At 44.1% G+C, this 72,089-nt stretch overlaps 2 protein-coding genes across 2 annotated transcripts; one reads left to right on the plus strand and one right to left on the minus strand.

Moving 5' to 3' along the window:
* The first annotated feature begins 24,457 nt into the window (after positions 1–24,457).
* On the plus strand, positions 24,458–26,638 carry LOC127311529 (uncharacterized). Its single transcript, XM_051341963.2, has 8 exons — positions 24,458–24,570; positions 24,866–25,027; positions 25,181–25,403; positions 25,502–25,566; positions 25,652–25,714; positions 25,860–25,990; positions 26,137–26,248; positions 26,356–26,638. The coding sequence occupies exons 2-8, from the start codon at positions 24,905–24,907 to the stop codon at positions 26,395–26,397; spliced, it is 759 nt and encodes a 252-aa protein (XP_051197923.1). The 5' UTR covers positions 24,458–24,570; positions 24,866–24,904; the 3' UTR covers positions 26,398–26,638.
* Positions 26,639–26,736: 98 nt separating this feature from the next.
* Positions 26,737–34,192, minus strand: LOC127311528 (probable transcriptional regulator SLK3). Its single transcript, XM_051341962.1, has 10 exons — positions 33,996–34,192; positions 30,978–31,796; positions 30,772–30,900; positions 30,364–30,412; positions 29,783–29,997; positions 29,580–29,648; positions 28,831–28,931; positions 28,627–28,720; positions 28,406–28,475; positions 26,737–28,031 (listed from the first exon to the last, which is right to left on the minus strand). Exons 2-10 carry the CDS (start codon positions 31,695–31,697, stop codon positions 27,019–27,021), a joined length of 2,460 nt encoding a protein of 819 aa, XP_051197922.1. The 5' UTR covers positions 31,698–31,796; positions 33,996–34,192; the 3' UTR covers positions 26,737–27,018.
* Between the last annotated feature and the right edge of the window lie 37,897 nt (positions 34,193–72,089).

Genomic DNA, 72,089 nt, shown 5'->3' on the forward strand with positions numbered 1-72,089 from the left:
TCCGCGTGACTTGACCGTTGTCTTTGGGCACCGCCTCCTCGGAAACTGCTGTGGCATTGAATTTTTCACCATATCCCCTGTATTTAACCGCACCGAATAGTTCGCCTCTTCATCCCTTTCTCTGTTCCGACCATCGGCACTTGAGATATTCCTAATCCAGAGCAATGTCTTCCTCATCTTCTTCCTCCGAACTTTCCTATCAATCTTCCTCCTCTCGCGAAACACCAGAGGACATACGCGCCCCGGAGAAGTGGGATCAGGACGACCACGCCTCCTCCGTTTGGTCTGAGGACGACAAATCCTTGACCAGCGGAGACGAAGACCTCCAGTTCCTTGCTGATGGGGAGCTGGAGCCGGAGAGCAAGGACGACTCGTTCTCCTGGGACGACTACACCTCCTCTGAGAAAGAGGGGGAGAGGGAGGAAGAGGAGGAGGACGACGCCTCTTCCAATGAACCGCCGGCCAAGCGCTTCTGTCCCTGGCCGGGGAACTTCAGCGACCTCGACAGCGACGACGCTGCTGACGAGGAGGATGAGGACGATGAGGGCCCTGCTGGTGGCCGCGACAGCAGTGACGAGGAGTTTGCTGGTAGTAGCGCCGACGAGAGCTCCGACGATGAGGGCAGCGATGGCCCGTAGAGTAGGACCTAGTAGCATAGGCCTAGCAGTAGTAGATTGGCCCATCAGGTCCTTCTTTTGTTCTTCTTCCCTTGAGCAATCGGCTCCATCTTTGTAAGAAATCCCCTCTGTAATGAAGAAACATTTCCCCCTTAACTTTGCTCTCTTATCAAATTTGCCGATTGTCAAACGAAGTCACTGTGCAGAGAGCCGATGGCAGGGCATTGGCTTGCGATAACCGCCTAGTCACATGGTCAAACAGGTCTCATCCGTGTCCACGCCACCTTCGAATTTCATACGATAGATTCGAGAAACCCAACGAGGGATCATTTCAAATGCCATGGGTCCTAGCTTAGGAATGATCTGTTGACCTGCTCAACGAGCCGATGATAACGCACCAGTCGCTCACAATCCATCCTTCATCCTTCCCACTGACGACTTTGCGATCTACTGCACAAAGAGTCGATGATGATGGATCCCCCCTAGATTCCTTCCCGCAGCTCTAATGGTCCTCTTCTGTAACAATCCGCCGCCTTTGAAGAAGGTTGTGATGCCGGGCCAGCCGATGACCTTCCAATCGGCTTCCAAAACAGAGTGTCTACTAGATCAGCTGCCCCCCGAGCCTCAGTCAAGGCGAGGATAAAGACAAAGACGTTCAAATCGTCCACCATGCCGAGCTAAATACGCCCCCGATCGTCTTCTTCCGTCAAAAGCCGATGTCATAGAAGAATAACTGACGGCTTGATGAGCAAAGACCAACAGGCTTCTGACAGTACTGCTGGACTGGTGACCTTGCGCAAAAGGTGGGCACCAGGATCGGCTCATCGAGAAGATGGAAGCAGAACGCCTTGAAGCTGAACTGAAGACCAAGGTAGACGCTGTCGTGTAATCTGTGCTAGAGTCGATGACCGTGCATCGGCTGTGTATCAAAAAAAATTTTTTTTACGGGCCGACTTTTATCGGCCCCCAACATGTATGTTACTGCGCATATATCGCACATGTTTCATCTGGACATGTTCTCCTGATTAGGTGCCACCCGAGCCGAATCTGTCAGGGAACGGCAGATATCGGCTCTGTAATTTGTACGTCGGCTCCGGTAGGATCAATGTCGAACACAACAGAACATGTGGTTAGGATAATTTTGGCCGATTGCTGGAATCGGCCTCCATATCAATTGGAGCGCTGACTGAAGGTTCTGCAATGTTCCTTCATAATTTTTTTTTGGGGCCGATCCCAAGGATCAGCCTCGCCTCGTTTGCTCATTGGTTTGTTCTTGCTACTCGGTCAGGCTGGTGGATAGAACCAGCCCAACCTCTGACTTGATGCGCCTGCTGTCGTCCACCTTGAGTGCATCGTAGAATCGTGGAGCACTAAGCTCCGTTGGAAGGACGAGCACCATGTTTGTACCAGCCGATGTTTCATCGTCGGCTTTCCTTTGCTTGGGACGCCACTCCATTTTCCGTGGACGACCCTCCTCATCCAGGGTTCGCTGAACTTTCGCAGCCAAATCAGGTCGTGCCTTCCTTAGCGTATGCAAGTACAACCTTTCGGCTTCCTCCAGGCCGCGCAATCGCTGAACCCTGCGCTTTAGTGAATGGCTGAGTCCATCAGGGCACCACCTTGGCCGGTGGTACCTGTCTTCTTCTTCTTCTCCCTCGTCTTCTGAATCCTCGAGATCTGCCCAACGAGGTGACTCAGCGCGTTTGCTTTGTGGCGGGAGAGGCCCTAGGCGCTTGAACACAGACACGTTGGCTGCCTCCTCCTTCTTCTGGTTGCATTCTGGGCAATTGCCGATTGTGGGCAATCGGCTCATTCCTGAATCCCAGCAGTGTCTGAAGAAGGGGCAGTCCCAGTGCCTGTCGTTGTCGTCTTGCTCCCTTGATTTTCCTATGGCACGGCGCTCGTGCTCCTCCTCATTGTAATCGTGCCGATGATATCTTCTGGCTTCTCTAGCCAGACGTTCTCCTTCATCATAGCTGGACCGTCGGCGTTGGTCATACTGATTTACATACTTGTTGAGGAGGTGATCAGAGAGGGGTCGCTGATATCTTATGTTCTTCACTTCTCCCTCTGTGACGTAGCGGTTGCCATCATGACGGAGCCGATCGCGTGGAGCGGCCTCCTCTGTGTCCTTGTTATGAGAGCAGCTGCCCTCGTCTCCATCCTTGCCAGAGTGGTTCCCAGGTCCTACCATGTTGATGCTGAATGAGGGTCCTGGCTGGCAACCTTCAGGGTAAGTGCATCCCACCATGTTAACGGCGGGGAAGGGGTGAGTGTCGACCTTCATGGCGTACTGGTTGAAAATCAGCCGTCCTTGTTCTATCGCCATTTGGATCTGCTGACGCCACACCCTGCAGTCGTTGGTGGCATGGGAGAGCGAATTATGCCATTTGCAATATGGCTTTCCATTCAGCTCCTGTATCGTGGGGAATTTGAGACCTTCGGGTGTCTTCAACTGCTTCTCCTTGAGTAACAGGTCGAAGATTTGCTCAGTCTTGGTCACGTCAAAATCAAACCCCCTGGGCGGGCCTGGTGGCTTTACCCATTTTCAGGACACGGGGGTTGCCCCCCGAGTCCATTCAGCCACTGCTACCTCTTGATCTCCCGCAGAAACCGCGTCTTCCTCTGCATCGACCAGGACTACTGCACGCTTGAATTTGTCCTGGTACAGGTCCGGGTGGCGCTGTTCATATGCTGACAGTTTCTGAACCATATGCGCCAATGAAGGATAATCTGCTTGGGAGGCCATGTCCTTGATTTGTGAGGCAAGGCCCGCTACTGCCAATTCGACTGCCTCTTTTTCAGTCACACGAACCGAATAACATCGGTTCCTCAGATTTCTGAAGCGCTGGATGTATTCTGCCACGGTTTCTCCACGCTTCTGACGTACTTGTGCTAGATCGGCAAGGCCAGACTCGGTAGCGTCTGAGTGATATTGCATGTGGAACTGTTCTTCCAACTGCTTCCAAGTCTGGATCGAGTTCGGTGGCAACGAGGTGTACCACCCGAAAGCCGATCCCGTGAGGGACTGTGAGAAGTACCTCACGCGTAGTGGATCCGACACTGAAGCCGTTCCAAGCTGCGCCAAGTATCGGCTTACATGCTCGATGGAGCTGGAGCCATCCGATCCACTGAATTTGGAGAAATCAGGGAGCCGATACTTAGGTGGTAGTGGGACCAATTCGTATTCATCGGGATACGGCTTGGAATAGCCGATCGTCCTTCTTTTCGGCATCATGCCGAACTGGTCCCTCAGGATCGTGCTGATCTGATCCACGGTGCTGGCTGTAGGAGTCGAACTCTGAAGATTCGCCGGGGTGGCGTACTTAGCCAGCCACGCTTGTTTTTCCAGCTCTGAGCCAACTGCAGGAGCTGTGCTCTGGAGGTTCGTCGGGGTGGCGTATTTAGTTAGCCACGTCTGCTTCTCACGATCCGTTGCTGACGTTCCTCCTGTTTTCCCAGAAGCCCCTGATGTCGCGGCCTGGTTTGCGAGCGCCCAGTTACCGCAATCTGGCACATACGTGCACATGTACCCGTGAGGGATCTCCTTAGGTGCCTCCTGCAAGAACTGGCAGTCACTAGGGTCACCACCGATCTTGTGGACGACGAATGCCGGTGAAGCCGGCACCTCTGGTGCTGCCAACGCAAATGGCAGCGGTGGACGGGACTGGAGTGGCAACTCTCCTTGATGTGTCCCGAGAGCTGGTCCTGACGGCGAGTACTGGTGCCTCATGATCTCCTGGATCACGCGAAGAGCGACCCGCTCCAACGTGTTTACCAGGTTTTCAGAGTGGCGGTGTATCGAGTGAGCCACCAAGTAGTTGATCTCCTGCCGCAGGGACCTGGTGCGTTCCTCCGACGGGGCAGAGAGGTCTATCCCATCTAGTGCACCGTTAGGCGAGAACCCCTTCCATCTGATGCCATGGGAACGGGTCCTGTGGAAAGAGCCGATGAGGTCGGCTTCGAGGAGTGCTTTGATCTCGTCGTACTTCTTCTTGAGCTCCTCGGTTAGGTCGTCGTATGTGACTGGCGTGCCGTCCGCCATCTCAGATGTAGATGGCGATGTGGTTGATGTAGAAGCTGGTCCCACCGGGCGTGCCAGAATGTGTTGTCGTCAGAAACCCACCGGCGGGCAGCGACGGGCAACACAGTAGAGCCGGGAACAACTTAGGGTTTCGGCTGGCCCTGGTCCCTCCGAGCGACGGCCCGCAAAGCCTTCTGGTCACACGTCCGATGCTGATGCAAGGGCGTGCCACCTGACCTATACCTGGTCAGGAAGGTGATGGAGATGCCTCGCTTAGTTTCCTGCATGGCATACACGTAAACATTAAATACGAGCCTCGATCGGCTCTCAGGTTATCCTGTGAATCGGCTCATGGGAGCCGATCCACCCATGATTCGTACGAGGTGCACGAATATATGGTGGTCCTGCTTGATCAAGATAAAGCTAATGAGATCTACGACGATTTAGGGTTTTCACCGCATAATCGGATCATCCTACTCAGGATTGGGCCTCGCGGCCACGCACGGTGATCGTAAGCCGATCCTAGATAAGGCCTAAAAACCAACACGAGGTTGATCCCCGGAACATCCTGTCTAGGACTTGCGAACGACACCCTACGTGCCGCTGGATCCTCCAGCCCCTTGTAAGGCCTAACTATTGCAGATATTAAACTAATCCTTGATGAACAAGGAGCAACCGTAACGGATCAGATCTACTAAAGAATGATCAAGCGGGGTGCCGCCCCTACACCTAAGATAGGTGTAAGGGCGGCTAGATATGCAGGGGTTGCACTACGCAAGCATATGATACGAAGAACAATGCTAACCCTAACACATCTATGATAACTACGTTGCTCGCCATCAACAAGGCTTCAGTACGAGCAACGCATGAACAACGTGGAGCTTGTGCTGCCTAGATCGCAAGATGCGATCTAGGCAGCATGTCGCTTACCGGTAGAAACCCTCGAGACGAAGGAGTTGGCGATGCGCCGAGATTGATTTGTGTTGGTTGAACGTTGGTTGTTGTTTATTCCATAAACCCTAGATACATATTTATAGTCCAGGGGACTTTCTAATTTAGGCGTGCACCTAACCGTGCACGGGTAAAACTCTATCTAAGATACGATCTATTATATTACAGATATATGGGCAATCCAGCCCAACTTTGCATATAAGGCCGATCTACGTATTTTCTCCGCATATAATCTTCAAGCCCATCTTGATCGTGGCCCACCTCTGGCTCGGTCAAATTCTGGTGATAACAGACGGTGCTTTTTCCAGCAGAATCCTGGCTCCGGTGCTTGATCCTCCAATAATGATGAAACATGCAAAATAGATGAAATAACATAAGTATTGTGTCCCAATATGAAATATATCAATGAATAACAGCAAATTATGATATAAAATAGTGATGCAAATTGGACATATCAACTCCCCCCAAGCTTAGACTTCGCTTGTCCCCAAGCGAAACTGAACTCGGTAAACAGGACCACATGTTTATGGAGTGAAAAGTCGATAAATAAAATACGGACAAGAAGCATCATATTCATTCACACAAATCATTCTAGTAAACAACTTCCCCATATAACTCAACTTGAAACAAGTATAAGGTAATCACAAATAAAGGTGCATAAGAAATCATAGTTGGTGATGGCAAACTTCGTTCTTGGTCAGAGAACAATTAACAGGTTATACTTATCTATTGAGCAATGCTCTCATATTTAAAGCTTATGGTAAACTTGCATACTCAATCATAATGATCATTGATAATTTGCAAAGTTATATTCATTCAGATAAAACTTGTACTAAACAAAGAAGAGTAAAAGACATGATGAAGTAAATCACAATATAGATGGTTTGATCACAACAACTCAAATGCTTGCATAAGATGGAGGGAAATAGGTTTACTGACTCAACATAAAGTAAAAGATAGGCCCTTCGCAGAGGGAAGCAGGGATTAAATCATGTGCTAGAGCTTTTTCAGTTTTGAAATCATATAAAGAGAATGAAAGTAACATTTTGAGAGGTGTTTGTTGTTGTCAACGACTGGTAGCGGGTACTCTAACTCCCTTGCCAAACAGACCTCCAAAGAGCGGCTCCCATGAAGGACGTCATCTCTACCAGCAAGGTAGATCATCCCTCTTCTCTTTTGTTTACACATGTACTTTAGTTTATTTAAGGATAACACTCCCCCCAACCTTTGCTTACACAAGCCATGGCTAACCGAATCCTCGGGTGCCTTCCAACAATCTCATACCATGGAGGAGTGTCTATTGCAAAATTAAGTTGCTTACTGATGAATCAGAGCAAAACATGTGAAGAGAATTATTAATGAAAATTGATTAATTGGGGCTGGGAACCCCGTTGCCAGCTCTTTTTGCAAAATTGTAGGATAAGTGGATGAAGACACTAGTCCATTAGTGGAAGCTGCCTAACAATACTGAAAGATAAAACACCACATACTTCCTCATGAGCTATAAAACATTGACACAAATAAGAAGTAATAAATTTTGAATTGTTTAAAGGTAGCACATGAAGTATTTACTTGGAATGGCAGAAAATACCATGTAGTAGGTAGATATGGTGGACACAAATGGCATAGGTTTGGGTTCAGGTTTGGATGCACGAGAAGTATTCCCTCTCAGTACAGGTCTTTGGCTAGCAAGGTTAATTAGCAAGCATAAGAGTTGATGGAAACAAACAAATATACATATGATAGACAAAATCATGCATCTTCCTTGTAAGCACAAACAATTTTAGCTTCAGAATAATAAGCTATGAGCTAACAAGAAAGAAGGACAATGAAACAATCTACATGTATTTCTCTTTTCTACTTAAACTTCAAAGTGTTGTTGCTACTGACCAATGCTAAGTTTGCCAAAACCAAATAGATTTATTCGATGCTCCCAAAGTGATACCAATACTAAAATCAAGATCAATCATATAATATAGATTGCAAACTAAAATAAGGTGTGCAATATGTAAATGATAAGACTTCTCATTAATATTCCATAACGATAACTCACACCAAGGGATACATAGACAACCAACTAAAGGAGAGATACTTCCACACTGCAACCCATCTTATATGATAACTTCCCTACTCATGATATGACACTACTTGACAGTAAAAAGTAAAAGATAGTGATGATGTGATACCGCGGCACTCCCCCAAGCTTGGAACAAACCAAGGGGATGCCAATACCGATGATGAATTACTCCTTTGGCGATGGTGGTGATGAATTCTTGACAAGCTTCTCGACAAGCTCCTGAAGCTCATCAATCTTGTACATGAGATTGCGGATCATCTCCGAATTATGCTCGACGCGGTTAAGAAGTATATCCGACGGCGAGTCCCAACTCTTGGAGTTATTTCCCCACTCTTCAGCTTCAGGCTTCATCCTTCCTGCAGTGTTAGAACGATCTATATCCCAATTGCTAGGCAATGCTGCCTTGGGAGTCCTTTCAATTTGACTATTGTAAATTAGATTGCGGAAGGGGTTGTAGGTGCCTGGAGGAGATGTCTTTGGAGCTAGGTAATGACGTGGAACTCCTCCTCCAGTGCTAATCCGTGCACTCTTCTTGGCGTTGAACGGGTTTGACACCACTCCGATGCTTGCAATGGTGGTGCGCGGGCGTACTCGCGGAACTTCCTCGACTTCCTCTTCATCCTCCTTGACTTCTTCCTTCAACTCGGGGTCTTGGATATCTTCCTCCGAAGGCTCCTTGTCCTTGTTGTGGGAGACCATGGTGCTCCTAGATTGAAAATAGATCCTGGCAGAAACAGCTCGAAACAAAACACGTCGAGAAAACGATATACGGACCTCCAGGGGTCCGGGGGGTTATATAGCAAAAAATTTCATGACAAACGGAAAGTACCAGGTCGAACCAGAGTCGGAAAGGGGCGACGAGGCGGCGTCACCAAAGGGCGGCGCGGGCCCAGGCCAGGCCGCGCCGGCCTATGGTGGCACGCCCTCGTGCGTCTCCTCCACTCCGTTTCGATCTCGTAATTTTTCATATTTTCCAAAAACAGCAAAAATATTGTTCGGGAGGTAAATTACGAAACTTTTATTACCAGTACTGTTACCTATTCAAAGTCGAGTTCTGGCGGACTGTCAATTTGTCCTTTAATGAAAGCCTCCGGTGTTTCCACTTGAATAATATCAACATCAACATTATAAGAATCACCTGAGATATAATGCTTGAGTCTTTGTCCATTCACCCCTTGTGTGGCATTGCCTTGGAGAGAGCTAATTTTAATTGCTCCTGAACGATACACCTCCTCGACAACATATGGTCCTTCCCATTTCGAGAGTAATTTCCCTGCAAAGAATCTAAGACGAGACCGATACAATAGGACTTTATCCCCAATATTAAATTCTCTTTTGATAATCCTTCTATCGTGTCATTTTTTAACTTTCTCTTTAAAGAGTTTAGCATTTTCATAAGCTTCACTTCTCCATTCATCTAGAGAACTCAATTGCAACAACCTCTTATTACCAGCTAGTTTAGGATCCTTATTTAATTCTCTAACAGCCCAATAAGCTTTGTGCTCTAATTCTAAAGGTAAATGACAAGCTTTTCCATAAACTATTTTATAAGGTGACATTCCCATGGGGTTTTTATAAGCATTTCTATAATCCCATAATGCATCCTTCAATTTACTAGCCCAATTCTTTCTAGTTTTATTAACAGTCTTTTGCATGATAGATTTAATTTCTCTATTTGATAGTTCTACTTGCCCACTAGTTTGAGGATGATAAGCAGAAGCAATTCTATGATTAATGCCATATTTAGCAAGAGTTTTTCTAAAACCACCATGAATAAAATGAGAACCTCCATCAGTCATAATATATCTAGGAACTCCAAATCGAGGAAAAATAATATCTAAAAGCATTCTTAAAGAGGTCTCACCATCAGCACTTTTTGTAGGTATGGCTTCCACCCATTTAGTAACATAATCAACAGCAACAAGTATATGAGTGTTACCTTCTGAAGAGGGAAAGGGTCCCATGAAGTCAAATCCCCAACAGTCGAACGGTTCAATAACAAGAGTATAATTCATAAGCATTTCATTGCGTCTGGAGATATTACCAACCCTTTGGCATTCATCACAAGATAAAATAAACTTCCTTGCGTCTTTGAAGAGAGTTGGCCAATAAAAACCTGATTGTAGAACCTTTTGCGCGGTTCTATCTCCGGCGTGATGTCCTCCATAAGCACTACCATGACATTTACTCAATATTTCCTGCTGTTCATATTCGGGAACACATCTTCGCAGAATACCATCCACTCCTTCTTTATATAAGTGTGGGTCATCCCAGAAATAATACCTCAAGTCATAAAAGAATTTCCTTCTTTGCTGAGCTGAAAAGGTCGGAGGCAAGTACTTGGAAACAATAAAGTTAGCATAATCAGCATACCAAGGGCTGTCTCGCGTACTCACCTTTATTGCAGCCAATTGTTCATTTGGAAAACTATCATTAACAGGAACAGGATCATAAGCAATATTTTCCAATCTAGATAAATTATCAGCAACAGGATTATCAGCACCTTTCCTATCTACAATATGTAAATCAAATTCTTGCAACAGAAGTACCCATCTAATAAGCCTTGGCTTAGCATCTTTCGTTTTCATAAGGTATCTGATTGCAGCATGATCAGTATGAATAGTAACTTTTGAATCAACAATATAAGATCTAAACTTATCACAAGCAAAGACTACAGCTAACAATTCTTTTTCAGTAGTAGCATAATTTCTTTGAGCAGCATCAAGAGTTTTACTAGCATAATGAATAACATTCAATTTTTTATCTACTCGTTGTCCAAGAACAGCGCCTACAGCAAAATCACTAGCATCACACATAATTTCAAATGGTAAATTCCAATCAGGAGGTTCAACTATAGGAGCAGTTGTTAGGGCTTTCTTTAGAGTTTCAAAAGCTTCCTTACAATCATCATCAAAAACAAAAGGTACATCTTTTTGAAGAAGATTAGTAAGAGGCTTTGAAATCTTGGAGAAATCTTTAATAAACCTCCTATAAAACCCAGCATGACCAAGAACACTACGAATACCTTTAACATCCCTAGGATAGGGCATCTTCTCAATTGCTTCCACTTTAGCTCTATCAACTTCAATACCTCTCTCGGAAATTTTATGTCCCAATACAATTCCTTCATTAACCATAAAGTGGCATTTCTCCCAATTAAGAACAAGGTTAGTTTCTTCACATCTCTGCAAAACTTTATCAAGGTTCCGCAAACAATTATCAAAAGAATTCCCATAGACAGAAAAATCATCCATGAATACCTCTACAATACTCTCGCAAAAACCATGAAAAATAGCAGACATGCATCTTTGAAAAGTAGCAGGAGCATTACATAAACCAAAAGGAATACGTCTATAAGCATAGGTTCCATAGGGACAAGTGAAAGTGGTTTTCTCTTGATCCTTAGCTTTAACAGCAATTTGTGAAAATCCAGAATAACCATCAAGAAAGCAAAAATGAGTATTTTTGGATAACCTTTCTAACATTTGATCAATAAAAGGCAAAGGATAATGATCTTTCTTAGTAACTTTATTAACTTTACGAAAATCAATGCACATTCTATAACCTACAACTACTCTTTGAGGTATGAGCTCATCATTATCATTAGGCACAACAGTCATTCCTCCTTTCTTAGGAACACAATGCACAGGACTAACCCATCTACTATTAGCAATAGGATATATAATACCAGCTTCAAGAAGTCGTAATACCTCATTTCTTACCACATCCTTCATTTTAGGAATTAGACGACGCTGAGGTTCAACAATAGGTTTCGCATCATCTTCCATATTAATGGCGTGTTGGCAAATAGAGGGAGAAATCCCCTTCAAGTCATCAAGAGTATAGCCAATAGCACCTCGGTGTTTCTTCAATATTTCCAATAGTCTTTCTTCTTCAAACTCTGTAAGCGTAGAACTAATAATAACAGGATATATTTTCTTATCATCAATATGAGCATATTTAAGATTATCAGGCAAAGGTTTTAATTCAAAAACAGGATCTTCCTTTGGTGGCGGTGTTGTACCCAAATCTTCCACCGGTAAATCGTGCTTAAGAATAGGTTGGCGAAGAAAAATTTCCTCAAGCTCATCTCTTTCTTTCCTAAAAAATTCACTCTCGCTATTCTCCAAATGTTGCTGCAAAGGATTATTAGGAACAAGAACAATAGATGCACACTGTTCCATTTTAAAATCATTACTAGGCAAATCAGCTTTATAAGGAGTTTTGGTAAATTTAGAGAAGTTAAACTCATAAGATTCACCAGCAAATTTAGTCAAAATTTTCTCTTTCTTGCAATCTATAATAGCTCCACAAGTATTTAGAAAAGGTCTACCAAAAATGATAGGACAATAATCACTAGCAGCAGAACCAAGAACCAAAATGTCAGCAGGATATTTAATCTTACCACATAGAACTTCCACATCTCGAACAATACCAATTGGAGAGATAGTTTCTCTATTAGCCAGTTGAATAACCACATCAATATCTTCAAGTTCACAAGAACCAATTCCGTGCATAATCTCCGTGTAAAGCTCATAAGGAATAGCACTAATACTTGCACCAATATCACATAAACCATAATAGCAATGATCACCAATTCTAACAGATAGCATAGGAACACTAGCTTGCTTGGGTTTATTAGGATGTGAAACAATATTAGAAGCATCTTCACAGAAAATAATATGACCATCCTCTACATTTTCAGTCACAAGATCTTTAACTATTGCAACAGCAGGTTCAACTTTTATTTGTTTTTCAGGTTCTATAGGTTTCTTTTCACTTTTATGAACCGCACTATTTATAACAGAGTACTCCTTCATTTTAGCAGGGAAAGGAGTTTTTTCAATATAAACTTCAGGAATAACATGATCCATAGTTTCAACTACAACACATTTATTTATAGATGAATCAATTTTATCTTTATACGGTTCATGAAACTTATCAAAATTCTTCTTAGGCAATTCATAATGAGAAGCAAAAGTTTTATAAAGATTTGCAGCAACTTGAGAATCAAGACCATAAGTAGAACTCATATTACGAAATTTATCTGTTTCCATAAAGTCTTCAATGCATTTGTAATCATAATTTATACCTGATTCTCTTTCTTTTTCGATTTCCCATCCTTCAGTATTTTCCTGGATCCGATTAAGAAGGTCCCTTTTAAACTCTTCCTTATTGCGCGTGAATGATCTAGAACAAGAAGTATCCAGCAAGGTCTTGTCTTCAAAAGAAAGTCTTGCATAGAAATTATCAATAATAACATTACCAGGAAGCTCATGAATGGGGCATTTGAGCATTAAAGACTTCAATCTCCCCCATGCTTGGGCAATACTCTCTCCATCATGAGGCCAAAAATTATATATGCGGTTACGATCCTTATGAATTTTACTTGGAGGATAGAACTTAGAATAAAACCGGGGCACAATATCATTCCATTCAAGAGAATCCCCATTATCCAATAATTTATACCAATGCGCCGCTTTACCAGACAGCGATATAGAGAATAGTTTCTTCCTCACTTCATCCATAGCAATACCTGCACACTTGAATAAATCGCATAATTCATGTAAGAACAGTAAATGATCTCCAGGGTGGACAGTTCCATCCCCTGTATAACGGTTATCCACTACACGTTCAATAATTTTCATAGGTATTTTGTATGGTATCTCTTCCTCACCTGGTGCCTTATCCACTACCTTTGCAGTAGTAGTAGATTTTCCAAATAAACATTCGAGAGAAGATCTCTCCATAATGAATTATAGCAGCAGGCAGAAATAAAATCATCACTAACAGTAAAAGTTTCCCTTACCAATTCCACTTACCAATAGCGCTTCACTCCCCGGCAACGGCGCCAGAAAATAGTCTTGATAACCCACAAGTATAGGGGGTGTATCGTAGTATCTTCGATAAATAAGAGTGTCGAACCCAACGAGGAGCAGAAGGTGTTGACAAGCAGTTTCGATGTAGGAATCACTGTAGATGCTCACAAACAAGTATTCAGGGGGTTTTAATGTAACAGATGAATAAAGTAAGAGTAAGTAAAGTGCGAGAGTAACAATTGCTGCGAGTGGCCCAATCCTTTTTAGCACAAAGGACAAGCCGGTTTGTTTACTTATAATGACCAAACGTTCTTGAAGACACACGGGATTTTAGTCTAGTGCTTTCGCTTCATATAGCTGATTAATCTTCATTGTTTTGATAAGTGTTGTGTGGGTGAACCTATGCTAATGTACCGCCCTTCCTAGGACTAATACATACTTGTGATTATACCCCTTGCAAGCATCTGCAACTACAAGAAAGTAATTAAGAATAAATCTAACCACAGCCTTAAACTCTGAGATCCTGCTATCCCTCCTGCATCGATATACTAACGGGGGTTTAGGTTTCTGTCACTCCGGCAACCCCGCAATTAGCAAACGAGTACAAGATGCATTCCCCTAGGCCCATAAAGGTGAAATGTCATGTAATCGACGTTCACATGACACCACTAGAAGAATAACACCACAACTTAAATATCATAACATTGAATATTACCCAACATACTTCACTACTAACATTTAGACTTCACCCATGTCCTCAAGAACTAAACGAACTACTCGCGAGACATCATATGGAACATGATCAGAGGTAATATGATGATGGATAACAATCTGAACATAAACCTTGGTTCAATGGTTTCACTCAATAGCATCAACAACAAGTAGAAATCAATACCGGGAGAGTTTCCCCTATCAAACAATCAAGATCAAACCCCAAATTGCTACAGCGGTGACGAGGTGCTGCGATGGAGATGGCGGTGATGATGATGAAGATGATGGTGATGGCGGTGGAGATGATGTCCAGCTCGATGACGGTGACGATGGCGTCGATTTCCCCCCTCCGGGAGGGAATTTCCCCGGCGGATCTCAGCCGCCGGAGAGCTCTTTTCTCTCTGGTGTTCTCCGCCCCGCAGAGGCGGCTGTAACTCTTCGCGAGGTATCCTCTGTGGCTTAGGTCTTCGGGACGAAGGGTTTCGCGAAGAAAAGGAGGCGAAAGGGGCTGTGGGGCCCCCTCACCACCAGGTGGCGCGGCCAGGCCATGGGCCGCGCCGCCCAGTGGTGTGGGCCCACCCTGGGTCTTCTCAGCTCCTCCTTCTGGCTTCCTTCGTCATCTTGAAAAATAGGATTTTTGGTATGATTTCCTTCCACAGTTGATCTTCCGAAATATTGCATTCTGACGGTGCTTTTTCCAGCAGAATCCTGGCTCCGGTGCTTGATCCTCCAATAATGATGAAACATGCAAAATAGATGAAATAACATAAGTATTGTGTCCCAATATGAAATATATCAATGAATAATAGCAAATTATGATATAAAATAGTGATGCAAATTGGACGTATCACCTGCCTCCGGCCTATATAAAGAGGGTGCACGCTCCTCATCCACTACTCCACACAAACCATAGCCGCCACAAACTCCACCGTAGCGTCGCCTAGCTCTTCCTGCAACGTACCCAAGGCCGTGAGGAAGTCCATGGCGGGTCCTGATGGTCGGCGAGGTGGTCGAGGCCGCGGGCCTGGGCGCCCCCGGGGCTGGGGCAGGGGCCGCCGTGGTGGAGCAGCTACGGCTCCCACGGTTGCCATCGCATGCGCCCTCCTCGTCTTTGTAGGAGGACCGCTGCTTCGAGTTTCTCCTCCGCATCGACAACGACCCACTCGGAATCAAGCGACTCCCAGACAAGTTCGCCGAGTTCGTCGATAGCGTCGAGCTGGCGCACTTGCAGCTACGGGAGGCTAGCTGCAACTTCTGTCGGTGGACTCTCGAGATCTTGTTCGACGGGCAGGGCAAGATGTACCTGCACACGGGGTGGGACAAGTTCACCCGCGGCCTCGCGCTCGAGCCCGGCTGCCAGCTCACCTTCCTCTACAAGGGGGACGACAGATGATCGTCAAGGTGTTCAACGATACAGCCTGCCGCAGGCACTACCACACCGGCGAATCCGGCTCGGACACTGGTAGTTAAAACTTAGAGTGTTCTTTCTTTACGGCGAATATGGCTACGGGCCAGTTGAAGCCAGTAGTGAAGGTTTCTGGTTGTTCTTCCTCGAAAGAACCAACAGGGGTACCGTCACCTGCTGGATTTTCCAGTTTGGGTGACTGGAAGTGCCTGAGAGTGTTCTTTCTTGGCAGCGAACATACGGAACCAACACTATTGGCTTTCCTTTTTTACAATGTTTTTATTTGTATCAACCATGGTTCAAACTATGTATTAGTTTGTGTAAACCATGTTCCCAATTATGTATTAGTTTGTGTAAAACCATGTTTGAATATGTAATGTTTGAAACTATGTTTAAATGAAAAAAAAACAAGTAGAAAAAAAATGTGTCGCCCCGCTGGAGCCACCCCTAGACGCAAACGGACGCGTGGACAAAAACGGTCATTTTCGCGTCCGTGGGGCGACGGAAATGGACGCTCGTGGATAATAATTAAATATGTCGCCCCGTTGGAGATGCCCTAACAAGAAATTTCGAGGAAATATACTCACTCCGTCTAAATAGATGTCTGTGATTTGTTTAAATATGCATGTAAAATGTCCTAAAAATATTAAGGAAGCACATAATCTTAGTAAAAAATTAAGGAAAAATAAAAATATCATGCTATGGTGATCAAAATCTTGTAGCTCCAACACATATCATTACCAAAACAACACCCAGAGTCCACGTTCTTAAAATAATATCTTCAATAAGGCTATTGCTAGTTACAACTAATTAAGGACAGCCCTTGCATTTCCATACTACGATAAGTCCCACCTCTCAAAACTTTCAACAAAGTCATTGCCACCTACAACCAATTAAGAGCAAACTTTGAATTTTCAGCCTGAAAAAATAGCACTATTTACTCCTTTTATGTTGTCATCCTCGTTTGCCGATGTCGCTGCTGCAAGTCAATAAACACAAAGTGAACTCCTATGTGTCACGAAGACTCAATCTGCTTACTAGACCTCGGACCTTGCCGCTATAACATTCTCCATCGCTGCTTTCTCCATGAAAATCGAAAACCGACATGTCCGATGATGGCAACAAATAGTGAAGCTTCACGCCACTCCCTTCTGAAGCCGCACGACCAAATCCTATCGGATCCAGCAATCTACAAGCATCAGGCGCCCAATGGAGATCGTCGGTGAAGTCTTCCAGAACTGGTCACTGGCTAGATCAATAAGGGTCAGCATCGAGCAGAACACCATCTTAACGTGACAAAAACCCAAGGACCGCCTCCTTTATTAGGCAGATCGGCACGCCCCACGCAACCGCCCACCGGCTTCCAATAGTAGACCGGAGATCTCAGCGCACATCACCACCACCACCCGCAACACGCGGAGATGAGGGGTTGAGTTGTACCGAATCTCCCGAACCAGGCGTCATGTCGCCTTTGCGGCCACAACGATCGCCAAGGTAGCCAAAAAAAATCCAGGACTGCCGCCCCGGCGTCCATCTTCATCGGACAAGCCACACGCCTAGGACCAACGCGAAGCTCCGGCTAGAGAACTCACCACACGAGGAGGAGGAGGTCCCCGCTGCCACCAGTCGCGCTCGGATATAAGAACCCACCACCGCTAGGAGGGGCTTTGCCCGCCAACTTCCTCCGGCAGCGAGAAGATGCGGAAAAGGAGGGGTGGGGGCGGCTAGGGTTTCGGCGCTGCTCCCATGGGGCGACGCGAGCGTTTTCCACCTAGAAGAGGAGTGTCACGCTCTGACATGTCGTACATAAACTGCGTATGCATATTTTTATTGAAGGTGACCACGGTTGGCCACATTATGTATTTATGTTGGCATTAATTATCATATGAATTAATCCGAACTAATACTTGACAAATCATGACTATAGAAATAGCAGATGAACTAATCATGCAGATCAAGTAGATGAACATATAGCAGATGAACATATAGCATCTAGATAAGATAAACCTATCGCATCTACTCCAAACAGTAGTACTAGAAATTCTAGCAAGATCTGAAACGAGGAGGACAGAAACACATACCATCCAGCGTTGGCCGCCATAGCAGTAGCGGCGATGTTGGCGGCAGCAGCAGGATCCTGGTTGTTGTCGCCCATGTTGAGGTTGCCGAAGAGGTTGTCGATATCCGGGAAGAAGTCGTTCTTCGAGAACTTGTCGTTGGACGACGTATTGTTCCAGTAGTCACGCGTAAGCGCTCCCCAAAAATCTGATTGCCCCTCACTCGTACAGGTCTACGAGAGGCAGGGTTTCGGGGGCCTATTGTCCCACCGCTCGGTGCACGCCGAAGAACGGGATGGGGAAGACGAAGGCGACGGCGCAATGTACTGGAAAGAGGCGGTCACATATGGTGTCTCGTACAGGCTAGGGTTCGCGTCCACGCTTATATAGTGCGGTTCAGGAAGGAGTCCACGATCCAGAAAAACCAGAACAAAACGGCCGCATTACGTAATAACTCCTAATTAATTAACATAATTAATTTCCTGAACAGCAAAAAGATAAGCTCAAGTGGTCGAGATTCCCGCAACCCGCGGCGTGGCGTGCAAGGCGGGCGGCGGAGGAGGAGTGCGCGAGGCCTCTCTCTCTTCTCACTCACTTGCAAGCACTAGAATATCCCACCTTATATACCACTTCAACTCTCTCTCAACTAGCAATGTGGGTTAATCCCACCCCTTACCATTCCCACATGGGTTAAGAAAATTTCAGAGTTTATAGTGACACATAGGCTAAGGTCTTAAGGCCAAATTCCATCATTTCTGCGTTGCGTTGAGCTAAATGGCATTTGTCCCTGTGATCTGATTGGCCTGTATATGTTCCGGTCCATTATTAGAATATTCGTGGTCCTTCAGTTTTTTTTTTTTTTTTGAATGGTCACCGGGGGTATAAATCCCCACCTGAATATTTTTTCATTCATATTTGCCTATGAGATTTTGCAACCTCTACAAGATAGGTTCAAGTGAACCGGAGTACACGGGGGATTACAGGGGAAGAGAAATAATCAGGAAACACACACACACACCCACATACATGAAAACTCTGAGAGGACTCTGGGCAAGATACCGGGGCGAGGCAACATGACCTCCCCAAACTACAAGTAGAAACACCGCAAGAAGAGACCGAACCAAACAGTTGGCACATTGCCCGGAAGCACCACCACCGTGGACGAAAAGCACCCGTCAGCCGAGACCAAACCAAACACTGCCGGCGTGCGCGAAGGGTGAAGCGCAACCGAGTCCACACCGCTCCACCAGCAGGCCAAAGGCGTAGTCGAAGGGCGACAAGCAGCCGAGACAATGCCGAAGGGCTACTCCGCCGAGATCACAACCAAAGATCCACTGTGTCGCCAATGTGCACGAAAGGCCACGCACACCGAGCTCACGACACGACGCCGCAGGCGAAATCGAAAGGCATCACGGAGCCGAGTCCACACCCGGATAGCACACTGCGGAGCAAGAACCGCAAGCGCAAACCGAAGGGCACTGCATGGCCGAGGCTGCACCGTCCACCGGTGTCGCCGAAGAGCAATACAAGCCGAGGTCGAACTAAGGTACCACACCAGGCCCGATCTAGGATACAAGCGGGGCAGCACCTGGTAACACCCAAGGAGGCAAGGAGCAGCCACCACCAAGCCACGTCACTCCTGGATAGGAGAAAGCCGCCTCCATGGCTGCCACTGCAGAACCATGGAGCTTGTCAGCCCGACGGAGCAGCGTCCACCACGGCTGACAACAGGACTTGGGGACCGAGCACCACCACGGCAAGTCCCCGGGTAGGGAGCGAGCCGCGCTCCAAGGCTGCCAACTGCGAACCGAGGAGTGTCCGTCTCAGCAGAACGCGCTGCAGGAGACCGATAGAGATGCGGGGACAAGGGACACCTTCGAAACCACTGCAGAGGGACAAACACCAGCCGCCACGGGCCAGGCCGCCACAAGCCGAACCACCGATGCCCAGTACCACACTGGCCACCGAAGGCCTCGCCCGGAGCTCACCACCGGCGCCACGCCGGCCTCATGCACCAGGCCAGGGGGCGGAGATCCGCCGCCAGAGCCCGCCAGATCTGGCGCAGCGCGAGGCTGCGTCGAGTCCGCCGTGCCACGCACAAGAACTGACCAAGGACCAACCAGGGTGGGCGAGAGAGAGGCAGGCAGCGCCGCCGCAATCGAGCAGCGAGGGATGGGAGGCAGCAAGGCCGGAGGGGATGAACGCATCACGGCACCGGATCGGATCGGCCCGCGCGGCCGATCCGGTCCTCCCTACGCAGCCCGGCCGTCCCCCGCCAGAAGGGGACCGGAGAGAGGGACGGGTGCCGAGGAGGAGCACCCACCAAGGGACGACGCCGCCAAAGACACGGAGGAGCACCGGCCGCCGCCATTAAAGACGCCGTGAGCACGGCGCCGCAAGAAACCACCACCCCTTCGGGGGCAGGTCCGCCGCCACCGCGGCGGCTGCCAGCGGCAGCGGCGGAGAGGGGGGGTCGCCGGAGGAGGGCCCCGCGCGGCCGGAGGTGGGGGACGCCCCGGTGCCGCTCACGAGCGGCACGGGAGCGGAGTTCCTTTTTCCTTCCGTGGTCCTTCAGTTTGGTGCTAGAGAAAACAAATACAGCACGAGTAATAACCTTTTTTATGTGCAGTGTACATCACTTCCGGACATCGAAAATGACCGTGAAGAGAAATTCCATTCTAGTCATTTTCACAACTTACTGAAGTATAAAACGTTCGATGTGACTTGCTGCACTCGCAAGCGCTGACGAGCGTACGTATTTCCCTACTTCAGTGGGAAAACTTTGCTTGTGTCACTGGAGATCCTCAGAAAAAAATAATCTCCATTCTGAACTTTTACTTTTGGTCTGTATTGTACCAATTCACACTTTCACGGAATGAGGACGCGCTCTCGCGAACACGCCCGCGGCGGGTGAGCGCCGCTGCCGCCCAGATCTCCTCCGTCCGGCCTCCTCTGCTTCTTCTCCGACCAGATCTGAGCTCTCCGTCGCGTTCTCTCCCTCCTCTACCCTCCTCCCGTCAGCTCCATGGCGTCGGCGGGCTGAGCCCTTGCAGAGATGCAAGCAGCCGTTCCGCCCGTGCGTCTGAGCCCGCCCCGGCGGCCTCGCCGGCTCCGCCTCTTGCCGCTCGCTTTCTCGCCGACGAGCTGGCCACGGCTGCCCTCGCCCGCCGCAGGTCTGACCCGGCTGTTCAGGGACGGATGGCTCGGCCTCGAGCTCGTGCCCGCCCTCGCCTCAGGCCTGCTGCGGGGACCCCGCACCCGATCCCTCCAGTCGCGCCTGCAGCAGCCGTGATTGCAGCTGCCCCTGCAGGTTCTGGTCCGGCCTGCCCCTCGGTCGCCTCAACGGTGGATTCAGTCCTCCAGGCGCTGCGGGCGTCCATGCAGGCCCCTTGTGCTGCAGCGCCGGCCGCCTCCGCCGGTGCTGTGTCTAGGTCGCCTCGTCCTCGCCATCGGTTTGGGATGGCGGCCACTCCTCCAACCGGCTCTCACCCTTTGGATGGGCTGCTCTGCGACCCTGCCGTGCTGGTCGAGGGCCTCGGGTCATTGTCGCTGCTGTCGGTTGCCTCGGGTGGCCCTGCCAAAGTGCCCCTTCCTGCCGGTGGTGCGATGCCGGCCTTGGGCTCGCTTTGGGTTGCGTCTTTGGACTCCGACGAGGACGACGACGATGAAGAGTTGGCTCCGCGGTTGCCGTTGGCCTCCTCTGAAGGGGTTGTTTCCGGCTCGGTTCGCGACACCGCTGATGTGCGCCATGACGATGAGGCGCCAGCGGAGCCCTGCATCAACATCTCTGCTGCTGTTGGCGCTCCTGGGGACGAGGATGACTGGGTGAAGGTGGGTCGAGGCGGTCGCCCCAGCCGCGAGCCATCGACTTCGCCTCGGAAGGAAGGCCTCGAGCGTAGTCTCGCTTTCAAGCGTTGGGCTCGTGGGAGATGCTTTTGGTGCCTTGAGCGTGACCACAAGGTCAGCACATGTCGTGAGTCCTTCAGATGCATCCGATGTCGTCGTCCTGGTCACCGGGAGCGTTTCTGCCGTGCACGCTTTCCCGCCGATCGTTCTTGCTCTCCAGACAGTCGTGCACGTTCTCCGGACGCAAGTGCTCCTTGTTCGCGGCGCCGCTCTCCGCCCGCACAGCCATGTCATACATCGGCATCCCGGAGTTGGGTCAAGGTCGTGTGCCACTCGTCGTCTCCTGCAACATCGCCGCCAAGGCCCTCTCCAAGGTGTTGTGAGGAGTTCAATGTCAACGCCAGTTTGGACTCCCGCTTTCAGTGCCAGCTTCCTTGCTACGCATGGAGCTCACCCAGTTGGTTGCTATGCGCATCGAGGAGGCGATTCGCCCCCTCCGTGAGGAGGTGGCAAGCCTCAAGTTGTTGTTGGCACATGTTGGTGATTCTTTGGAGCCGACGGAGGCATGTTCTTCAGGTGAACATGAGCTCGCCACCGTGCAAGTTTCACTTGCACTTGGCTCCGTTGAGGAGAAGTCATCTGTGGTCGAGGAAGAATATCTCTACGGTTGTTTCTCTCCTCGTGGCAGCCCCGGCCAGTCGCTGCAAGCCTGCAACCTGTTGTGTCGACTGCCTCGAAGAGCGAGGGCATAGACGAGACCTTGGCCCCGGTGTTGCAGATCACGCCTGAGCGACATGAGTTGCGTGGTGATTCTCCTGTGGTGCTTCCGTTGGCGTTATGCTCTTTTGAGACCTTGGAGGTGGCCACGACACCCCCGCCACCACAGTTGGAGCCTTGCCAGTCCGTCGCCTCTTTGGACTGTGGAGCAGTGTTGGCGCCTAGTTCTGAGGCTCTTTTTGCAAAAGAGCTTTGCGGCTTGCTCGCTAGTTTGGAGGCGGCTAGCCCTGGATATGGCAAGGACATTGACTGCGTCTTGGCGGGAAAGGCCTCGGAGGATTTGATCAGGAGGGTGGAGAAGTCTCTCAAGAAAGTGTCTATCAGGAGCATAAGAAGGAAGAGGGCCAGTTGATTAGTTGTTGGACTTTTTTGGTTGTCATGACCGGACGTTGTGCTCTTGGGTGTCGGTTCTAGTTGGTTTAGAGGTTGCATTCTTTTGTTGTTTTTCTCTTGTGGGTGTGCTGTTGGTATGAGCTTGGCCATGTTGTTGTAGGTTTTCGCTCGGTTTTCTCCTAAAAACTGAGCAACTTCTTCTTAATTAATAGACGAGGCAAAGCTTTTGCCTCCGTTTCAAAAAAAAAAAATTCACACTTTCACAGTATGATTGTGAACTGGTATTTATTTCATTTCATTTTCTTTTGAGATGGCGTTTAATTAACTAAAATGGCTGCTAATAAGGGATAGATGTGATAATTAACTAAAATGGCTGATAATAATGGATAGAGGTGATAATTAACTACAATGGCTGATGGAAGAGAGGTGTTTTGAACGACCACTGAAGTGATGCCATCTGAGTGCAGGTGTTTCTGTGGATATTATATCTAGAAACCAAACTGGATAAGTGGTGGATTTGAAAAAATATGGCAATTTTGAGCCATATATCAAACAGAAAAGTTGCCATCTCATGTCCTGAAATTTATTTACTTGCTATTTAAGCCAAAACCAGCTCTAGATAGACGCTATTGATACAGAGTTAAGGAGATCTAGATGGAAATTAGGGGAAGACTAAGAAGAACCATCTATTGTTAGAGAATGACACTCACCATATAATTTATTTTAATTATTACTGCCTATATAATACTAGGCTATATACATTATCCATGATGTCATAGAGCTTGTTTCTCTCAACTTGAATTAGGAACAACAAGGATGAATCAGCTTGACATCCTCCCTCCTTTACTTAATGGTTGACCTCTGAACCTCAAGTCTTTGGCCTTTTCTTGGCATCCAATCTTCTCATGTGGACACTGAGATCAACACTGGTTCGAGATTTGTCTGCATGTGACGGCCAGAAAGATTTGGTTGACGTCGTGATCACCAGGATGTCGAGATCTGTAGCGTGGTCGGTGATCTTAACCGCCTAAGATCACTGCTAATTGGGTGAGAGAGGGACCATGAAAGGGATTGCTACCTAATCGTGTGTGTAATGATACAGTCAGTGTCTGGCTGGACTGGAACCTGTCAAGATTCCTACACTTATACGCACCAATGGCAGATCAGTATTGAATAGCAAAAATTGTGTGCCTGAAAATAATCAATGAATCGGGGAACATATGTTAAGGTGTCGCCCCTTTTTTAACAAGGTAGCACATGCTGCCAGATGAGGATGCTGCAGGTTTTCTGATGATCCTATGAGCATAAAATCCCTGTCTGAACTCTGAATCTAGCTCCATGTGATGACTGTGATAGATCACCACAAGAGACACGACTGCAATTAGATTAAACAAGTAACTAAGCCACCAAGAAGACATGTGGTGGCTGACGATCATTACAGTCGAAGACTTGTAAGTCGACGCCGGCGATGCAACGAACAGCGACTTTCTTTCTGATGCTGATGCAACCACAGGGGCGTCAAGGTGAGGTCAGACCAAGCCAGTTTGATCATGCAGCTGTTCACAACTGGAACTAGCATAAGTTTAATTAAAATTATTACATCTAACAACAAACAAAGCAATCTTGTATGTGTCGAATTAATCTGATTTTGTTTTCCTTTTCTTCTCCAAAAGGAAGAAATTATCTTCCAGACCTTGAATCTAGGCGATGCATACAGAAATAAATAATTATTACAAGCAGAGTACATGGAATAGTCAGTGTAAGTACAAAGAATGCATCAAACGGGATAATCATAATCTACGGCGATGGCGAACCGAGACAGAGAAGGCGACCCGCGCATATAAATACTTCGGTTTGGATCTAACCACCACCCACTCTCTCATTAACAAACCATCCATCTAACCTTGAGAAGGTGAGAGTTCAGCTAGGAGAAGAGAAGAAGAGGCATAGAAAGTAAGCAATCCATCTCCTTGTTCTTGTTTCTTCTTCCGATCAATCTTGTTCTTGTTCCTTCTCTGTTGCCTCCCTCTGTTTTTGACTCTGCTATTCTGTCTCACTGAATTTCCGTCCTTTTTCCTTTTCGTAAAAATATGTGGTGTTTGCTTGAGAGAGAGAGCAAGATATGTGATTTTTCTTTGGTTATTGATTTTCTGTATTAATCAGGTTTAGCATAATAGCGCCTACATCTTTACCAGAAACTTTATTGATGCTAATTAACGATGGGTGGTGGTATTTCTATGGCCTGTAGGTAATTGGTGGTTCTTGCCTCACGCCGGTCACGGCGGCCATGGCCACCGTGGGTCCGCCTGGCGCCTTCCGGAGGATCACCGTGCACTACAGCACCGCCGGCGACGAAGCAAACAATGATAGCTTCCTCGAGTTTGTGATCGGTGATGTTCTTGAAGACCAGGTAACATATATGATGCTTCATAAGAAAAAAATATGATGCTTCATAATTTCTTCGAAAAGTTAATATGATGCTTCATATTAACGTCTGTACTTTCAATTTTCCTTTGGTGATCTAGAGCCCTTCTTTTCATTTTTCCTCTTCTGTTTTTAATAGGAGAGCCTGTATCAATCGATCATGGGTGCAAGGACACCTGGTGCATCTGAGAGCTCACATCATTGTCATGAAGAGAGCTGCACTAGCAGGGGTTCAAGGTCAGGAGAGACCTCAAGAACTTCAGATGAACAGATCGTGGCCGACTTTGAATACGCTAGGCAGCTGCAGGAGGAGATGGGGGATCTTACGATCGAAACGCATACGGATGATGACGAACAGGACGGTATGCAATGCATGTTTATGATCCAGTTCGGCAATAGTACATGGTGTTGAATCAGCTGACAAATATGCGTTTTCTGTTGGTGTTTGGCTTAAATTCAGATATAAGCTGTGTGCCTTCCCCATCTGACACCGATGATGACGATAATGGTGATGATGAAGAAGAGGTGATTATTATACAGAGTCTATAATTTCGTTGAACTAACTATTTGCTACTTGCATCAAACTAAAATTTCGGATATTGGTTTGCAGGCTGCTAGGCAAGATGATGACAGTGACAATGATGATGTTGATCCAGACAACATGACCTACGAGGTTTGTGGTATATGAATGTTCCACAGTTCTTTTCGGGTACCTGTTAAAGGCCTCGTTTGGAACGAGAGAATTTTGGTAGTGGTACGGTTGCTTCATTGGAAAAAAAATCATGCTGATTCCAGTCCCTTTTCTCTGTAATCTATAGCAAAGGCAGGAACTTGTGGAATCAGTAGGAAATGAGAGCAGAGGTTTATCTGACGAACTCATGCGATATTTGGTGCCATGGAAGTACAAATCAGGATCAGGATTCTTCTCAAGGAAGACAAACCATGATGAGTGAGTCTGCAACCTTCTCAAATCAAATATGAAGTTTTCGGTGATGATAACTAGTCTAGATTATTGCTGGTAATTGACATTTTGAATGTAAATCTCTGTCAATGTCACTGATGAATTTCTCTTTATTTTTCAACAAATGGATGCAGTTGTTGTTCCGTGTGCCTATCAGCTTTCAGAAACAGAGAGAGCCTCATAACCTTGCCCTGCAAGCACAGTTACCACGATGGTTGCATTACTAGGTGGCTCAAGATCGACAAGGTAAATAAATTATGAACATTTAACTTGTTGATTTGAGACTAAACTTCAGATAAATGGTGATTTGTCCACCTCAATTACTCACATGTCATTTTGCTTTTGTGAAACAGACATGCCCAGTCTGCAAATATGAAGTGTTTGGCCCTTCCTAGTTCGTAGCATGTCATCATCTGCCTATCAAAGCTCACAAAAAGTGGCCACACATCATCGTGCTGCTTGCTTGGATCATCTACTCATTCAGTAGAAAAGGACAAATAAAGAGAAAATACATCACATTTTACTTGGAATTCACTCCCCCAATGTAACTTTTGGCCTGTACAAGTGTGTTGTTTCAGAAAATGGGATTCCACTGCTCACTGTAATTTTTGGCCTGTACAGATGTGGTTTCCTGTCCGTCATGTCTGCACTGTGGAAACTCTGGGACTGCTAGCTCTCTTGCATAATTTCAACTACTCCTACTTAGGACGGATTTAGGAACAAATCACAGGCGATTCAAGTCAAATACTGATAATAAAATCATGGAGGTAGCAGCACAAGTGACAACCACATCATGTCATTACATAGTAGTTAATAACTTTGGGTTGCAACGCTATCCAAGCCAAGTACTCTCACTCTCTCACATGACTGAAGGTTTCATTTCATCAGTCTATGATCACCAGAGACTGTTCCAAACTGAAACAAGAGCTCAAAAAAGAAAAGTAGAACATCTATGGCAATTTCCCACCAAACGCAACTCTGAGTAGTGAAACTTAGGTGGTTGACGACACGATGTGTCACAGGTTCCACTGCTCTCCCATGAACAGGCCGCTCTCTGCAAGCTCGTGGGTGATGAGGTGGTCAAGCTCATCCAAGTCATGCATAGACTCCCCAGCCTTTGGAGTCGTGGCATTCCCACCAGTGGTGGCTGGGTTGCTGCTCACTGACTTGAAACTGCTACTCCGCTGGACGATGCCAGCTCCGCTGTTATTGATCAGATTGCTAGGCCCCGTCAGGCCCACTGGAGCGGCGGCAATGCCCACTGGAGCGGCACCCTTTGCCGCGCCATTATTCATGTGCTGTGCCTGCTCTCCGCTAGCAGCACTGTTGGTGATTGTGGCTCCGGATGATAGACCACCGTTTGCATTGGGAGTGCTAGGACGTTGTTGGTGCTGCTGCTGCTGCTGCACCAGAGGGCGGTTGTTGGTATTCTTGGCTTCTTGCATCAGCTGATGTATCACATGCTGCTGGAATTGGGGGCTCGCACCCAGGCCCTGGAAATTGTTATGCTGGTGCTGGGGCATAGCTTGCTGGAACGACATGGGATGCTGGAACTGCCCAAGTTGAGCTGCACGGAACGATCTAGAAGCTTCCAGCTGAATGCCATTATGCACCGCTGTAGGACCTTTGAACATACTTGATGCCTCCTGCTGATGCGAACTCTGATTCGCGCCTGAGCCTCTAAGCACATTGTGGTAGTTGTTTAGCACAGCAGTATTCTGAGATGCCTCCTGCTGAAGCAAGCCCTGATTTGCGCTTGAGGTTCTAAGCATATTCTGGTAATTGTTTATTGCAACAGCACTCTGTGATGCCTCCTGCTGAATCAGACCCTGATTTGCACTTGAGCTTCTCAGAATATGCTGGTAGCTGTTTTGTGCTGCCGGACTCTGGAGATTATTACCAATTGCTCCAACACCTGGAACCTCATTATTCACATTGGGGCTCATTTCCGTTTTGACGCCCTTTATGTCATGCATATTCTGCACCGCAAGCTTTGGTCCAGTTTGCTTGGAATAATTCTTCAGGCCCTCTGAAGATGAACATGCAAAATATCAAGCATTCTAACTACAGATCAATGGGGCAAAGCAGAGTTGCTATCACCACAAATGTTTCTATCGAGTTGTTATAATTTGCAGTTATCAGCAGACAGCATATAAGATGTTTAGCTCCACACTATTTGTATAGAGGCAAATTTGTACACATGTTAAAGCTCTTGGTTCAAAACCAACCAAAGTGACATCACGACCAAATTAGCATGCATTTTTATGGCTTAATTTTCTGAACGAAATCATAAAATGGTGTTCCACCATTTTCCTGAGAATCACTGGTCCTGAAGAAAGTGTCTTAGAATACTTAATTAGGCACCTAGGTGAACACTTCAGATGATTGGTGAATTGGTAATACCTATAGGACCAAGCTTGTTCTTGTGGCTGAACTCAATTAGATCCTTCATGTGATTCACCACCTCTGATATCTGCCAAGAGCACAAAAGCAATCAACATGCCATATTGCACACATACAGAATAAAAGCACATCTTAATAAATGAGATAACATATCAAAAGGAGTTTCTAAATAACACCGAGGAAAGAGATAAGGAATATACTACTGAGGGAACTCCATTTACCTGTAAGCAGCGAACATATCTTTTAGAAAGCCCGTGTTCATTTAGGCTGTGGTGATCTATACTTTTCGCTAGTTGTCGTGATGCTGACACAAACCTACAAGTTAAAAAAGAATGGCCTTATATTAATTAGAATACCAAATGAAGGTCAGCTCTAGGCCTCTAGGGAGAATCAAATACATCTTTTGTGATTATAGGTTTACTAACATGTTGCAAGTATTTCGTGCATCATCGCTCGAAACCCCAGCAGGCCCATTTTTATTGGCAATAGCTTGGTAATTCTGGGCAACTTGCAGCATATTTGTAACCTGAAATGGCAAAAGCATGTATATAAGAAATAGATAAAGGATACCAAATTTAAAGCGCGTCACACAAACCCACAGATTCAGATTTATTATTTGGAGAAATAGTTGATTCTCAGTGCATTGCTACTTGCTACAAAGTATAAATCCAGTTGGAAGAAAATTAAAGAAAAACAGGCAATTTTTAATTGCAAAAACGTAACAAATATCGTAATAATATATAATTTAAACCCACAAAACAAGACGGTGGAGATCATGGAGAAATGGCCCCACTTGTCAGTAAATGACTTTGAAAGGAGGTGTGATGGCAAACATTAGGACTGCAATGAATTACGGCCTAAGAGTTACTCCTTGTTGGTGTTGTGCATCTGCACCTTGCAGCTACCTGTAGCTTTACTTCAGTACATAGATCAGCAAATGGAGGATAGACAAAGTAAAACATGCGAATGGACTGGTCTTTTCACACCACCATTACCCAGGATCAGCACTACCCATTACATACACATCATATACACAACTAAATGAAAAGATGCCAGGCATCAAAGACTTGTGTATATGTAAGCAACACCTAATCAAACCATATGCAGCCTTTCAACCAAAGGTTAATCAAATAGGAAATGAAACAGGAAGCGCATACTGGTCTATAAACTCTACCTGTTCTGTTAGAAACTTGCGAGTTATATACTCGTCATGTCGCCGTGAACAGAACTCCCAGGACATAATCTGCATACACAATCAGCAGATTAGAATAATTCTTTGTTGGCCCTCATTTGCAACATCTAGATATCCACAAATGCTGCACTCAAAAGATGCTCTGGTATGGGCAAGCTACTACAAATAGTCAACTAGGAACATACCTTTAGTTCTGGGGTGAATATTATTCTCAGATGCCCCTCATGTGTGACATGTTGGTGCTCATAGATACTCTTCAGAACAACTTTAGTATGCTCCAGGAGCAGCAGTCCATTGGGCAACCGGAATTCATTGGGCATGTCAAGGAATAGATATTCATCCTTAACACCATGGTCAAATCTAATTTGGCAGAGTCTAGGAAGTATTTCACAGGTTGCCTCTGTAAGATGTTATTACAGATAACTGGGTGAGCTAAAAAAAATATTGATGATAAATTACAGATAAGAACTTGCATCTTATAAGCTATTTTATTTCTCATGAAGGAGTATTTCTCATGAAATGGTGTTCTGTACTGCTCTAGAGAGTTAACAACTTCGTAAGCTATTTTTATTTGCACACTTGATGCTTAATTGCTTCCTCACAAAATAATATGTTGACTGTCTTCTGTAAAGCAAAAGACATGCACAAGAATTCTGAGCTTGGCAAATAGATAAATAACAGATTAAGCATAAATGAATCAGCATTGATCTTCCATGAGCGATCCTGAAGGGGAAATGAGCAAACTACCAACGATATAACATCTTACCGTATCCTTTCCCTGCATGTGTCTTACAAATTTCACAACGCCACGTGTCCTGTAACAACGAGAAAATAGGACTGTGACTACAATTTCATAGATCCAAACATCAAGGAACAAATGTCCTTGATCTTGACCATAATATGAGAGCAGACAAAGAACCAGTTTTACAGCTATCAGTAGATTTGTTACATGATACATATATACAATCAGAATAGTGATTGCAGGATGGTTTCAATTAAAATAGCTATCGCAGGCTACAATGACAAATATTTCCTCCAGAACCTACTCATACAAATTGTGTTTCTCATTGCCATCAAAGATATAATTAACAACATAGTAGAACTTTAAGGAGATGGTTTACAATATTTTTTGGAATCTATTTAACATGATTTTAGGTATGAACAGTTAGCTAACCTGAGAAATCTGCGGAATAGCAGCTGAAGTATTCCCTCTCTTGTCATATGATGACACACACCATCTTTCTCTTGCTCGTGGGGAAAAATATTCATCAATAAGCTTCCTCCAGTATGTTATGGGATTATTCTACAAGAAAATATTTGAGTAAATTGTACTTTCAGTGCAGTTTATCTCGTAATAAATTATAAAATGCAGAAACTCACCTCTGGCCGGTAACGCTTGTGATATAAATACTGCATTAACCTTCGAGAACAAAGCCCGCTCTCGACGGGAGTCCTAACAGGTCCGGCTAGCTGCATTGCCGGCTGTGCTAGCGGCGGCCTCAACTGCGGCTGCAGAGGTATGGCAACTTGAGATTGCTGAAGCTGAGGAAATTGCTGCGACAACTGATGTTGCTGTTGTTGCTGATATTGTAGCAGTTTTTGTTGCCGGAGCAAGGCTTGCAGCTGTGGGTTATGTTGGCCCTGGAGCTGAAGAGAGCTCTGGCCTTGGAGCAGCTGTTGAATCAACTGGTGTTGGAGAATATCATCTTGCCGAATATCAACTCTTGGCTTCTTCTGAGCATGAGCATGAAATGCGGCAGCAGGACCAATCACAGGTTGAGATGTTACACTAGATGATCTCCGCTTCTGCATCTGCTCTTGAGGTGGACTTTGCTGCATGATGGAGCCATCGATGACTGAAGAGCCAGAGATGTTATTGGACGAAAACGACATCGGGGAGGCAGGAAGGCGCATGAATGAATCAGCATTCATGCTTGTACTTTGCTGAAAGTGGGCACCTCCGGAAAGTGATGAGTTGCCATCAGTCACCAAAGAGCTAACACCGATACTCGGCCCAGAGGAATTCGTAGTACTAACTGGAAGGCTACCATTCATATCCCTGGGAACTAGTCCAAGGTTGGAGCGTGGAGCCCCGGACATGGAGGTCAGCAGGGTTGAGACTGAACCATCACCTTGATGAATCTTGCTTGATGGGAAAGAACGTCACTGGAAACTACCAAGGATCTTCAAATATTTTCACTGGAAAATGTAAAGTGTAATTATCAGTAAGACTTTGAAGCCGTCAAGGAAACAGTAACCACAATATTTATGAGCCAATGGGCTTGTGAACTGACAATTTCTAAGTTACTAACTTCTAAGTCTCAAAATTAGGAGTAGACTCGTTTCTTCGGGAGACTAGAGATCAAAAATAGCCAACAAGAAAAACATGTTTTGAACCGATCTACAGTTGAAATACATAGACTTGAACTTCCAAAAGAAATTCAAGTTATCAGATCAGAGCTACGTCAAAAATTAATCTGAAAGAACACAAATAGAGAGTAAACGAGGCAAGAGAAGTTGTCAAAGACAAACTAATTCATCTGAATTACAAACTAGGGCACAGATACAACAAAACCCAGCAATGGACAAAGAGAGCTCAGCTTTCTATTCATCCAGGCAAACGGAGAGCGCAAGAAAAGAGAGCTGAACATATGAAGTTCAGCAAAGTCTCTTCTCATGCAAGCTCGCAACAGATCACAAACGAAACAATAAACAAACATAGACAGAAGGTAACCACCAGAACAAAAGAAACACCACTCAGTTAGAGGAGATACAATCTAGCTTGATCACCTGCCAATTTGTATGGACAATCCAGGTACAGACTATGCAGCGCTACAACTCCAACAAGAAAGCTAATAACTGGTTCGCAATCTAACTAGAACAGGACACAATAGATAGACTTGGCCGACCCAAGCAATTGGGAGAGAAGGCCAATCTAATGAATAGATAAAATTAACAAATGTAACAAAAAGAGATATGTTTTATACACTAATGCAGAAAGGAGCATGTTCTGCAGGAACCATTTGGACACTGAGCGTTAACTTTCCGTTGCGGCGTTCTTAGAGGTGATTACGTTTTCCTGATGGTTCATCATCATGCGGTCGGCAAATCATGATGTACAGTTAAATACACTAGGACAAGCAATAATCGATTTCTTTATTTCGAAACTGCCAAGGTAGTGGGAAACTTGGTTCATCTTAAACGGGATTCAGTCACAAAGCATAGAGATTAGAGCTAAATGTGTCGACAAAATCAGAAGCAGGGCAACCTAATTAGCAGAAAGCAGCATTGCCTCACACCATAGGATGGACCTTTCGCTAGAGTCCACGGTAAACCAACGACCGAAGCAAGCAAGAAAATAGAAGCACCCAGCCAGCCAACTAGAACAGAATTAAAAAAAAAAAACACCAGATTGAGTTAGAAGAGATACGATCTAGCTTGAACTCCTGCCAATTTGTACAGACCATCCAGGTACAGACTCTGCAGCGCTACAACTCGACCAAGAAAGCTAATAACTTGTTCCCATCTAACTAGAACAGGACACAATAGATAGACTTGCCTGAACCGAGCAATTGGGGGAGAAGGACAATCTAATGACTAAATAAAATTCGCATCAACAAGAATCAAACAAATGTAGAAGAAAAAGAGACATGTTTTATACAGCAATTCAGAAAGACGGGATGTTCTGCCGGAACCATTTGGGCACTGAGCGTTAACTTCCGTTGTGTATTTCTTAAGAGGTGATTACGTTTTCCTGATGGTTTTCATCAGGCAGTCGGCAAATCATGATGCGCAGTTACATACTAGTAGAGAAGAAATAATCGATTTCTTTCTTTCGAAACTGGCCGGGTAGTGGGTTACTTGGTTCACCTTAAACGGAATTCAGGCACAAAAGCATAGAGATTTAGGCAAAATCAGAAGCAAGCAACGTAATTAGCAGGAAGCGGCATTGGCCCGCTCCATAGAATGAAAATGAACCTGTAGCTGAAGTCGACAGTAAACCGAGGACCGAAGCAAGCGAGGAAATCGAAGAACTGGGCAAGATTAAAAAGAAAGAGAGAGAACTCGCACAAAAAAAAGCATCCATGCCCCGCTCCAGCAGCGCTAATCATTTATACGACGCCCCTGAACCAAAGGTCCTCCCAAGATCCAGTGAGAACACGACTCCTTCAGTAGAACCCCACCCAAGGCCCCGGATTTCTACCGCGAGAGACGGAATTTCCTCCCCCAGAATTCCAGCGCCGCATTGGGGAGAATCCCCGCTGTTCCCCCAACGCGGACGCAAAATCACAGAAAGATAATACCGCGGATTGCTCCACGGAGGCGTCCGCGCAATCGAACCCAATCTACCACCTACGAATCGCGCGCGGGGGCGAGAGGGCGAAGAGAAATCCTCACCTCGCGGTGGAGCTCGCTCGCTCGCCGCAGTCTCTCGCAAGCAGCTCGGTCGGTTCCTCTTCCTCCTGCTCCTCCGGATTTGTTCAGATTTTGTTCTACGGAGTACTAGTTATTACAAGCAGCAGTATTTTCTACGGCGATTCTTCCTCTTCTTGCGGTGTGCTGTGTGGGCGGGCGGGCGGCGGCGTCGCCGGCGAGCGAGCGAGGCGGGCCGGATTAAATAGATTCGCGGGGGGGCGACCGGTGCCAGCCCGTCGCCCGGCCTGCCTGGCCGGTCGCGCGGGGCCCACTTGCTCACTCTCAGCCGTCGGATCTGGATCCGACACACGTGGACGCTTGTGGTTGGCTGGGTGGTGGGGACGCGGGAGGTCGGCCCGTTGCTACGCGCACCCGGGCCGCGTGCGCCCCGCGGCATGTCGACCAGGTGGGGCCGGACAGTCAGTGACTGTGTAGGGTGGGTGGTGCGAGACGCGCCCGCGCGCGCGCCTTGGGCCAGTGTTTCGATTGCCCGACCCCACATGCCAGTGGGACGGCACGCTTTACGGCTGGCTGAGTTGGTGCGTAGAGGATATGGGAGATTTCCTTTCAGACAAGGCATTTCTACGTACACCTCACCACCAGAAACTGACGTGCGGGGCCGGATCCCCCTGTCCCCACATGTCGGCCACACACGAAACCCGAGCGGGTTTGTGGAACGGTGAATCAGCAACTGGCGAAGCTTCTCTCCCTCTCTTTCTCGGACACACTGCACATGATTGGTGCACAAACATATCTGCTCCGCGCACACACGCGGGTACTAGGCTACACCTACACGAAGCGAAGCCTTTTGCTTTTTGGAGTTTTGCTTTTGCAAGGAGAGGTGGGGCCAAGAGGAGCAGCAGGCTGCTTGAGTTTGACTAGCACCAATTGTTTTTTTGTTTTTGTTTTTGGCTACTATACTAGGCGGGGCCGTCGTAGGGTTTGCTTTAGATGATGATCAATCCTAGTGCACATGTTGAGAACGTATTCGTACGGTGACTAGGTGTGTTGATGCCGTCAAGTGACCAAATCCAAAACAAGCACCGTAACTTGCCGGGATTTCTATTGTTTCTACGATGTAAAAGTGTGCATGCGTTTATATGTTTATACGGGTGAGTATATATGTATACATTCGTAAACGTTTGTGCGCATACTATGTTTCATAAAGAAAAGAATTCTCGGTTATGTTTTCCGGCGAATCTGCCGCGCAAGATCTTTGGTCTTTTCCTGTTACGAAGAAAAAAAACGTGGATCGCTTCTTATTTACTAGGTCCAGGTCAGAATGATTCCTCTCTATCTATAATTCATTGTAATTAATTTTTGCGTAAAACTCTAAAGTCTATGGGAATTGGCTTATGGACAGTGAATCCTTAAACTTTCTAACATTGTCCAATGTTGTGTGTGCTTTTGAGAGAATTCCTTTTGTCTCTAGCTTTTGATTCTCCGATCGGATCGCGTATATAGATACGAGTCATTTCTTGTGGGCTTACCCGTTTATAGGTTACGATGAAAATAAGCATCGCTGCAAAGGGAAGTTCGAGAAAATGTGTTTTATATTAGCTTAGTGTCTATGCAAAGGTGTAAGAGGTATGTAATGCCCCTAGACTTCAAATTTGTCCCACTCAATAGATAATTGTTTTCGTACAACACAAGTAAGCAAAAAAAAAGTCAAATATAATAAAGTGGCATAACCCTTCTTTCTTATGCATTACTCTTAAACCCCGATGTAGCTAACAAAATACTGGTCTTCTTGCGCTTTTCATGCGTGAGCATGTGCGATCATACGACTCATGCATATGTTGCTCGAGCGACGGTGAACAAATAAAGTGGTGTTGTCGATCTCCTATTATAGTACCGCGGAATGTTTTTCTCAATTTGAAAATATTCACATAACAAGAAACCATATGTGTCCCTCGTTCGTTGGATGACCGTCGGCGAGACAAGGACATGTGTGATGACGGTGTGATGGGATCAAGAACATAAAACAGTGTGATGAAGAGGTCATCCTTGCCGTGGAGATGAGTTAGAGGTGGAGGATTTCAGGGACATTGTTGGGCGTGGGTGGTCTGTGATGTCGTACCGATGGGTGTGTGAGACAGCAGGCACATCGACAATGCTAGGAGATCTAGAGAAGGCATGCGACAAGTATCGGCAATGAAATAACCCTATGTGAAGCAAGAGAGCAAGTTGGGAGGGGATGTCCAGAGAGTGTGGAGTTGTTCGGCTCATGGACAAGAGTGAGGTGGCAATTCACTGTAGTTACAAACAATGCATTTTAAAGGGCACTTTCAGAAGCTTCTTGGGAATCTGCTCTTGGGGCAGTTTTTAGTTTTTCATGTTTTTTTTCGAAATGGGGGCATACCCCAGCCTCTGCATCAATCGATGCACACGGCCTTTTCATTTATTAAAATTCTAGAATTCAAAAGTTTACATTGTGAATCAAAGAAGGTTGAGACATGTGTCAACCTCCGAAAGCAAAAGCAACATATAGCTACCCATCATGTAGCCTACTAGTATGACGCCACCCAGTAGCCCGGAAAAAGAAGTCCTGAGTAACCGTTAGCAAATGGTTGCATCCAGTATCCATAACCTCCCGCTGGTCCTCCGGGAGCAGGTACGCCCATTGTTGAATCCAGTGTGTAGCTCTGCGAATAACCTGCAAAAAGTTTGTACCCTTCTGTTTGTTAAAAATCAGATCATTTCTGGTGGTCCAAATAGACCAACACAAAGCCGAGACACCAAATCCGTATTCTGACTTTATCTTTCTTTTCAACACCATTTAGCCAATTACCAAACATATTAGTAATATTTGCAGGAGGTGGTATATTATATGTAAAATAAATCATACGCCAGATTATTTGGGCAAAAGGGCAAGAAAGAAACAAGTGTTGTACAGTTTCTATAGAATCACAAAAGCAACATTTTGTACATCCCTTCCAATTCCTCTTAGCAAGATTATCTTTAGTTAGCAACACTTTACTGTTTAAGAACCACATAAAAACTTTGATCTTTAGAGGAATTTTCAACTTCCACAAATACCGATGTAAGAACCTAGTATGCCCGTTCATGAGGTCAAGGTACATGGATTTGACTGTAAAAGTTCCGGTTTCAGTAAGTTTCCACATAAATTTATCCTGGTCGTTATTTAACTGAATTGACATCAATCGCTGACATAAGTGGATCCATTGATTCCACTTATGATCATTCAAAACATGTCTAAAACCTATATTCAATGGCGTTTGTGATAGCACATTTGCAACCAACACATTTTTCCGTTGAACAATATTGTACAGGGACAGGTATTGTTGCGCCAAAGAAGTTTTTCCAAGCCAAACATCTTCCCAAAAACGAACAGAAGAGCCATTGCCTAATTTGAAAAAATCCCTACTGAAAAAATCTTTTTTAACACGCATTAAGCCTTTCCAAAAAGGAGAATCCGTGGGTTTAGCTTCAACTAGTGCTAACGTCTTATGCTTAAGGTATTTATTGTGTAAAATTTGTTGCCACATACCTTCTTTAGTTAGAAGTTTGAACAACCACTTACTCAGCAAACATTTATTTTTGAGCTCTAATACTTCAATACCGAGCCCCCCTTGATCTTTTGGTCTACAAACCATATTCCATTTAGTTAATCTATACTTTTTCTTGTTATCATCTGTTTGCCAGAAGAAACTAGACCTGAAAAAATCCAGACGTTTTCTAACTCCAACCGGTATTTCCAGAAAAGAGAGCATAAACATGGGTAAGCTTATCAACACTGAATTGATTAATATTAAACGATCTCCATAAGAGAGCAACTTGCTACGCCAGCAACCTAGCTTAGCACCAAAACGACTCTCTACAGGGTTCCATTCTGAATTCTTTAATTTCCTGTAATGTACCGGAATACCAAGATATCGAATTGGTAAAGAACCTACTTCGCAGCCAAAAAATTTCCTATATTGAGTCTCCATCTCATTGGCTTGCCCAAAACAAAATAACTCACTTTTGTGGAAGTTGATTTTCAAACCGGATAGTTGCTCAAAAATACACAAGATTAGTTTCATGTTCACCGCTTTCTCAGTATCATGTTCCATAAAAATTATTGTATCATCTGCATATTGGAGGATTGACACACCGCCATCTACCAAATGAGGTATGAGACTACCAATCTGACCTTCATTTTTTGCATGAGCAATTAAAATAGCTAAAATATCCGCCACAATGTTGAAAAGTATAGGAGACAAAGGATCCCCTTGTCTCAATCCCTTTCTTGTTTGAAAATTATGTCCGATATCGTCATTAACCCTCACTCCAACACTACCGCCTTGCACGAAACTCTTTATCATATCACACCATTTGAGATCAAACCCCTTCATGCGCATGACTTGTTGCAAAAAAGGCCACTTCACTTTATCATATGCCTTCTCGAAATCAATTATGAAAAGTATCCCATCCATTTTTTTCCTATGCAACTCATGTATCGTTTCATGAAGAACAACCACTCCTTCAAGGATGTGACGTCCTGGCATAAAAGCCGTTTGCGTGGGTCTAACAATTTTATGTGCGATTTGTGAAACTCGAATAGTAGCTACTTTTGTAAAGATCTTGAAGCTCACATTAAGTAAACAAATTGGTCGTTGAATTTGAACTGCATTATCTTTTTTGGGAAGCAAAGTAATAACACCAAAATTTAGCTTATACAGAGGAAAGTCACCATTCTGAAAATGTGTAAACATTGCCATCAAGTCATCTTTGAGCACATCCCAAAAATGTTGATAAAATTCTGCCGGGAAACCATCCGGTCCCGGTGCCTTATTATGTTCCATTTGTGATATAGCTTCGAAAATTTCTTCTTGAGTGAAGTTTTTGGTTAGTATGGAATTTTCTTCCGGCGACAATTGTGGAACATCAGCCACACGCTCTTCCATCATAGAAAAAGTGTTCTGTTCAGGTGCCCCAAATAACTTTTTATAATACTCTGAGATATAATTTTTTAGGTTGTCATCACCGACAATCGTTCCCTCCTCTTGTTCTAATTGGAAAATCTTCTTCTTCCTATGCTTGTCATTTGCAATTAAGTGAAAATATTTAGTGTTATTACCTCCTTCCTGAATATGCTTAACTTTAGCTCTTTGAGACCATTTTATTTCCTCATCCCTTCTAAGTTTACTCAAGGAATCATGAGCATTTTTTAGAACCTCCCTCTCAGCATGATTCAAAGAGTTGGATTCAGCCTTAATGTCTAACATATCAATAATGTTTAACAAACGCTCTTTTTCTTTCTTATATTTTCCACTCAGGTTTTTTGCCCATCCTTTTAAAAAACGCCTCAAATGTCTAATTTTGTTCTGCCAAATTTGAATAGGTGAATTCCCTTTAGATACCTTTGCCCATTCAGCCGCTACCATATCATGGAAACCCTCTTGTTGTAACCATGCTATTTCAAAGGAGAAGCGAGGTTTATTCCCCAAATGGGCATGGTTCCCAGAATCAATTAAAAGGGGAGTGTGATCTGACCCGGTCCTAGTGAGTGCTCTCACAGAGACAAGCGGAAATTTTTGTTCCCACTCGACGCTCATCAGTACCCGGTCAAGCTTCTCAAAAGTTGGATTTTCTCGTCTACTAGCCCAAGTGTATTGTCGACCAGAGAGTGCAATCTCCCTCAAATTTAAATTTTCAATAATCGCATTAAACACAAAAGGCCAGTGCGGATTATAGCTATTATTACTTTTATTTTCTTTACGGCGTAGAATATTAAAATCTCCTGCCAAAAACATCGGCAAGTGCTCTGCCTCACACATCCTTACCAATTCAGATAAAAATTCAGCTTTATGGGCTTCTTGCGCCGCACCATAAACGGGAACAAGCACCCACTCAAAACCATCTAATTTGGATCTAATATGAAGTTTTACACAAAAATCTCCATTGTCTACTTTTTTAACAGAGAGGGTTCGTGTATTGATGCCAACCAGAATTCCCCCTGACCTCCCATGAGGAGGCAGACAAAACCAAGAGAATTCAAGCCCAGATGCAAGATTCGCCAAGAAAGGAACAGTAAAATTCGCTCGCCCCGTCTCTAATAAAGCAATGAAATCTAATTTGAATCACGGATAGCTTCTTTAACAAAAAGGTGTTTACCCGGATCAACTGTCAATTGTGCTCTTCCTTATGTTTAAGATAGTGCCCCTAGTGTAGAAGCTCAAAAAGGTGGAAATGTTCTTATTGGTTCCTAGGACTATCATATGTTGTTGCAGATAGTGCTTCTAGTGTGGTTTATTTACGTGCAGTGCTTGGTTTTTTCTGGAAAGGAAGGTTAACTCCACCGGCCTCTTCACACGGATGCACACAACCAATTTTATTAACACATACATGTGCTAGCCTTGATGCCAAAACATAGACTTACAAGCAAGCTATGTGGAGCTGCGGGTAAAGTTAGCAAAGAAAGGGAAAAAACATTTACGCTAAATCATAATTCATCCGAAAACAACGCCCTTTTAAGGAGTCGCACAATGCTTGATAATTTGGTATGGAAAATAAATAAACAATGCCTTTATCGAAAAATAAACAATGCCTAAATTGGTTGAACCATCCATGTAAACCAACAAATCTCCATCCCTAGTATGAGTTACTCTTGCGGTCAGAAACCCACCGGCGAGCAGCGACGGGCAACACAGGAGAGCCGGGAACAACTTAGGGCTGCGGCTGGCCCTGGTCCCTCCGAGCGACGGCCCGCAAAGACTCCGGCACGCACGTCCGATGCTGGTGTAAGGGCGTGCCACCTGACCTATACCTGGTCAGGAAGGTGATGGAGATGCCTCGCTTAGTTTCCTGCATGGCATACACGTAAACATTAAATACGAGCCTCGATCGGCTCTCAGGTTGTCCTGTGAATCGGCTCAAAGAGCCGATCCACCCATGATTCGCACGAGGTGTACGAATATATGGTGGTCCTGCTTGATCAAGATAAAGCTAAAACGATCTACGACGATTTAGGGTTTTCACCGCATAATCGGAACATCCTACTCGTGATTGAGCCTCGCGGCCGCGCACGGTAATCGTAAGCCGATCCTAGACAAGGCCTAAAAACCAACACGAAGTTGATCCCCGGAACATCCTGTCTAGGGCTAGCAAACTACACCCTGCGCGCCGCTGGATCCTTCAACCCTTTGTAAGGCCTAACTATGCAGATATTAAACTAATCCTTGAAGAACAAGGAGCAACCATAACGGATCGGATCTACTAAATAATGATCAAGCGGGGTGCCGCCCCTACGCCTAAGATAGGCGTAAGGGCGGCTAGATGTCTAAGGGTTGCACGACGATAGCATACGATACGAAGAACAATGCTAACCCTAACACATCTAAGATAACTACGTTGCTCGCCATCAAAAAGGCTTCAGTACGAGCAACGCATGAACAACGAATAAACTTGTACTGCCTAGATGCGATCTAGGCAGCATGATGCTTACCCGGAAGAAACCCTCGAGACAAGGGAGTTGGCGATGCGCCTAGATTGGTTTGTGGTGAACGTGATTGTTGTTTATTTCATAAACCCTAGATACATATTTATAGTCCGTAGACTTTCTAACGTGGGAATAATCCCAACCGTGCACGAGCCAAACTCTAACTAACCGACACGTATCCTACTATATTACAGATACACGGGCAAACTAGCCCAAACTTTGCATATAAAGGCCGATTCATAAATTTCTTCCATGTATATCCTTCAAGCCCATCTTGATCGCGGCCCACCTCTGACTCGGTCAAATTCTGGTGATAACACATGCTCCCCTGGTTTTGGAATTGATAATTCCAAAATCACTCTGCTTTTTCTTCGTCGGGTCATGTCGTGGCAGAACAGAACCGTCGCAGCATCCTTCATCATGATGCCTTGCCTTCTCAACTTCTCCACGTGATTTGACCGTTGTTTTCTCGGGAATTGCTGTGGCATTGAATCTCTACTATATCCCCTTTATTTAACCGCTCTGAACAGTTCGCCACTTCATCCCCTTGCTCTGTTCTGGCCATCGGCACCCAAAAAATCCCCAATCTCGCGTAGCCATGTCTTCTTCTTCTTCCTCCTCCGCCTCGTCGGATCTTTCTTCCCAGTCCTTCTCCTCTTCGTACTCCTCCGCCTCGTCAGTCTTCTCCGATTCTTCTTCATCTCGCGAGCCGACGCCGGAGTGGGGTTCACTGGCGGCGCACGACATCCTTGCCGCATCGGAGTGGGACAAGGAGGACCACGAGCCCTACGTCTGGTCCGAGGACGACAAGTCTTTGACCAGTGGCGACGACGACCTTCAGTTCCTCGCCGATGGGGAGCTGGAAGCGACGAGCGAGGACGACTTGTTCTCGTGGGATGGCTACACTTCCTCCGAAAAGGAGGAAGAAGAAGACGACGACGACTCCCTCAAGGACTACCCGCCGGCGAAGCGCTTCCGCGCCGGATCGGATGATGACGACGACGACGATGAGGAGGAGGAGGAGGCTCCCATAGAGGGCTATGGGAGCAGCGACGAGGAGCTCGCCGGCAGCAGCGCCGACGAGAGCTCCGATGACGAGGGCAGCGACGGCCCGTAGAGTAGGGGCTACTAGTATAGGTCTAGTAGTAGTAGCAGATCGGCCGATAGGCCCTCCTTTTGTTCTTCCTCCCCTGAGCAATCGGCTCTTTCCTTGTAAGAAATCCTTTCTTAATGAAGAAATATTCCCCAATTAATTTTGCTTCTCTGCCGATTTTGCCGATTGCCCAACGAAGTCAATGCACAAAGAACCGATGGCAGGGCATCGGCTTATGCCATAAACATGTTTTAAGGCCATAAAAGTTGCCTATTCACGCGGTCAACAGATCCAATTCGTGTCCACGCCATCTCCTGGTCTCAAACGCACAGATTCAGTAAAATCCACCGGAAAAATGTCTCGGGTGCCCTGAATTCTGGCATGATCTAATCTGCTCCATTGAGTTTTGTTCCTCTAGAGTCGATAACAATGCATCGGCTTTATTATTTTGAAGTCGATGCCCGTGCATCGGCTGTACTCGCATACTGTTGTCTCCGCATGTTTTCTCAAGTCGATGTCTGTGCATCGGCTGTGATTTTTTTACTGGCCGATTTAAAATCGGCCTCCATACCTTACTGCCCATCATCCCACATGCTTGGGAAATACTTCTTGAGGTGTTGACCATTGACGGCTACTGGGAACTTAACGCCGTCCAACTGCTCCAGCATGTATGCATTACCCTTCAAGGCCTGGACGACTTTGTACGGACCGTGCCAATTAGGAGACCATTTGCCATATGCTTTGTCCTTAGTTCCTAACGGCAACACAGCTTCCCATACTAGATCACCAACTTGAAACTCCTTTGGTCTAACCTTCTTATTGTAGGCACGAGCTACCCTGGCTTTGTTCTCTTTAATCTTCTCCAACGACCAAAGTCTAAGTTCTGTTGCGTCCTCAATAGTGTCACTCATCAAAGCTGCATATTCTTCAGCTGTTAGATCATTCTGAAACGTGACACGTCTTGATCCAGCCGTAATTTCCCAAGGTAATACGGCTTCCTGTCCATAGACGAGCTGGTACGGTGAAGTTTTTATAGCTCCATGGCACGACATGCGGTAGGCCCACAAAGCTTCTGATAACATTTCATGCCAATCCCTAGGGTTCTCGCCAATTTTTCTCTTGATCAGCTTGATCAGGCTCTGATTGGACGCTTCAGCTTGCCCGTTGGCTTGAGCATAGTATGGAGATGATCGGATCAGCTTAATCCCCATGTCATCACAGAACTTTCTGAATTCTTTAGAAATAAAGACCGAACCTCCATCGGTCGTGATAGTTTGGGGAATCCCGAACCTATGAATGACGTGTTCTTTCACAAACTTGATCACATCTTCTGATTTCACCTTCTTCATAGGGACGGCCTCCACCCACTTGGTGAAGTAATCTGTAATAACCAAAATCCATTCATGTTTTTTACTCGACGCCGGATGGATTTTGCCGATCATATCCATGCCCCACCCTCGAAACGGCCAAGGCTTGATGATAGGGTTCATTGCTGATGCGGGTACCATCTGAATCTTCCCGAACATCTGGCACGCTTGGCACCCTTTGTAGTACTTGAAGCAATCTTCAAGCATGGTGGGCCAATAAAACCCTGATCGCCTAATTAGCCAGTTCATCTTATGAGCCGACTGATGAGTTCCACAGGCGCCTTCATGCACCTCATGTAAGAGCCGATTAGACTCGGTTGGTCCCAGGCACTTGAGTAGTAACCCTTCCAACGTCCTGTAGAACATGTCGTCTCCTATGAGGACATACTTCATGGCCTTGTATCTTATCCGTTTAGGTGTCCCCCGAGCCGAATCTTTTAAGTAATTGAAGATTTCGGCTCTCCAATCATCCTGTTCCGGGAACTGCACCTGAACTTCTGACCCGTCTGATATGTCCTTATAGCCTGATGCCATTTGTGCGAGATCGTTGGCCTCGGTATTTCGGGATCTTGGGACCCAATTAAAGTTGATGTACCGAAACCATGTCATCAACTCACGGCATTCCATCCAATATGGGAAAAGCGATTCACTTTCACATTTATATTCATCCGTGAGCTGGTTAATCACCAACTTCGAGTCTCCAAAAAGCTCTACCGCTTCTGCCCCGGCTTCCAGCAGCAACTCCATTCCCTTACGTACTGCCTCATACTCAGCGACATTGTTGGTGCAAGGGGTAGATAGTCTGATGGAGAAGGAATACATTGCCCCCCTAGGCGATATGAGCAGAATGCCGATGCCACAACCATCGTCACAAGCCGATCCATCGAAGAACATAGCCCATGCACGTATAGATAGTGCTGCTATATTGGTATTGATCCGTTCAGCTATAAGATCGGCCAACGCTTGTCCCTTGACTGCTTTCGCAGGCTGATACCGAAGATCGAACTCCGATAACGCAAACATCCACTTGCCAAGTCGGCCTTTCAAAACAGGGGCCGACAGCATGTGCTTGACAACGTCTGACTTGCATATGACGATGATCTCTGCCGTCAAAAGGATGTGATGAAGCTTGGTGCAGGTGAAGAATAGGCAGAGGCAAAGCTTCTCGATCTCGGGATACCTTGTCTCCGCATCCAACATCCTCCTGCTGAGGTAGAAAACGACCTTTTCAACACCCTCATAGAGTTGCACCACCACCGAAGCAATGGACGTGTCAGCTACTGACAAGTAGATATAGAACGGCCTGTCTTATTGGGGCGGAACTAACACGGGCGGCGTCGTCAGATATCGCTTAATCTCATCAAACGCCTGCTGCTGTTCTGCCCCCCAGTGAAACTCGTCGTCAGATTTAATCTTCACCAGTGCTATGAACGGCTCGATTCGTCCTGACAGGTTAGAGATGAACCGTCGAAAAAAATTGATCTTGCCGATGAGACGTTGGAGCTCCTTCTTCGTGGTGGGCGGCTGCATGGTACGCACTGCCTCTTGACTTTTCAGGCCGATCTCAATTCCCCGTTCATGAACCAGAAAACCTAGGAACTGACCAGCCGTCACACCAAAGGCACACTTCTTTGGATTCATTCTCAGTCCGAACTTCCGAGTTCGGTCTAGGACGCGTCGCAAATCATCCAAGTGTCCCTCCATGGAGACAGATTTGACTACCACGTCGTCGATGTAGATTTCCACCAACTTTCCGATCAGATCGTGAAATATATAATTCATGGCTCTTTGGTACGTCGCACCAGCATTCTTCAACCCAAAGGTCATGACTACATATTCAAACAAGCCTACTGCCCCTGGTACTCTGAATGCGGTCTTGTGTATATCTTCTGGAGCCATGAAGATTTGGTTATAGCCGGCGTTGCCGTCCATGAAGCTCAACACCTTGTGGCCAGTGATACGTCTCCGACGTATCGATAATTTCTTATGTTCCATGCCACATTATTGATGTTATCTACATGTTTTATGCACACTTTATGTCATATTCGTACATTTTCTGGAACTAACCTATTAACAAGATGCCGAAGTGCCAGTTGTTGTTTTCTGTTGTTTTTGGTTTCAGAAATCCTAGTAACGAAATATTCTCGGAATTAGACGAAATCAACGCCCAGGGTCCTATTTTGCCACGAAGCTTCCAGAAGTCCGAAGAGGAGACGAAGTGGGGCCACGAGGTGCCCAGACCCTAGGGCGGCGCGGCCCCCCCCTTGGCCGCGCGGCCCTGTGGTGTGGGGCCCTCGTGCCGCCTCTTGACCTGCCCTTCCGCCTACTTAAAGCCTCCGTCGCGAAACCCCCAGTACCGAGAGCCACGATACGGAAAACCTTCCAGAGACGCCGCCGTCGCCGATCCCATCTTAGGGGATCCAGGAGATCGCCCCCGGCACCCTGCCGGAGAGGGGAATCATCTCCCGGAGGACTCTACGCCGCCATGGTCGCCTCCGGAGTGATGTGTGAGTAGTCTACCCCTGGACTATGGGTCCATAGCAGTAGCTAGATGGTTGTCTTCTCCCCATTGTGCTTCATTGTCGGATCTTGTGAGCTGCCTAACATGATCAAGATCATCTATCTGTAATTCTATATGTTGCGTTTGTTGGGATCCGATGAATAGAGAATACTTGTTATGTTGATTATCAAAGTTATGTCTATGTGTTGTTTATGATCTTGCATGCTCTCCGTTACTAGTAGATGCTCTGGCCAAGTAGATGCTTGTAACTCCAAGAGGGAGTATTTATGCTCGATAGTGGGTTCATGCCTCCATTGATATCTCTGGGACAAGCTGATGAAAGTTCTAAGGTTGTGGATGTGCTGTTGCCACTAGGGATAAAACATTAGTGCTATGTTCAAGGATGTAGTTACTAGTTACATTACGCAATACTTAATGCAATTGTCTCTGTTGTTAGCAACTTAATACCGGAGGGGTTCGGATGATAACCTCGAAGGTGGACTTTTTAGGCATAGATGCATGCTGGATGGCGGTCTATGTACTTTGTCGTAATGCCCAATTAAATCTCACTATACTCATCATAATATGTATGTGCATGGTCATGCCCTCTTTATTTGTCAATTGCCCAACTGTAATTTGTTCACCCAACATGCTGTTTATCTTATGGGAGAGACACCTCTAGTGAACTGTGGACCCCGGTCCAATTCTCTATACTGAAATACAATCTACTGCAATACTTGTTCTACTATTTTCTGCAAACAATCATCTTCCACACAATACGGTTAATCCTTTGTTACAGCAAGCCGGTGAGATTGACAACCTCACTGTTTCGTTGGGGCAAAGTACTTTGGTTGTGTTGTGCAGGTTCCACGTTGGCGCCGGAATCCCTGGTGTTGCGCCGCACTACATCCCGCCGCCATCAACCTTCAACGTGCTTCTTGGCTCCTCCTGGTTCGATAAACCTTGGTTTCTTTCTGAGGGAAAACTTGCTGCTGTGCGCATCATACCTTCCTCTTGGGGTTCCCAACGAACGTGTGAGTTACACGCCATCAAGCTCTTTTTCTGGCGCCGTTGCCGGGGAGATCAAGACACGCTGCAAGGGGAGTCTCCACTTCTCAATCTCTTTACTTTGTTTTTGTCTTGCTTAGTTTTATTTACTACTTTGTTTGCTGCACTAAATCAAAATACAAAAAAATTAGTTGCTAGTTTTACTTTATTTGCTATCTTGTTTGCTATATCAAAAACACAAAAAAATTAGTTACTTGCATTTACTTTATCTAGTTTGCTTTATTTACTACTACTAAGATGAGTAATCCTGAAGTTGAAGTTCGTACGTTTAAGCAACGAGGGGGAGAATGTTTAAGAGATGCTTGGTATAGAATTAGTGATGCCCATAATAGGTGCACTAAGAAACACTCCACCACTATCTTACTCAGGAATTTTTATGTTGGTATCTCTCGCTGGAATAGGTATGTTCTTGATAGTCTCGCAAAAGGTAACTTCCTAAGTACTCCTGCATTAGAAGCTAGCTGCATTATTGAGAGTCTATTTGGAATACCTCCTGTCAATGAAGTTAAAACTGAAACCTCTCTTGAAGATGTTATGAAAAAATTGGAAACCATAGAGAAAAAATTTCCAAGTATTGAAGCTAAATTGGAGATGTTACTTGATAAAACTGATGAACTTGATAAATCCTTAAGAGGAATTGATGAAAGAGTTAGTGTCCTAGGAACTTGTGCTGTCCATGATGATCAAAGCAATAGGATTGACGAACTTGAAAAAGCTATGGGAACCTTGGGTTCAACATTTTCTTCTCTTAAATATAAGGAGAAAGCTTATGTGGGTAAAGAGCAAAAGTTTATGTATGTCTCTAAAGTGCCTAAACCAAAGAAGTATTATTATAGGCCTAAAATTGACAAAGCCCTTAGTGCTACTACGGATGGGGGAACTCATAATAACGACGCCCCACCCTTTGATAATAATTGATACACACTTTCTGCGCCTAGCTGAAAGGCGTTAAAGAAAAGCGCTTATGGGAGACAACCCATGTTTTTACCTACAGTACTTTGTTTTTATTTTGTGTCTTGGAAGTTGTTTACTACTGTAGCAACCTCTCCTTATCTTAGTTTAGTGTTTTATTGTGCCAAGTAAAGTCGTTGATAGAAAAGTTCATACTAGATTTGGATTACTGCGCAGAAACAGATTTCTTTGCTGTCACGAATCTGGGCTGTTTTCCCTGTAGGTAACTCAGAAAATTATGCCAATTTACGTGAGTGATCCTCAGATATGTACGCAACTTTCATTAAATTTGAGCATTTTCATTTGAGCAAGTCTGGTGCCTCGATAAAATTCGTCAATACGAACTGTTCTGTTTTGACAGATTCTGCCTTTTATTTCGCATTGCCTCTTTTGCTATGTTGGATGAATTTCTTTGATCCATTAATGTCCAGTAGCTTTATGCAATGTCCAGAAGTGTTAAGAATGATTATGTCACCTCTGAACATGTTAATTTTTATTGTCGCTAACCCTCTAATGAGTTGTTCTAAGTTTGGTGTGGAGGAAGTTTTCAAGGATCAAGAGAGGAGTATGATGCAACATGATCAAGGAGAGTGAAAGCTCTAAGCTTGGGGATGCCCCGGTGGTTCACCCCTGCATATTCTAAGAAGACTCAAGCGTCTAAGCTTGGGGATGCCCAAGGCATCCCCTTCTTCATCGACAACATTATCAGGTTCCTCCCCTGAAACTATATTTTTATTCCATCACATCTTATGTGCTTTTCTTGGAGCGTCGGTTTGTTTTTGTTTTTTTGTTTTGTTTGAATAAAATGGATCCTAGCATTCACTTTATGGGAGAGAGACACGCTCCGCTGTAGCATATGGACAAGTATGTCCTTAGTTTCTACACATAGTATTCATGGCGAAGTTTCTTCTTCGTTAAATTGTTATATGGTTGGAATTGGAAAATGATACATGTAGTAATTGCTATTAATGTCTTGGGTAATGTGATACTTGGCAATTGTTGTGCTCATGTTTAAGCTCTTGCATCATATGCTTTGCACCCATTAATGAAGAAATACATAGAGCATGCTAAAATTTGGTTTGCATATTTGGTTTCTCTAAGGTCTAGATAATTTCTAGTATTGAGTTTGAACAACAAGGAAGACGGTGTAGAGTCTTATAATGTTTTCAATATGTCTTTTATGTGAGTTTTGCTGCACCGGTTCATCCTTGTGTTTGTTTCAAATAAGCCTTGCTAGCCTAAACCTTGTATCGAGAGGGAATACTTCTCATGCATCCAAAATACTTGAGCCAACCACTATGCCATTCGTGTCCACCATACCTACCTACTACATGGTATTTTCCGCCATTCCAAAGTAAATTGCTTGAGTTCTACCTTTAAAATTCCATCATTCACCTTTGCAATATATAGCTCATGGGACAAATAGCTTAAAAACTATTGTGGTATTGAATATGTAATTATGCACTTTATCTCTTATTAAGTTGCTTGTTGTGCGATAACCATGTTTACTGGGGACGCCATCAACTACTCTTTGTTGAATTTCATGTGAGTTGCTATGCATGTTCGTCTTGTCTGAAGTAAGAGAGATCTACCACCTTATGGTTAAGCATGCATATTGTTAGAGAAGAACATTGGGCCGCTAACTAAAGCCATGATCCATGGTGGAAGTTTCAGTTTTGGACATATATCCTCAATCTCATATGAGAAAATTATTAATTGTTGTTACATGCTTATGCATAAAAGAGGAGTCCATTATCTGTTGTCTATGTTGTCCTGGTATGGATGTCTAAGTTGAGAATAATCAATAGCGAGAAATCCAATGCGAGCTTTCTCCTTAGACCTTTGTACAGGCGGCATAGAGGTACCCCTTTGTGACACTTGGTTAAAACATGTGCATTGCGATGATCCGGTAGTCCAAGCTAATTAGGACAAGGTGCGGGCACTATTAGTACACTATGCATGAGGCTTGCAACTTGTAAGATATAATTTACATGATACATATGCTTTATTTCTACCGTTGACAAAATTGTTTCATGTTTTCAAAATCAAAGCTCTAGCACAAATATAGCAATCGATGCTTTTCCTCTATGGAGGACCATTCTTTTACATTCATTGTTGAGTCAGTTCACCTATTTCTCTCCACCTCAAGAAGCAAACACTTGTGTGAACTGTGCATTGATTCCTACATATTTGCTTATTGCACTTATTATATTACTCTATGTTGACAATATCCATGAGATATACATGTTATGAGTTGAAAGCAACCGCTGAAACTTAATCTTCCTTTGTGTTGCTTCAATGCTTTTACTTTGAATTATTGCTTTATGAGTTAACTCTTATGCAAGACTTATTGATGCTTGTCTTGAAAGTACTATTCATGAAAAGTCTTTGCTTTATGATTCACTTGTTTACTCATGTCATATACATTGTTTTGATCGCTGCATTCACTACATATGCTTTACAAATAGTATGATCAAGGTTATGATGGCATGTCACTCCGTAAATTATCTCGTGTTATCGTTTTACCTCGCTTCGGGACGAGCGTAACTAAGCTTGGGGATGCTGATACGTCTCCGACGTATCGATAATTTCTTATGTTCCATGCCACATTATTGATGTTATCTACATGTTTTATGCACACTTTATGTCATATTCGTGCATTTTCTAGAACTAACCTATTAACAAGATGCCGAAGTGCCGCTTTGTTTTCACTGTTTTTGGTTTCGTAAATCCTAGTAACGAAATATTCTCGGAATTGGACGAAATCAACGCCCAGGGTCCTATTTTGCCACGAAGCTTCCAGAAGTCCGAAGAGGAGACGAAGTGGGGCCACGAGGTGCCCAGACCCTAGGGCGGCGCGGCCCCCCTTGGCCGCGCGGCCCTGTGGTGTGGGGCCCTCGTGCCGCCTCTTGACCTGCCCTTCCGCCTACTTAAAGCCTCCGTCGCGAAACCCCCAAAGCATCGAGAGCCACGATACGGAAAACCTTCCGCAGACGCCGCCGCCGCCGATCCCCTCTCGGGGGATCTAGGAGATCGCCTCCGCCACCCTCCCGCAGAGGGGAATCAACTCCCGGAGGACTCTACGCCGCCATGGTCGCCTCCGGAGTGATGTGTGAGTAGTCTACCCCTGGACTATGGGTCCATAGCAGTAGCTAGATGGTTGTCTTCTCCCCATTGTGCTTCATTGTCGGATCTTGTGAGCTGCCTAACATGATCAAGATCATCTATCTGTAATTCTATATGTTGCGTTTGTTGGGATCCGATGAATAGAGAATACTTGTTATGTTGATTATCAAAGTTATGTCTATGTGTTGTTTATGATCTTGCATGCTCTCCGTTACTAGTAGATGCTCCGGCCAAGTAGATGCTTGTAACTCCAAGAGGGAGTATTTATGCTCGAGTAGTGGGTTCATGCCTCCATTGATATCCTGGGACAAGGACAGAAAGTTCTAAGGTTGTGGATGTGCTGTTGCCACTAGGGATAAAACATTAGTGCTATGTTCAAGGATGTAGTTACTAGTTACATTACGCGCAATACTTAATGCAATTGTCTGTTGTTAGCAACTTAATACTGGAGGGGGTTCGGATGATAACCTGAAGGTGGACTTTTTAGGCATAGATGCATGCTGGATGGCGGTCTATGTACTTTGTCGTAATGCCCAATTAAATCTCACTATACTCATCATAATATGTATGTGCATGGTCATGCCCTCTTTATTTGTCAATTGCCCAACTGTAATTTGTTCACCCAACATGCTGTTTATCTTATGGGAGAGACACCTCTAGTGAACTGTGGACCCCGGTCCAATTCTCTATACTGAAATACAATCTACTGCAATACTTGTTCTACTATTTTCTGCAAACAATCATCTTCCACACAATACGGTTAATCCTTTGTTACAGCAAGCCGGTGAGATTGACAACCTCACTGTTTCGTTGGGGCAAAGTACTTTGGTTGTGTTGTGCAGGTTCCACGTTGGCGCCGGAATCCCTGGTGTTGCGCCGCACTACATCCCGCCACCATCAACCTTCAACGTGCTTCTTGGCTCCTCCTGGTTCGATAAACCTTGGTTTCTTTCTGAGGGAAAACTTGCTGCTGTGCGCATCATACCTTCCTCTTGGGGTTCCCAACGAACGTGTGAGTTACACGCCATCAGCCAGCAGCTGCATTGATCAACGTTTCTGCCACAGGCATCGGGTATTCATCCTTTGGAGTGGCTCTGTTGAGATCTCGGAAATCGATGGCCACGCGCCATCGGCCATCCTTCTTTTCTACACGAACGATACTGGAGATCCATTCAGCATACCTGCATGGTCTGATGAACCCGGCAGCCAACATCTTCTCAATCTCTTTCTTGACCTCTTCCAGAATTTCGGCCTTCATCTGACGTGCTCGTTGTTGGAACGGCCGAAATCCCTTCTTAAGGGGGAGCCGATGCTCAATGATGCTCCTGTCTAACCCAGGCATTTCTGTGTAATCCCATGCAAAGCAATCTGGGTATTCTTTTAACAGAGCTATCATCTGACCCCTAAGATGTGGATCTAACTTCTTGATGATAAAAGTTGGTCGCGGCTTATCTCCAGGTCCGATGTCGACTTCTTCCAGCTCATCAGGCGATGTGAACCCATACCCTAGCTTTCCGTCACCCGTTAGATCGACACTAAATTCGGGAAGAACGTGTGGTAAGGATAATACGGGCCGATTGCTGGAATCGGCCTTCATCTCGATTGTAACCGGGATTTTTTGGAATTGCCGGAGCCGATCGGGTGAAACGGCTTCCTTCTTATCCTTGCTATGAGAGCAGCTGCCCTCATCTCCTTCCTTATCAGGGTGGCGCCCAAGCTCTATGATACGTCCAATTTGCATCACTATTTTATATCATAATTTGCTGTTATTCATTGATATATTTCATATTGGGACACAATACTTATGTTATTTCATCTATTTTGCATGTTTCATCATTATTGGAGGATTAAGCACCGGAGCCAGGATTCTCGCTGAAAAAGCACCGTCGAACGCAATATTTCTAAGATCAACTCGTGGAAGGAAATTATACCAAAAATCCTATTTTTCAAGATGACGAAGGAAGCCGAAGGAGGAGCCGAGAAGGCCCAAGGTGGGGCCAGACCACAGGCCGGCGCGGCCCATGGCCTGGCCGCGCCACCTTGTGGTGTGGGGGCCCCACAGCCCCTTTCGCCTCCTTTTCTTCGCGAAACCCTTCGTCCCGAAAACCTAAGCCACAGAGGGTACCTCGCGAAGAGTTACATCCGCCTCTGCGGGGCGGAGAACACCAGAGAGAAAAGAGCTCTCCGGCGGGCAGGAATCCGCCGGGGAAATTCCCTCCCGGAGGGGGAAATCGACGCCATCGTCACCGTCATCGAGCTGGACATCATCTCCATCACCATCATCATCATCTCCACCATCATCACCGCCGTCTCCACCGCTGGACATCGTCACCGCCGTAGCAATTTGGGTTTGATCTTGATTGTTTGATAGGGGAAACTCTCCCGGTATCGATCTCTACTTGTTGTTGATGCTATTGAGTGAAACCATTGAACCAAGTTTATGTTCAGATTGTTATTCATCATCATATCACCTCTGATCATGTTCCATATGATGTCTCGTGAGTAGTTCGTTTAGTTCTTGAGGACATGGGTGAAGTCTAAATGTTAGTAGTGAACTATGGTTGAGTAATATTCAATGGTATGATATTTAAGTTGTGGTGTTATTCTTCTAGTGTTGTCATGTGAACGTCGACTACATGACACTTCACCATTTATGGGCCTAGGGGAATGCATCTTGTATTCGTTTGCCAATTGCGGGGTTGCCGGAGTGACTGAAACCTAAACCCCCGTTGGTATATCGATGCAGGAGGGATAGCAGGATCTCAGAGTTTAAGGCTGTGGTTAGATTTATTCTTAATTACTTTCTTGTAGTTGCGGATGCTTGCAAGGGGTATAATCACAAGTATGTATTAGTCCTAGGAAGGGCGGTGCATTAGCATAGGTTCACCCACACAACACTTATCATAACAATGAAGATTATTTAGCCGTATGTAGCGAAAGCACTAGACTAAAATCCCGTGTGTCCTCGAGAATGTTTGGTCATTATAAGTAAACAAACCGGCTTGTCCTTTGTGCTAAAAAGGATTGGGCCACTCACTGCAATTGTTACTCTCGCACTTTACTTACTCGTACTTTATTCAACTGTTACATCAAAACCCCCTGAATACTTGTCTGTGAGCATTTACAGTGAATCCTTCATCGAAACTGCTTGTCAACACCTTCTGCTCCTCGTTGGGATCGACATTCTTACTTATCAAAAATACTACGATACACCCCCTATACTTGTGGGTCATCAATACTATTTTCTGGCGCCGTTGCCGGGGAGTGAAGCGCTATTGGTAAGTGGAATTGGTAAGGAAAACCTTTACTGTTTGTGCTGATTTTATTTCTCATTGCTATAAGTTATTATGGAGAGATCTTCTCTTCAATTTCTATTTGGGAAATCTACTACTACTGCAACGGTAGTGGATGAGGCGCCAGGTGAGGAAGTGATACCATATAAAATACCTATGAAAATTATTGAACGTGTTATGGATAACCGCTATGAAGGGGATGGAACTGTCCACCCTGGGGATCATTTATTGTTCTTGCATGAATTATGCGGTTTATTCAAGTGTGTAGGTATTGCTATGGATGAAGTGAGGAAGAAACTATTCTCTTTATCGCTGTCTGGTAAGGCGGCACATTGGTATAAATTACTGGATAATGGGGATTCTCTTGAATGGAATGATATTGTGCCCCGGTTTTATTCTAAGTTCTATCCTCCAAGTGAAATTCACAAGGATCGGAATCGCATATATAATTTTTGGCCTCATGATGGAGAGAGTATTGCCCAAGCTTGGGGGAGATTGAAGTCTTTAATGCTCAAATGCCCCATTCATGAGCTTCCTGGTAATGTTATTATTGATAATTTCTATGCAAGACTTTCTTTTCAAGACAAGACCTTGCTGGATACTTCTTGTTCTGGATCATTTACACGCAACAACGAAGAGTTTAAAAGGGACCTTCTTGATCGGATCCAAGAAAATACTGAAGGTTGGGAGAACGACAAGGATAGAGAATCAGGTATAATTTATGATTATAAATGCATTGAAGCTTTTATGGATACTGATAAATTTCGTAATATGAGTGCTACATATGGTCTTGATTCTCAAGTTGCTGCAAATCTTTATAAAGCTTTTGCCTCTCATTATGAATTGCCAAAGAAGAATTTTGATAAGTATCATGAACCTTATAAAGATAAAATTGATTCATCTATTAATAAATGTGTTGTAGTTGAAACTGCTGATCATGTTATTCCTGAAGCTTATATTGAAAAAACTCCTTTCCCTGCTAAAATGAAGGAGTACTCTGTTATAAATAGTGTGGTTCATAAAAGTGAAAAGAAACCTGTAGAACTCAAGAACAAATAAAAGTTGAACCTCATTGTTGCAATAGTTAAAGATCTTGTGACTGAAAATGTGGAGGATGGTCATATTATTTTCTGTGAAGATGCTTCTAATATTGTTTCACATCCTAATAAACCCAAACAAGTTAGTGTTCCTATGCTATCTGTTAGAATTGGTGATCATTGCTATTATGGATTATGTGATATTGGTGCAAGCGTTAGTGCTATTCCTTATGAGCTTTACACGGAGATTATGCACGAAATTGATTCTTGTGAACTTGAAGATATTGATGTGGTTATTCAGCTGGCTAATAGAGAAACTATTTCTCCAATTGGTATTGTTCGAGATGTGGAAGTTCTATGTGGTAAGATTAAATATCCTTTGACTTTTTGGTACTTGGTTCTCACGCTAGTGATTATTGTCCTATTATTTTTGGTAGACCTTTTCTAAATACTTGTGGAGCTATTATAGATTGCAAGAAAGAGAAAATTTTGACTAAATTTGCTGGTGAATCTTATGAGTTTAACTTCTCTAAATTTACCAAAACTCCTTATAAAGCTGATTTGCCTAGTGATGATTTTAAAATGGAGCAGTGTGCATCTATTGTTCTTGTTCCTAATAATCCTTTGCAGCAACATTTGGAGGATAGCGAGAGTGAAGTTTTTAGGAAAGAAAGAGATGAGCTTGAGGAAATTTTTCTTCGCCAACCTATTCTTAAGCATGATTTACCGGTGGAAGATCTGGGTACAACACCGCCACCAAAGGAAGATCCTGTCTTTGATTTAAAGCCTTTGCCTGATAATCTTAAATATGCTCATATTGATGATAAGAAAATATATCCTGTTATTATTAGTTCTAAGCTTACAGAGTTTGAAGAAGAAAGGTTATTGGAAATATTGAAGAAACACCGAGGAGCTATTGGCTACACTCTTGATGATTTGAAGGGGATTTCTCCTTCTATTTGCCAACACGCCATTAATATGGAAGATGATGCGAAGCCTGTTGTGGAACATCAGCGTCGTCTAATTCCGAAGATGAAGGAAGTGGTAAGAAATGAGGTATTAAGACTTCTAGAAGCTGGTATTATATATCCTATTGCTGATAGTAAATGGGTTAGTCCTGTGCATTGCGTTCCCAAGAAAGGAGGAATGACTGTTGTGCCTAATGATAATGATGAGCTCATCCCTCAAAGAGTAGTCGTAGGGTATAGAATGTGCATTGATTTTCGAAAAGTTAATAAAGTTACTAAGAAAGATCATTACCCTTTACCATTTATTGATCAAATGCTAGAAAGATTGTCTAAAAATACTCATTTTTGCTTTCTTGATGGTTATTCTGGGTTTTCACAAATTGCTATTAAAACTAAAGATCAAGAGAAAACCACTTTTACTTGTCCCTATGGAACTTATGCTTATAGACGCATGCCTTTTGGTTTATGTAATGCTCCTGCTACTTTTCAAAGATGCATGTCTGCTATTTTTCATGGTTTTTGCGAGAGTATTGTAGAGGTATTCATGGATGATTTTTCCGTCTATGGGAATTCTTTTGATAGTTGCTTGCGAAACCTTGATAAAGTTTTGCAGAGATGTGAAGAAACTAACCTTGTTCTTAATTGGGAGAAATGCCACTTTATGGTTAATGAAGGAATTGTATTGGGACATAAAATTTATGAGAAAGGTATTGAAGTTGATAGAGCTAAAGTTGAAGCAATTGAGAAGATGCCCTATCCGAGGGATGTTAAAGGTATTCATAGTGTTCTTGGTCATGCTGGGTTTTATAGGAGATTTATTAAAGATTTCTCCAAGATTTCAAAGCCTCTTACTAATCTTCTTCAAAAAGACGTACCTTTTGTTTTTGATGATGATTGTAAGGAAGCTTTTGAAACTCTTAAGAAAGCCTTAACAACTGCTCCTATAGTTGAACCTCCTGATTGGAATTTACCATTTGAAATTATGTGTGATGCTAGTGATTTTGCTGTAGGCGCTGTTCTTGGACAGCGAGTAGATAAAAAACTGAATGTTATTCATTATGCTAGTAAAACTCTTGATGCTGCTCAAAGAAATTATGCTACAACTGAAAAAGAATTATTAGTTGTAGTCTTTGCTTGCGATAAGTTTAGATCTTATATTGTTGATTCAAAAGTTACGATTCATACTGATCATGCTGCAATTAGATACCTTATGACTAAGAAAGATGCTAAGCCGAGGCTTATTAGATGGGTACTTCTTTTGCAAGAATTTGATTTACATATTGTAGATAGGAAAGGTGCTGATAATCCTATTGCTGATAATTTATCTAGATTGGAAAATATTGCTTATGATCATGTTCCTGTTAATGATAGTTTTTCAAATGAACAATTGGCTGTAATAAAGGTGAGCTCGCGAGACAGTCCTTGGTATGCTGATTATGCTAACTTTATTGTTTCCAAGTACTTGCCTCCAACCTTTTCAGCTCAGCAAAGGAGGAAATTCTTTTATGACTTGAGGCATTATTTCTGGGATGACCCACACTTATATAAAGAAGGAGTGGATGGTATTATGCGAAGATGTGTTCCCGAATATGAACAACAAGAGATATTGAGTAAATGTCATGGTAGTTGATGTCTACTTCCCCCTCCTTTTCCTGTAGACAGTGTTGGGCCTCCAAGAGCAGAGGTTTGTAGAACAGCAGCAAGTTTTCCCTTAAGTGGATCACCCAAGGTTTATCGAACTCAGGGAGGAAGAGGTCAAAGATATCCCTCTCATGCAACCCTGCAACCACAAAGCAAGAAGTCTCTTGTGTCCCCAACACACCAAATAGGTGCACTAGTTCGGCGAAGAGATAGTGAAATACAGGTGGTATAAATATATATGAGCAGTAGCAACGGTGCCAGAAAATAGCTTGCGGGCGTGTAGTTGATGGTGGTGGTATTGCAGCAGTAGTAACACAGTGAAACAGTAAACAAGCAGTAGTAACGCAGCAGTATTTAGGAACAAGGCCTAGGGATTACACTTTCACTAGTGGACACTCTCAACATTGATCACATAACAGAATAGATAAATGCATACTCTACACTTTTGTTGGATGATGAACGCATTGCGTAGGATTACACGAACCCTCAATGCCGGAGTTAACAAGCTCCACAATTTGTTCATATTTAAGTAACCTTATAGTGTAAGATAGATCAACATAACCAAATAGATCACATCAATACCATCATAGTAATAGTTAACTTCACAATCCACAAGAGATCATGATCATAGCCTACGACAAGAACCACATGGTGCACACACTAGTCACCTTTACACCATGCAGGAGGAATATAATACTTTAATAACATCACTAGAGTAGCACATAGATGAATTGTGATACAAAACTCATATGAATCTCAATCATGTAAAGCAGCTCATGAGATTATTGTATTGAGGTACATGGGAGAGAGATGAACCACATAGCTACAGCGGAGCCCTCAGCCTCGGGGGTGGATTACTCCCTCCTCATCATGGAGGCAGCGATGGCGGTGAAGATGGCGGTGAAGACGGCGGTGGAGATGGCTCCGGGGGCAATTCCCCGTCCCGGCAGGGTGCCGAAACAGAGTTCTGTCCCCCGAATTGGAGTTTCGCGATGGCGGCGGTGCCCCTGGAGTCTTTCTGGAGTTTCATCAATCAGTGTCGAAGTTTTAGGTCATGACGGCTTAAATAGGCGAAGAGTCGGAGTCGGAGGGGCCACGGGCTGCCCAAACCATAGGGGGGCGCCCCCCCTGGCCGCGCCGGGGTGTGGTTTGGTGGCCCTGTCCCCCTTCTCTGGCGGTTCTCGTGTGTTCTGGATGCTTCCGGTGAAAATAGGAACTTGGGCGTTGATTTCGTCCGATTCCGAGAATATTTCGTTACTAGGATTTCTGAAACCAAAAACAGCAGAAAACAGGAACTGGCACTTCGGCATCTTGTTAATAGGTTAGTTCCAGAAAATGCACAAAAATGATATAAAGTGTGAACAAAACATGTTGGTATTGTCATAAAACAAGCATGGAACATCGGAAATTATAGATACGTTGGAGACGTATCAGCATCCCCAAGCTTAGTTCCTACTCGTCCTCGAGTAGGTAAACGATAAAAGATAATTTCTGAGGTGACATGCTACCAACATAATCTTAATCATACCATTGTAAAGCATATGAGATGAATGCAGCGATTCGAAACAATGTAAATGCAATGAGTAAACAATTGAATCATATAGCAAAGACTTTTCATGAATAGTACTTTCGAGACAAGCATCAATAAGTCTTGCATAAGAGTTACTCATAAAGCAATAAATTCATAGTAGAGACATTGAAGCAACACAATGGAAGATTAAGTTTCAGCAGTTGCTTTCAACTTGTATCATGTATATCTCATGGATAGTTGTCAATGCAGAGCAATATAACAAATGCAATAAGCAAGTATGTAAGAATCAATGCACAGTTCACACAAATGTTTGCTTCTTGAGGTAGAGAGAGATAGGTGAACTGACTCAACAATAAAAGTAAAAGAATGGTCCTTCAAAAAGGAAAGCATCGATTGCTATATTTGTGCTAGAGCTTTTATTTTGAAAACATGAAACAATTTTGTCAACGGTAGTAATAAAGCATATGTATCATGTAAATTATATCTTACAAGTTGCAAGCCTCATGCATAGTATACTAATAGTGTCCGCACCTTGTCCTAATTAGTTTGGACTACCAGATCATCACAATGCACATGTTTTAACCAAGTGTCACAAAGGGGTACCTCTATGCCGCCTGTACAAAGGTCTAAGGAGAAAGCTCGCATTGGATTTCTCGCTATTGATTATTCTCAACTTAGACATCCATACCGGGACAACATAGACAACAGATAATGGACTCCTCTTTTATGCATAAGCATGTAACAACAATTAATAATTTTCTCATATGAGATTGAGGATATATGTCCAAAACTGAAACTTCCACCATGGATCATGGCTTTAGTTAGCGGCCCAATGTTCTTCTCTAACAATATGCATGCATAACCATAGGGTGGTAGATCGCTCTTACTTCAGACAAGACGAACATGCATAGCAACTCACATGAAATTCAACAAAGAGTAGTTGATGGCGTCCCCAGTGAACATGGTTATCGCACAACAAGCAACTTAATAAGAGATAAAGTACATAATTACATATTCAATACCACAATAGTTTTTAAGCTATTTGTCCCATGAGCTATATATTGCAAAGGTGAATGATGGAATTTTAAAGGTAGCACTCAAGCAATTTACTTTGGAATGGCGGAGAAATACCATGTAGTAGGTAGGTATGGTGGACACAAATGGCATAGTGTTGTTTGGCTCAAGGATTTGGATGCATGAGAAGTATTCCCTCTCGATACAAGGTTTAGGCTAGCAAGGTTGTTTGAAGCAAACATAAGCACGAACTAGTACAGCAAAACTCACATAAAAGACATATTACAAGCATTATAAAACTATACATCGTCTTCCTTGTTGTTCAAACATCTTACTAGAAAATATCTAGACTCTAGAGAAACCACTCATGCAAACCAAATTTTAACAAGCTCTATGTATTTCTTCACTAATAGGTGCAAGGTATATGATGCAAGAGCTTAAACAAGAGCACAACAATTGCCAAATATCAAGTTATTCAAGACATCATACCAATTACTACATGTAGCATTTTCCGTTTCCAACCATATAATAATTAACGAAGCAGTTTCAACCTTCGCCATGAAAATTAAAAGCTAAGAACACATGTGTTCATACGAACCAGCGGAGCGTGTCTCTCTCCCACACAAGCATTTATTCAAACAAAAACAAAAACAAGAAACATACAGACGCTCCAGGTAAAGTGCATAAGATGTGACGGAATAAAAATATAGTTTCAGGGGAGGAACCTGATAATGTTGTCGATGAATAAGGGGATGCCTTGGGCATCCCCAAGCTTAGACGCTTGAGTCTTCTTGATATATGCAGGGGTGAGTCACCGGGGCATCCCCAAGCTTAGAGCTTTCACTCTTCTTGATCATAGTATATCATCCTCCTCTCTTGACCCTTGAAAACTTCCTTCACACCAAACTTCTCATAAACTTCATTAGAGGGGTTAGTACATAATCAAAAACTCACATGTTCAGAGGTGACACAATCATTCTTAACACTTCTGGACATTGCTCAAAGCTACTGGAAGGTAATGGAACAAAGAAATCCACCCAACACAGCGAAAGAAGCAATGCGAAATAAAAGGCAGAATCTGTCAAAACAGAACAGTCCGTAAAGACGAATTTCTAATAAATACTTCCGTTGCTCAGATCAGAAAACTCAAAACTAATGAAAGTTGCATACATATCTGAGGAACATGCACGTAAATTGGCATATTTTTATGATTTTTCTACAGAGAAAACAGCCCAGATTAGTGACAGATAGAAATCTGTTTCTGCGCAGAAATCCAAATCTAGTATCAACCTTCGATTAGAGGCTTTACTTGGCACAACAAAACACAAAACTAAGATAAGGAGAGGTTGCTACAGTAGTAAACAACTTCCAAGATACAAAATAAAAACAAATTACTGTAGCAAAATAACACATGGGTTATCTCCCAAGAAGTTCTTTTTTTATAGCCATTAAGATGGGCTCAGCAGTTTTAATAATCCATTCGCGGGAAATAGTATTTGAAGCAAAAGAGAGCTTCAAGAGGCAAATTCAAAACAAATTTAAGTCTAACATGCTTCCTATGAAGAGGAATCTTGTACACAAATGAATTCATGAAGAACAAAGTGACAAGCATAAGAGGATAAAACACGAGTAACTTCAAGATTCTCAACATAAAGAGGGGAAACTTAATATTATTAAGATGCATACAACCATATTTCCCTCTCTCATAATAACTTTCAGTAGCATCATTGATGAAATCCACAATATACCCATCACTTAAAACATTCTTATCATGGTTCATATGCATAGAAGTATCATTAATTTTGTCATAAGAAGAGTTATTCTCATTAATAGTAATTGGAGCAAGATTATTATCAAGAATTTGAACATGGTAAACAAGTTGCATATTAAAAGAATTGTTTTTGGTAATCCAATCATGACTATGACAAGTTTCATAAGGGTAGTTATAACCTATATCATAGCATTCTTTATAATAATCATCAAAGATCGGAGGCACAGTGTCATCATAAGAAATAGAATAGTTATCTTTCACAGTCGGTTTATCTATGACCATACCATCGTTGTTATTAGAAGGAGATGTATCAAACACATAATGATCAGTAGCAAATGGATTTTCAAACACCTCTTCCCCAAGCTTACAGCTTTCTATATTATTATGGGAGGAAGCATGGATAGCACTGACACTATGGCAATTATTATCATCATTTTCAGAATTAGTTTCCCAGAGATTTGCAATATCAAAAGTAGTGTGCTCATTCAAATCATGATCGCTAATGTATGTAAAGGGCATAGGAAGATCATCATATTTAGATTCATTATCACAATAATCATTAGGAGCAACATACTTACGGTTACTTAGCGTTATCTCATTCACGCGGGGATACGCCGTTACCTCTTTCTTTTTATTCTCCTTCTTCTTCTTCTTCTTCTTCTTCTTCGTTCCCTTCTTCTTCTTCTTCTCTTTCTTCTCCTCGTTCCCTTCTTTAGGAGGAAGAGGCTTGAAGGTTGGCTTGTCCGCATAACCTGATTTACTTTCGTAAACAATAGAAGAAACTTGGGAGGATCCCTCCTTTTCATTAATTAGTTGAAAACACACAGCGGTCCTATCGTATTTTGGCAAGGTGTCATCTTCTAAAATATTTTGTATGTAAGTATTTGTATGGCTATTATCAATGCAATAAGAAAAACACCCATGCAGGACATCATCAATATCAAGATCACTCATATGTAACAAAGAGATTTTTCTCGACGCTTCTTCACACCCCAAGAATAAAGTAAGTTCATCATGCTGATTAGGAGTAATTTCATCATCACAATACAAATTTGCAGCACTCATTGGGTTCAAATTATCATTGGAGGAGCATTGAAAATTAAAATGACCCACTTCATGGCAAACTTCACAAATAAAAGGATAGAGGGCACAAACTTTTTTACCAAGATCGTCTAGAGCTTTAAACCACTTTCTAGTTTTTTCATTAATATGATGGATGCAATATTCATCTTTGACTTGATTAATTCCACAAGGTCTATGCATTCCACAAAAATTAACATGCTTATAAGAAATAGAATTCTTAGGAGTTTGAGCATGCTTACTGCAATAATTAACAACAATTTGATTCTTCATGCAAGCCTCTTTAAAAGGTTCATGATACTTATTAAAATTCTTTTTAGGCAATTCAAAATGAGAAGCAAAGGCTTTATAAAGATTTGCAGCAACTTGAGAGTCAAGACCATAAGTAGCACTCATATTTCGAAATTTATCGGTATCCATAAAAGCTTCAATGCATTCATAATCATAATTTATACCTGACTCTTTACCTTTGTCGTTCTCCCATCCTTCAGCGTTGTCCTCAATCCGATCAAGAAGATCCCACCTAGCTTCAACCTCCTTGCTTGTGAAAGATCCCTCCGAACACGCGTCCACATAGTCCTTGTGTTGTCCTGAAAGTCTCGCATAAAAATTGTTAACAATAACATTACGGGGGAGCTCATGAATGGGACATTTGAGCATTAGTGACTTTAGTCTCCCCCACGCTTGAGAAATACTCTCTCCATCACGAGGATAAAAGTTATAAATATAATTCCTATCAATATGCACTTCATGAGGAGGATAAAATTTAGAATAAAACCGGGGCACAATATCATTCCATTCAAGAGAATCCCCATTATCCAAGAATTTATACCAATGCGCCGCTTTACCGTACAGCGATATAGAGAATAGTTTCTTCCTCACTTCATCCATAGCAATACCTGCACACTTGAATAAACCGCATAATTCATGCAAGAACAATAAATGATCTCCAGGGTGGACAGTTCCATCCCCTGTATAACGGTTATCCATAACGCGTTCAATAATTTGCATAGGTATTTTATACGGAATACTTTCGGCTGGTGGATTTAAAATGTCAGAAGCATCATTAGAGTTATCGCATATGGGAGATAAAGCATTATCAGAGCAAAATATTTCTTCCAAAGCTGAGGAGCAAAAAAGATTATTTTTATATAAACTAGCTTCCCCAAGCTTAGACTTATCCATAGTATTAGCAGTAATTGCATTCATACTAATAACATCGCTACTAACATGCAAATAAGGTTCCATAGGTTTTTTAATTTTCGCATCAAACAATTCTAAATCAGGAAAAAGATTAAAAAGCTCACCAATTTTGTTGTTGTTTTCCATTATGCCTAACTAGTGTAAAACAAGAAACAAAAAGATGCAATTGCAGGATCTAAAGGAAATAGCTTCGAGTACTTACAACGGCGGAAAATAGCTTGGTAGCCGAGGTCCGGAGTGTGAGTACCTTTTACCTTTCCTCCCCGGCAACGGCGCCAGAAAATAGCTTGATGTCTACTTCCCCCTCCTTTTCCTGTAGACAGTCTTGGGCCTCCAAGAGCAGAGGTTTGTAGAACAACAGCAAGTTTTCCCTTAAGTGGATCACCCAAGGTTTATCGAACTCAGGGAGGAAGAGGTCAAAGATATCCCTCTCATGCAACCCTGCAACCACAAAGCAAGAAGTCTCTTGTGTCCCCAACACACCAAATAGGTGCACTAGTTCGGCGAAGAGATAGTGAAATACAGGTGGTATAAATATATATGAGCAGTAGCAACGGTGCCAGAAAATAGCTTGCGGGCGTGTAGTTGATGGTGGTGGTATTGCAGCAGTAGTAACACAGTGAAACAGTAAACAAGCAAAGAGTAACGCAGCAGTATTTAGGAACAAGGCCTAGGGATTACACTTTCACTAGTGGACACTCTCAACATTGATCACATAACAGAATAGATAAATGCATACTCTACACTTTTGTTGGATGATGAACGCATTGCGTAGGATTACACGAACCCTCAATGCCGGAGTTAACAAGCTCCACAATTTGTTCATATTTAAGTAACCTTATAGTGTAAGATAGATCAACATAACCAAATAGATCACATCAATACCATCATAGTAATAGTTAACTTCACAATCCACAAGAGATCATGATCATAGCCTACGACAAGAACCACATGGTGCACACACTAGTCACCTTTACACCATGCAGGAGGAATAGAATACTTTAATAACATCACTAGAGTAGCACATAGATGAATTGTGATACAAAACTCATATGAATCTCAATCATGTAAAGCAGCTCATGAGATTATTGTATTGAGGTACATGGGAGAGAGATGAACCACATAGCTACAGCGGAGCCCTCAGCCTCGGGGGTGGATTACTCCCTCCTCATCATGGAGGCAGCGATGGCGGTGAAGATGGCGGTGAAGACGGCGGTGGAGATGGCTCCGGGGGCAATTCCCCGTCCCGACAGGGTGCCGAAACAGAGTTCTGTCCCCCCGAATTGGAGTTTCGCGATGGCGGCGGCGCCCCTGGAGTCTTTCTGGAGTTTCATCAATCGGTGTCGAAGTTTTAGGTCATGACGGCTTAAATAGGCGAAGAGTCGGAGTCGGAGGGGCCATGGGCTGCCCAAACCATAGGGGGGCGCGCCCCCCTGGCCGCGCCGGGGTGTGGTTTGGTGGCCCTGTCCCCCTTCTCTGGCGGTTCTCGTGTGTTCTGGATGCTTCCGGTGAAAATAGGAACTTGGGCGTTGATTTCGTCCGATTCCGAGAATATTTCGTTACTAGGATTTCTGAAACCAAAAACAGCAGAAAACAGGAACTGGCACTTCGGCATCTTGTTAATAGGTTAGTTCCAGAAAATGCACAAAAATGATATAAAGTGTGAACAAAACATGTTGGTATTGTCATAAAACAAGCATGGAACATCGGAAATTATAGATACGTTGGAGACGTATCAGTAGTGCTTATGGAGGACATCACGCCGGAGAAAGAACTGCGCAAAAGGTTCTACAATCAGGTTTTTATTGGCCAACTCTCTTCAAGGATGCGAGAAAGTTTATTTTATCTTGTGATGAATGCCAAAGGGTTGGTAATATCTCCAGACGTAATGAAATGCCTATGAATTATACTCTTGTTATTGAACCATTTGATTGTTGGGGATTTGATTTCATGGGACCTTTTCCGTCTTCAGAAGGTAACACTCATATACTTGTTGCTGTTGATTATGTTACTAAATGGGTGGAAGCCATACCTACAAAAAGTGCTGATGGTGAGACCTCTTTAAGAATGCTTCTAGACATTATTTTTCCTAGATTTGGAGTGCCTAGATATATTATGACTGATGGAGGTTCTCACTTTATTCATGGAGGTTTTAGAAAAACTCTTGCTAGGTATGGTATTAATCATAGAATTGCTTCCGCTTATCATCCTCAAACTAGTGGTCAAGTAGAATTATCAAATAGAGAGATTAAATCTATTTTGGGAAAGACTGTTAATAAAACTAGAAAGAATTGGGCTAGTAAATTGAAGGATGCATTATGGGCTTATAGAACTGCTTATAAAAATCCCATGGGAATGTCACCTTATAAAATGGTTTATGGGAAAGCTTGTCATTTACCTTTAGAACTAGAGCACAAAGCTTATTGGGCTGTTAGAGAATTAAATAAAGATCCTAAACTTGCCGGTAATAAGAGGTTGTTGCAATTGAGTTCTCTAGATGAATGGAGAAGTGAAGCTTATGAAAATGCTAAACTCTTTAAAGAGAAAGTTAAAAAATGGCATGATAGGAGGATCATCAAAAAAGAGTTTAATGTTGGGGATAAAGTCCTATTGTATCGGTCTCTGCCTCGGACTCTTTGCAGTGGAAATTACTCTCGAAATGGGAAGGACCATATGTTGTCGAGGAGGTGTATCGTTCAGGAGCAATCAAAATTAGCTCTCTCCAAGGCAATGCCACGCAAGTGGTGAATGGACAAAGACTCAAGCATTATATCTCAGGTGATTCTTATAATGTTGATGTTGATATTATTCAAGTGGAAACACCGGAGGCTTTCATTAAAGGACAAATTGACATTCAGACATAACTCGACTTTGAATAGGTAACAGTACTGGTAATGAAAAGTTCGCAATTTACTTTCCGAACAATATTTTTGCTGTTTTTGGAAAATATGAAAAATTACGAGTTCGAAACGGAGTGGAAAGGACGCACGAGGGCGTGCCACCATAGGCCGGCGCGGCCTGACCTGGGCCCGCGCCGACCTATGGTCCGCCGCCTCGTCGCCCTTTCCGACTGGGTTCGATCCGGTACTTTCCGTTTGTCGTGAAAATTTTTGCTATATAATCCCCCGGACCCCGGAGGTCCGTATATCGTTTTCTCGACGTGTTTTGTTTCGAGCTGTTTCGCGAATCTGCTGGTCTAGAAGCACCATGGCCTCCAACAACAAGGGCAAGGGGCTTTCGGAGGAAGAAGTGAAGAGGGTGCCATCAAGACAAGAGCAGCAAGCCGTTGGGAGCAAGCAAATCTTGGTGGGATCTGTTGACACTCGACGTTCTTTTTCTCATAACTTGCAGGGACCTTTACCACCCGCTCTTAGCCTCGACTCCTTCCCTGTGTTGGAAGAAGCTCTACGAACTACCGATGAGTTTTGCGATCAATATCGGGCTCTAAGAAGAGAAGTGGAGATACTCCAGGAGGAGAATTGCCGTCTCCGAAGAATGCTGGAATACCACTCGATTCACATCACAAGGTCATCATCACCAACTTCAGATAACAATGAATCTCTTCGAGTCTTAGTGCAGAATTGCCAAGCTGAGAAACTGAAGCTGAAGGAGATCTGTAAGAAGCGTGGGAGGAGTTCATCACCATCATCGCCAAAGGAGTAATTCATCATCGGTATTGGCATCCCCTTGGTTTGTTCCAAGCTTGGGGGAGTGCCGCGGTATCACATCATCACTACCTTTTATTTTTTATTGTCAAGTAGTGTCATATCATGAGTAGGGAAGTTATCATATAAGATGGGTTGCAGTTTGGAAGTATCTCTCCTTTAGTTGGTTGTCTATGTATCCCTTGGTGTGAGTTATCATTATGGAATATTAATGAGAAGTCTTATCATTTACATTTTGCACATCTTATTTTAGTTTGCAATCTCTGTTATATGATTTATCTTGTCATTAGTATTGGTATCACTTTGGGAGCATTGAATAAATCTATTTGGTTTTGGCAAACTTAGCATTGGTCAATAGCAACAACACTTTGAGGTTTAAGTAGAAAAGAGAAATACATGTAGTTGTTTCATTGTCTTTCTTTCTTGTTAGCTCATAGCTTATTATTCTGAAGTTAAAATTGTTTGTGCTTACAAGGAAGATGCATGATTGTTTTTATCACATGTATATTTGTTTGTTTCCCTCAACTCTTATGCTTGCTAATTAACCTTGCTAGCCAAATACCTGTACTGAGAGGGAATACTTCTCGTGCATCCAAACCTTAGCCCAAACCTATGCCATTTATGTGTAGGATAACGTTGCATAGAAAACAAAAATTTTCCTACCGCGAACACGCAATCCAAGCCAAGATGCAATCTAGAAGACGGTAGCAACGAGGGGGTATCAAGTCTCACCCTTGAAGAGATTCCAAAGCCTACAAGAGGAGGCTCTTGTTGCTGCGGTAGACGATCACTTGCCGCTTGCAAAAGCGCGTAGAAGATCTTGATCACGATCGGTTCCGGCGCCACGAACGGGCATCACCTCCGTACTCGGTCACACGTTCGGTTGTTGATGAAGACGACGTCCACCTCCCGTTCCAGCGGGCAGCGGAAGTAGTAGCTCCTCTTGAATCCGACAGCACGACGGCGTGGTGTCGGTGGCGGTGGAGAAGTCCGGCGGAGCTTCGCTAAGCTACGCGGGAGATATGGAGGAGAGGGGGGTGGCTAGGGTTTGGGAGGGGGTGGCCGGCCACTTCAAAGGGGGCGGCCAGCTTGTGGTCTTGGGGTGGCCGGCCCCCTCCCTTGGCCCCTCATTATATAGGTGGATCCCCAAGTGTTGGTGTCCAAGTCTTCGAATAAGACCCGAACCAAAAACCTTCCATAAGAGGGGGAAACCTAGCCAAGCTAGGACTCCCACCAAAGGTGGGAGTTCCACCTCCCATATGGGGGGGTGGCCGGCCCCCTAAGGGGGACTCCACTTGGGACTCCTCCCCCACTAGGGTTGGCCGGCCATGGAGGTGGAGTCCCATGTGGACTCCACCTTCCTTGGTGGTTTCTTCCGGACTTTTCTAGAACCTTCCATAGAACCTTCCGCGACATTTTATTTCACATAAAATGACATCCTATATATGAATCTTATTCTCCGGACCATTCCGGAACTCCTCGTGAGGTCCGGGATCTCATCCGGGACTCCGAACAAATATTCGAACTCCATTCCATATTCAAGTACTACCATTTCAACATCCAACTTTAAGTGTGTCACCCTACGGTTCGTGAACTATGCGGACATGGTTGAGTACTCACTCCGACCAATAACCAATAGTGGGATCTGGAGATCCATAATGGCTCCCACATATTCAACGATGACTTTAGTGATCGAATGAACCATTCACATACAATACCAATTCCCTTTGTCTCGCGATATTTTACTTGTCCGAGGTTTGATCTTCGGTATCACTCTATACCTTGTTCAACCTCGTCTCCTGACAAGTACTCTTTACTCGTACCGTGGTATGTGGTCTCTTATGAACTCATTCATATGCTTGCAAGACATTAGACGACATTCCACCGAGAGGGCCCAGAGTATATCTATCCGTCATCGGGATGGACAAATCCCACTGTTGATCCATATGCCTCAACTCATACTTTCCGGATACTTAATCCCACCTTTATAACCACCCATTTACGCAGTGGTGTTTGGTGTAATCAAAGTACCTTTCCGGTATAAGTGATTTACATGATCTCATGGTCATAAGGACTAGGTAACTATGTATCGAAAGCTTATAGCAAATAACTTAATGACGAGATCTTATGCTACGCTTAATTGGGTGTGTCCATTACATCATTCATACAATGACATAACCTTGTTATTAATAACATCCAATGTTCATGATTATGAAACTAATCATCCATTAATCAACAAGCTAGTTTAAGAGGCATACTAGGGACTTCTTGTTTGTCTACATATCACACATGTACTAATGTTTCGGTTAATACAATTATAGCATGATATATAAACATTTATCATAAACATAAAGATATAAATAATAACCACTTTATTATTGCCTCTAGGGCATATCTCCTTCAGTCTCCCACTTGCACTAGAGTCAATAATCTAGATTACATTGTAATATACCTAACACCCATGGCATTCTGGTGTTGGTCATGCTTTGCCCTAGGGAGAGCTTTAGTCAACGGATCTGCTACATTCATATCAGTGTGTACTTTGCAAATCTTTACTTCTCCATCTTCGATGTACTCGCGAATCGAGTGGTAACGCAGCTTGATATGCTTCAGCCTCTTGTGTGACCTTGGCTCTTGTGCATTGGCGATGGCACCCATGTTATCACAGTAAATGATTAATGGGTCCAATGCACTAGGAACCACACCGACCTCTACAATGAACCTCTTCATCCATACCGCTTAGATGAAGCCTCGAAGCCGCTATGTACTCGATTCTGTTGAAGACTTCGCCACCGTGCACCGCTTCGAGCTTGCCCACCATCGCAAAGACCATTCAATATAAACACGTACCTGCATTGTGACTTAGAGTCATCGGGATCAGTTGTTCCAACTTGCATCGGTGTAACCATTTACAACGAGCTCTTGGTCACCTCCATAACAAAGAAACATATCCTTAGTTCTTTTCAAGTACTTCGTGATATTCTTGACCGCTGTCCAGTTGTTCCATTCCCGGATCACTTTGATATCTGCTAGTCAAACTAACAAAGATGTGCTATATCCGGTCTAGTACATAGCATGGCATACATGATAGATCCTATCGCCGAGGCATAGAGGATATTACTCATCCTTTCTCTTTCTTCTGCTCGTAGCCGGTCCTTGAGTCTTACTCAATACCTTGCACAGTAACATAGGTAAGAACCCTTTCTTACTTTCGTCCATTCTAAACTTCTTTAGAATCTTGTCCAGATATGTACTCAGATAGCCCTATTAGGCGTCTTGATCTATCTCTATAAATCTTGATGCCTAATATATACGATGCTTCAC

Source organism: Lolium perenne, chromosome 7 (genome assembly GCF_019359855.2).
Source record: "Lolium perenne isolate Kyuss_39 chromosome 7, Kyuss_2.0, whole genome shotgun sequence".
Classification (NCBI taxonomy): Eukaryota; Viridiplantae; Streptophyta; class Magnoliopsida; order Poales; family Poaceae; genus Lolium; species Lolium perenne.

What these genes read in the sequence shown, in the direction of transcription:
- LOC127311529 (XM_051341963.2), top strand. Translation starts at nt 24,905, where the DNA reads ATGGCCACCGTGGGTCCGCCTGGCGCCTTCCGGAGGATCACCGTGCAC. An exon ending in GTGATGTTCTTGAAGACCAG is followed by an intron (nt 25,028 to 25,180) that starts GTAACATATATG and finishes TGTTTTTAATAG; the next exon opens with GAGAGCCTGTATCAATCGAT. An exon ending in GGATGATGACGAACAGGACG is followed by an intron (nt 25,404 to 25,501) that starts GTATGCAATGCA and finishes GCTTAAATTCAG; the next exon opens with ATATAAGCTGTGTGCCTTCC.
- LOC127311528 (XM_051341962.1), bottom strand. Translation starts at nt 31,697, where the DNA reads ATGTCCGGGGCTCCACGCTCCAACCTTGGACTAGTTCCCAGGGATATG. An exon ending in TATTCACCCCAGAACTAAAG is followed by an intron (nt 29,649 to 29,782) that starts GTATGTTCCTAG and finishes TTGTGTATGCAG; the next exon opens with ATTATGTCCTGGGAGTTCTG. An exon ending in GCAAGTTTCTAACAGAACAG is followed by an intron (nt 28,932 to 29,579) that starts GTAGAGTTTATA and finishes TTGCCATTTCAG; the next exon opens with GTTACAAATATGCTGCAAGT.